This window comes from Thamnophis elegans, chromosome 1, assembly GCF_009769535.1.
Source record: "Thamnophis elegans isolate rThaEle1 chromosome 1, rThaEle1.pri, whole genome shotgun sequence".
Lineage (NCBI taxonomy): Eukaryota > Metazoa > Chordata > Lepidosauria > Squamata > Colubridae > Thamnophis > Thamnophis elegans.
Genome location: NC_045541.1, coordinates 182,395,415 through 182,467,099, shown reverse-complemented (window position 1 = coordinate 182,467,099; position 71,685 = coordinate 182,395,415). Strand labels below are relative to the sequence as shown.

Sequence of the window (71,685 nt, the reverse complement as noted above, 5' to 3'; positions counted from 1 at the left end):
ATAGACAGATGGAGAGAGAGGGGGGTAAGAGGGAGAGGGATACCCTAACTAGATAGACAGATAGGCAGGCAGATAGACAGACAGACCGATGGATGGATAGAGAGAGAGAGGATATATATAATTAGGGTGACCAGACGTCCCTAGCGAGGCCGCGGGCTGGCACTAACCGCCGCGGCCTAGCTCCCCCCCCCCCGGTCAATGGTGTTCCTCTTTACCAATCTGAAAATCTGATCACCTTAGGTTGGTGGGGCAGAAATGAGCAGAAAATGGGCCCATTTTTGCCAAAAAAAAGGCATATATAGCCTTTAGGTGGCTTGTAGAGTGCTCCTGGGGGCTGGGGGGGGGGCAAAAACAAGCAAAAAACCAGCCCATTTCCTTCCAGTTTTTGCCCTCTCAAGCCTCCAGGAACACTTTGCAGACTTCCCGAACCTCTGCGCATCCATTTTTATGAAGGGGGTGGGGTTTCCAGAGGCCAAAAATGCTGTATTCAGTCTATAAGACACACCCAGATTTTCATCCTCTTTCTTGGGGGGGGGAGCTAGCTACTAGCTGACCAGTTATGGCGCAAACCAATCTCCAACATGTTTGCAGGAGGTCAGTTTCATGGAGGTCAAATTAATAACTTCACAATGACTCCATCTTCTCTGTGCATTACAAGAAACACAAACATGTTTTTCCCCATTCAGTTGTATGAGAAACTATTGCTGCAAGGGTAGAACAATTGCTTTTCCTTGCAATTATCAAAAGTAGAGTAATTCTTAGTATATCCCCTGTGGATTTCTAGATACAAAAGCTTCCAAGCTATAAAAAATATCTCTGAGTTCTCCAGGTGGGGGCAGAACATCTCACCTTAGCCTGTCTTGCAAACAACTAATTCCTGGGTATGAAGAGACTCACATGCCTTTGTTTCATCTATGGTCACAGCCCAAACAGAGGTAAGAGGAAGCATGGTTGATATAAATCTGTCCTGGTGCCATCCGGGTGGCACAGATGGTGTCTGCTCTGCTAAAGTTCCAGTGAGATTTCAGAATCAACCTTCAAATCAGTTTCTGCATAAACCTTGATTCCTGTTCTAGGAGGGAAAGTGATAAGAACGACAGGGCAGAAGTCATGCTGCTTCTGATGCTGATGCTCTTCTGGCTCCTGGCTCCAAATACAGCAAAGAGGCTGCAAACCATTTGTGTGCTTAAGAATTATATCTCATTAGAGGAACGCCACTATAGGTCTGGTGATCTCATTATTGGTGGGAATTTTCCCTTTGGAAATATTTTCGATTCTCCTGTCCAAGACTTTAATACATTGAATCATCCTCTACAAGATACGTAAGTTTCAGCTGGAGGGGAAACATGCAGATCATTATTCTCTTTGCTATAAATTCTGGGACCCCTTTCAGAAATCCTTCTTCTAGTGCTTTGAACTGTCCTGGTGTAGTACACATTTTGTGCTTTTTTCAATAAAATAGCAAGCTCTAAAAATAGGCTGGAATCTCTTCATCACGAAGACGATAAAAAACAGAAATGAAGATGGAACCTGTGCTGGCTTAGTGAACAAGTTGAATAGTAATAATAATCTAAATAGTTTACACAATAAATTCTGGTAGAAAATTCAGATAAAAGCTCAACACTCTTCAAGTGTTCAGGAGTTAGCAGAATAACTCTTTAGTTTTGGAGTCAGCATTGCTCATGTACAATGGCCTTCAGTACATCTATGAGGTGACCACCCCCCACTGTGGTCCTATACTCAGCAATGTTTACCCTGCCTGAAGAAGCTGCTCCAAGAAAGACATTAAATAATTATGGTGAAAGGGGGGCAGTTAGAAAGGATTGCAGCCTCTGCAGCAAAGTGAATATGGCAGGGATGATACAGAATATGAAACAGCCCATGATACCTATGGAAAGGCTTCTCTCCTTTCTCACAAAGTCACCCAAGTTTAGTGAAGGGAAATCCTTTGAAAAAAAAACCCAAACCCAAGTTGTGAGTTTCTTCCCCCAAAAGTCCCCCCCCCACAAACAGTAAAGCCAATTCTACAGCCATGCAGAAGCTTTCCTGTAATGTCCTCCAATGGTTTTCTCACTACAGAGTCATCACCAGTTACTACCAGCAGTTCCTTGCCTTGATGTTTGCTGTCTCCGAGGCCAATAAGGATTTTCTTCTGCTCTCCAACATCACCCTGGGCTTCCACATCTACCGCCATTTCCAGAGGGAGATGGATATTTCCTTTAAAAGTCTCTCCATGCTCTCCTCACAAGCCAAAATGGTTCCAGGTTACAAATGTGACCGGCAGGACACTCTGCTGTCCATCATTGGGGGTCTCAATGCCAAATTCTCAAGGCTGATGGCGTCCATCTTCAGCATCTTTATGGTCCCACAGGTAAGAAAGCTCTCTTGGATACAGTATGGAATAGACAAAGATCAGAAGCACACACAGAAGCTAAAGATAAAACTAAAAAATATTTTTGTTGGAGAGGGGGAATGTAATGAGTTTTTGACTCTTAATTTTATTTTTATTAAAGTGTAACCTTCTCTTGTCTTCTGAAATACCACAACCAATAAAATGGCTAAGAAGGGGAAAAGATTAGGTTTGCCAGTCAAAGAGAGTCAGCCCACTGTGAGGGCCATCAAACACACAATGGTCACTACTAAAGTCAGGATAAAACTTTGACTTTGTCTTTGAAAAGAGAATCTCTTTTTCTCCAGCTCGGTGTTGGCTTTGAGTTCTCTGAGGGAGAGAGAAGAGTTTATCCTTCCTTCTTCCGGATGAATCCCAAGGAATCTTCTCAGTATGTGGGTTTAGTCCAGCTGCTCCTGCATTTCCAGTGGAACTGGATTGGGCTTCTGGCCCCTGAGGATGACAATGGAGAACGTTTCATTTCAACTCTGACGCCGATGCTCCAGGAGAAGGAGATCTGCCTGGCCTTCACTCTAATGCAGAAATTGGATAGTTTTGGAAATACTATGAAAAAGTTAATTCTCAATTTCCGTACCTTGTTTAAAAAAGCAGAAGTTTTTATTCTGTTTGCAGTCCCAACTGTAACTGACAGTTTAATAGGGGCAGTCTTTTTTTATGAACAATTCATGAAAGTATCATATAGGAAAGTTTTTATCTTCACTTCTCATTGGAAACTTGGACTGAACGAATATGAACCCACATTGTCATTTATAAAGCTTTTTCATGGGGTCTTACATTTTAGGGACCACTCTGGAGATGTCTCAAAATTCAGCCACTTCCTCCTTTCTTTAGACCCCTTGAAGCCCCAAGGAGATGTCTTTCTCCCTCAATGGTGGGAATTGACCTTTGACTGCAAGATCCATAAATCAGGAAAGATCCCTCCAAAGGGGAAAAAACAATGTACAGGAAAAGAGAATGTGCAGAATCTGCCCAATTACACTATTGAAAAGAGAATGACAGGAGAAAGTTACAATATCTACAATGCTGTTTATGCTCTGGCACACGCTTTACATGCAGTGCATGGATCCAGAGCCCGTCCGACCATGATGAGGCTTGGAAAGAGGACCTCAACTGTCCAGTCATGGCAGGTAATTTCTGTGGCTTTTGACTCAGTCCAGACGCTTAGAAGCTCCCCATATGAATCTCTTCTGTTGCTGATTAAATGTCTGAGTGCTCCCATACCAATTCATCTGAGACCCTGCCCTTTTCTTTAATTTACCATGTGTTGTGATACTCAGCTTGATGTGTGATTAATAATGGATGAAAACTAACCAAGGAGAGAAGCAACCTAGAGCTAAGGAGAAATTTCTTAAGGAACGGCTTACCTTTAGAAGTCGTGGGTGCCTCATTGCTGGGGTCGCTGAAGAAGAGACAGGATTGCCACTTGTCTAAAACTGTAGAGGGTCTGTTGCTTGATCAGGGGGTTGGACTAGAGGACGTCCCAAACTGTGATTCTGTTTCTATGTCAACCACTGCACAGAGCAAGATTCAAAGGGGTCCTAATAGGTTCCCGGTCTGAAATTCATCAGAATTTCCTGCATCAAAGGCTAAAAGTTTGGACCTCTCTGAATAGTGAAGTGATCAAACAGGTCAGGTGCTTCCCTCCACAGGGCCCAGTAGATCAAAGTTGTTTCCTGCATTCTGCTGTCTTTGACAATGAGCTTGATCCAATCAGTTTAATTTTCCATGGGGCTTTTTTTGCACATGCTTTATTTTAGTTTTTCTTTAATAACCAACATTTTTTGTTGACAGTGTAATAATTGGGTTGACATATTTTTCACACAGTGCTCACAGTAATAGTGCAATTGCATAGACATAGACATTTTTCTCTTCCAACTCCTAGCCTTAATGTTCTCATTATATATGTGTGTGTGTGTGTGTGTGTGTGTGTGTATGTGTGTGTGTATGTGTATGTATGTGTGCATATATATATATATATATATATATATATATATATATATATATATATATATATATATATATATATATATATATATATATATATATGTTATATTTATGCTGATAAATAAATAAAGGGAGACTAGTATAGATCTATTTCAAGCTATTTAGCTCTCATCAGCTAGCTATACCCATGCTGGGAATCGAACCTGTGCTCTATTGCCTCTTAGGCAGATGTGTTAACCATTGAGCTACAGAGCTCGACTCCTTATCAGCCAACCAGGGTGAGAGGTATATATTTAAAGTCACAACCCCTGGTATGCCCAAATATGGGAGGAAGGTCACACTTCCACTCTCTGTCTTCGGCTCGTCACAAGAGACCATCCAGACAGAAACCCAATATTTTTTACTGTTGCCTTTTTGTTACATTTGTTATATTTATGCTGATAAATAAATAAAGGGAGACTAGTATAGATCTATTTCAAGCTATTTAGCTCTCATCAGCTAGTCATACCCATGTTGGGAATCGAACCTGTGCTCTATTGCCTCTTAGGCAATAGGGGTTGTGACTTTAAATATATACCTCTCACCCTGGCTGGCTGATAAGGAGTCGAGCTTTGTAGCTCAATGGTTAACACATCAGCATAAATATAACATATATATATATATATATACACACATACATACATATACATATACATACATATATATGACATCACCTTTGAAGAAATAATAAGGTTCCCCCCCCCCCACACCATTCTTTCAAAAAGCATGAAGAGATGGTTTTGGCAACATGCCAGAGACCCCACCCACCAAGTGGTTGGTCCGATTGTTGCCATCAGGGTTAGCATTATGCTTTGTCAACCATGAAAGGCAGGGAAGAGCTTTTGACTATACAGGTAGTCCTCCCTTAGTGACTTCTTGTTCAACAACCATTCGAAGTTACAACGGTGCTCAACAAGAGGACTTATGGCTGGTCCTTGAAGTTGTGGCTGTCGCAGTGTCCCAACAGTCACAGGACCATGACTGGGGCACTTGGCAACCGGCACACAGTGACAGTGGTCACAGCTTCCCACAGTCACACCATCGCCCCTTGTGATCTTCACTGCCAACTTCCAAGAAGTCAAGTCAATGAGGAAACCAGCCACCACTTGATGGTGTGCTTAATGCCTGCACATGATTCCTTAACAACCACAACCTGAACTGTCATTGTACACTAAAGATCACATTTAATTCCATTGTACAAGGTTCAATGACAATAAACCAAACTAAACTAATATATTCTTCTGTGTATCAATCAATATTATACTATTTTCCCAATTGATCACTTGGTGCTCCACCACATTTTCAATATCTCGATTTTCTGTAAATACCAATAAAATCAGTTGTCAATAAGATTTACTCAATCCCAAGAAAACCTGGAAAACTCTATATATTTTTACATCCGGTTGATTGATCATAATAATGCCTTTAAATATACAGTACCTAATTCTAGTATTCCATCTCCTAATCTTAATGTATCTGTATTTAGAATAAATTCCATTATATGTCTATATATAGATCACTATTTTCCCAGTTTAAACTTTCCACTTATTTCTATTGTTACTATATTGCAAAATCTTACATCTCGATCCATCATCTCTTAGTCTTTTTAGGATTTCATCATTTATCAATTTTTAGAGATTCTTTTATGTTTCTCTCTTGGAATCATATATGTCTTTCTAGCATTTTTACACAAACTCATTATTCCTTCTTGGAGGAGGCTTACAGAGTGCTTCTTGGGGCCTGGGGGGAGAGAAAAAACCATTTTAGGCTCATTTCTGCCCTTCCCAGGCCCCAGGAGCTGTCTGAAAGCCTCCATAAGGTTATGCATGGCCATTTTGGTGAAGAGGTGGGGCTTCAGGAGGCAAGAATGCTGTATTCGGTGTATAAGACGCACCCAGAATTTCAGCCTCTGTTTAAAGGAAAAAGCGTGTGTCTTATGCTCCAAAAAATTCAGTAGCTGTTGGAATTTTTTCCCCTCGGTGCTCTGTCCACACATCACTCCAGTGCAAGATCTTAGTGTCTCAGATCTCCCATCTTGTGACTGACGAAAAATGACTGTTTCCCCTGCTAGTGCTAGTGCTTTTTTTCAGATCAGTGAGGAAATTGCAGTGTCCTCGTGATCGATGAAGGACCTTTCCTTTCTTTACCTCCCCTCCAGGGATCATTAACCCCATAGGGTTTCCCAGCAAGCAGTTGCTAGTTGCATTTCATGGAGCTGGTAGAGCTCTGCCATTTTCCAGCTGTTTTCACTGAGACTCCAACTGAAAGTCCCCCCTGAATTTTCCATTTTTCTGATAGAAATCATTTATTCATTTCAAGCATTCATTTATCAGTTAACAAGAACTTGGGTCTGAAATTCATCAGATTACTTGCATCAAAGGCTAAAATGTTGGACCTCTCTGGTGAAGTGACCAACCAGGCCAGATGCTTCCTTCCACATGGCCCAGTGGATCAAACCTGGTTCCTGCATTCTGCTGCCTTAACAATGAACCAGAGAAAAGCAGTTGAATTTGCTATGATTCTGATTGAAATCATTTATTCATTTCAAACATTCATTTATCAGTTAACAAGACCTTGGGCCAAAGTAACTATTGGAAAGTGCATGTAGCCAAGTATCAAAAGAGGAAAATCTAAACTTAAATTTAGATTGTGGAACTAAAATTCTTGAGTTTTGGTGAAATTCGAATTTATTACCATGCCCAGGAATAAAGGGAAAATATTTAGTTTCAGAGTTAAATATTTGGTGCTACAGGTCATTCCTTGGATCTCCACCAAGAAATGGAACTAGCTTCTCAAAATATTAATTCATTTTCTCAAGATGGACATTATGTGATGATAGAAACTATGATGTCTCATTTGTAGCTCTAGCCCAAATACTCCAATTTGTGAAAGTCTCATTTCTTTCAGATTCTTGCCTATTTGAGGACTGTGCAGTTCAACAACAGTGCTGGAGATGAAGTTTCCTTCTCAGAAGATGGACTGGGATCTGCTTGTTATGATCTTCTCAACTGGGTTCTCTTCCCCAATCGATCTTTTGTCCCCATGAAAGTTGGACAAGTAAATCCTGAGGCTCCCCCAGGCCAAGATTTCACCATTAACTCTGATGGAATCACCTGGGCCACAAAGGTGAGCTGCAAGGAAATGTAACCTCAGGGAAAGACTCATTCTCTTCCTGAGATGCAGTGTGAAGGTTCCAAGAGCTGACCTAATTAATTTACGAGCCTCCAGACAAAGTTCAAAGAAAACCCATTCATTTCTTAGGACTAACATCTTGGCACAGACTTCTGTGGAGCCAAAACTAAATCCCACTTAATGGTGTCTGAACTTTAGCCCTGTGTCCCCTCCCCTCTGCCTGAAGTCATCAATCTCATCCTCCAACAGGGAATTAAGGCAGGGTTCTGGACATGAGTATTCACATCCCAGTTACAGAAATATGAGACTTTTTACTCAGGCCAAAAGTATGCATGGCATTTCCCCCCCTTCTCAAGTTGATAGTAGTCATGGAAACACTTTAGACATTGACATGCAGAATATCTTCCTAACCTGAAAAATAATCTATTGAGTCAGAAATAATGACAGTCATTTGGTGAAAAACCTGCTTTGCATGTAACACCTTTGAGAACTGGTTTGTGTCATTCCACAAAGGCTTAGGCTTAGGAACGACTTCTGCTTGAAATGCAGGATGCAAGTACAGCAAGCAACAGTGATTTCCATGCACCATTATCACTCAGTTGTATCTTCATGGTTCTTTCTTTTAGAAATGCTGTGGTTCATTTAGAATCCTTCCTCTGCAGGAGGAAACCCCAGTTTCAATCTCCAGCATCTATTGATGTCTCAGGAATGCAAGTGGCCTGAATCTCTCAGGAAATATAGTTGTTCTATATTTCTGATAGACCATGGCAATGCATCGCTTTAAAAGAGAATCTGAACATAGAAGTAGGACTAGGGAAAATAATGAATAGAGCAGGTTCATTCTTTAAGTAATTTCAAATACTTGTCTTTCAGGCAATCCCCATTGCCAGATGTGGAAGGAAGAGATGCCATGCAGGAGAGAGGAGAAGAGTTCCAGAAGGCAAGCAGGTTTGCTGCTACCACTGTGACCCTTGTCCAGAAGGGACCATTTCTAATGAGACAGGTAGAGCAGAGATGAAATTTAAATCTTCCAGAATCAAGGAAGTCACTCTTTAAATCAGTATATTTTTGTTATTGTGCCAATTTTTAAATTGACATGACTCATACTTTTCAAAGGAACCTTGAGGTTTATAAATCTAAACTGTCCTGGGAAGAGAGGCCACCTTTCCCAATTCTCAACAAGGATAGTTTGAGGGTACAATTTATCAATCCCAACTTCCATTTCTGCTACTATTTTACATCCAATTGGGAAACCAACTTCCAATCTTTTCCTGAGGAAGTGGGGTATGAAATATAAGCTTTTATTCTATAATTTACAATGTGCTTCTTCCGGCAACTCTATCAACCTCTGAGGAAATAGACCTGCCAGGGAAAGAGGTGATGTATGTCTCTTTGATAGAGGAGGAGAGAGCAAAAAAAAGTCTGAATGAACACTTTTGAAGTAGAAAGCAGAGAGATTAAGGCAGGAATAATGTACTCAGGATCAAAACAGCCACATTCAGCATTCAACATCCAGCAACATTCCTGGATAACAGATCTCTTCTGTGGGTACCATTCTAAAATGGTGGAAAAAACAGGCAAGAATCTCAGGCTGAAAGACATATTACTTATTGAAGTGCACAGTAAATGTATAGCACTCAATCATTTTCTCTGGCTAATCTATCCCCAGGATGATCATAAATGAAGGATGATTTGCTCTTTTTTTGCCCCATAAATAGCACATGGGTTCTTTCATCATTCCCTTTGTGAGGAGGCCAACAGCAGAAAGGAAACACCCCTAACACACTTGTGGGAGGGATAATGTGAATGGCAGTTGCTCAAGAATTACTTAGAAAAATAATTTTTATTTCAGATGCAGCTCAATGTGAACCCTGTCCAGAAGACCAATATTCCAACAAGGACAAGGACCAATGCATTGCCAAGAAGATCCACTTCCTTGCCTATCAAGACACCCTGGGATACATTTTAGTTTTTCTCACTCTCTTTTTCTCTGTGATCACTTCGGCAATCCTGGTGATTTTCTATAAACATCATGACACACCCATCGTGAAGGCCAACAACCGAGATCTCACCTACATCCTCCTGGTTTCCCTCCTGCTCTGCTTCCTCTGCTCTTTCCTCTTCATTGGTCAACCAGGGAAGATCACCTGTTTCTTACAACAATCTGCTTTTGCCATTCTCTTTTCCCTTGCAGTTTCCTCTGTGTTGGGGAAAACTGTTATGGTGGTTCTGGCCTTTATGGCCACCAAGCCAGGGAACAAGACAAGGAAACTTTTAGGAAAACCACTGACCAACTCCATTGTCTTAGCTTGTCCCCTGGTCCAAGCCCTTCTTTGTGCCACCTGGCTGGTAACCTCTCCCCCATTTCCTAACTTCGACTTCCACTCCTTGTTTGTAGAGACCATTTTAGAATGTAAGCAAGGCTCAGCTTTAATGTTCTACATTGTCCTTGCCTACCTAGGTCTTTTGGCCCTTGTCAGTTTCACAGTGGCCTTTCTAGCTAGGAAATTGCCCGACAGCTTTAACGAAGCCAAGTTTATTACTTTCAGCATGCTGGTCTTCTGCAGTGTTTGGATCTCATTCCTCCCCACCTACCTGAGCACCAAAGGGAAGTCCATGGTGGCTGTGGAGATCTTCTCTATTTTGGCCTCTGCGGCTGCTCTCTTGGCTTGTATCTTTTTCCCCAAATGCTACATTATTGTATTGAGGCCCGATCTGAATTGTAGAGAAAATATAGTAAGAAACAAGAATTTCTAAGTAATGCAAAGATTGGCTTCATTTATATTGGAATGTGATAAATGTTCTAAGAAATGATAGCATTAAGAGGAAATTTGTCCATAAAAGAATTCCTTATCAAGTGCTGCAACTGGTTACAATATACCTGTTTTTAACAACAAACACCCAGCATTTTGTTTATCAAATTTTATTATTTATTTTGTCGTGTATGTATCTTGGTGAGCTCCAACGCCCTATGTGGATGGAAAGCTAGTTTTTAAAGAAATATTTATTATTTCAAGGAGTTGGGTTTTTTCTTATAAGGTTTTTGAATTCAGTTCAGAAGCTGATAATGCCAATGAAACTCTGAACACGAGGCTACTGATAATCAGATTTTTGTTCTGCAGAAAGCAAAAAGAGTTGATGGCATTTTAGTTTCCCACCTTAACAAAGCAGGCAGAGAAAGAGAAAAAACAGGCTCATGCCTCATTGTGGGAAAAAAAACATTTTGTCAAACTTCTTATAGTCTTATACAGCTTGCATAGATCGTCAAAACATTTTTCATGTTTTGCAAACCTCATGATTTTTCTCTATCAGTATTCAGTTATTTTTTATAACATTTCCCTTTCCATCAAATGGTGTCTCATGTGGGAAGAAGAAACAAAAGGAAATTGTGCTAATTTCCCCATATAATAACAAACTTGAATGCTCTCATGTTGAATCAGTTTTATCAACCTTTCTATGGCAAAACAAGTGATTTGTGTTTTTTTTTTTATTAAAAGAATACTTCTTTGTTGAAAGGAGCGGGAAAATAACAATGGAAGGATGGGAAGATTACTGATATTCAAAATTATGAATATGTATGATTACATCCTCTATTTCTTATGCATAAATCATTTTCTCCTCCTTTCTCAACTGTACAAATATGAGTGCATCCTTTGGTCTTCAAGAGTTCCTCCCACTATTCTCTGGAGAAAATTTGTCCCTGGCATAATCTTAACAAATAATTCTGCTCTGTGATTTGATTATTGGTTTTTGGCCCAGCATTGGAATCCACAGTGGTTTTGGAAGGGAGGGAGCCTGAATGATTAAGCAATTGTAACTGTAAGCAATTGCTCTGGTGTTCAATCAGCTTTATCAACATTTCCATGACAACACAACTGATTTGTGGTTTTTTTTAATTAAAAGTATACTTCTTTGTTAAAAGGAGCAATAGAAGGATGGGAAAATAACTGATATTCAAAATTATGAATAGGTATGCTTACATCATCTATTCCTTATGCATTTATCATTTTCTCCTCCTTTCTCAAATGTATGAATATGACTGCATCCTTTGGTTATCAAGCATCCCTCCCACTATTCTCTAGAGAAAATTTATCCCTGGCATAATCTTAACAAACAATACTGCTGTGAGACGAGATTATTGGTTTTTCATCCTACATTTGAAGCCTGAAGTCTGAAGCAGATGTAATAGCTACATATACATTACAGATAGTCCTTCTTTAGCAACAATGATGAAATAGTAACTTTGCAACCCATCATAATGGCTTCGCCCCGGCCATTTCACCCCAGCCTCCCCATCCCAGTTAACCCACCATGGCCACCCCTCCCCATCAGTCCCTCCTCAATAGCCCCTCCCTATCATTCCCCCTGCTGATTCTCCCCAGCCACGACTCCCCACTTCCTCACCCCAGGAAAATTACATGGTTTATGCGGGAATCTTCAGATCTGGCTTTGCTTATGCTGTAACCACTTGACTTTTAGTAAACGTATTCCCAACTCTACAAATAGAGTCAAGAGTCTTTCTTTCCTAAATGTCTAAGCTGGGACAAGCCTGACATTCTGTCCACCAGCAAGGCCAGCAAAGGTATTGTGCACCCTTTGCTCCCAACTGGAGACCCATAGATGATGCCTCCTAAATGGGAGGCTCTGTCACTCCAGGAGAGATTGAGAATTTTCTCCCCCCCAGAAAGTTATACAGAGAACACAGTCCTGCCCTGCATTGACAAGAGGTTACAGCTTGCAGGCCCCTTTTTGCCATCTGGACACCTCAGGCCACAGAATTGATCACCAAACTGAAGCTCTGGGTTGGTTGCTGCATGGTTGGAACAGAAGCTGTCTGGCCTATATGCTCACCCTAGACACTTCAGTCAAAGTGGGGCAGCTCACAGGGAGTCAAAAGGCAAACATGATCACTCCTGCCACGGCCTGGGTTATCCATTTTGCAAAGAGGAGAGTGTGAACCATGGCAGCTATGGAGGGCTGAATGCAATGGGTCAGCTGGGGTGAGGGGTTGGGATGTAGCCAATTGTCCTAACTACACATTGACAATGTTCACAGGTCTATAAAGCATAAAAACTGATGATGTTTCGTAAGTGTTGGGACAGATTCATTTAGCAAGCACTTCCAGCATGATTTTGGTAGCAGCCACCAATGGTCTCAGGTTTCCAAGTGATGAAATCTATTCAAAGAAGAAATGTGCAAAGTTAATCTTCGAAAATAAATTTATTTTCTTTAGGTAGACATCAAATTGGCAAAATCTGTTGTAATTCCGGATCTGAGACAAACCGGAATGACACCACATAATACTGTAAGTTAGAAACGTCCCTCAAAAGTCACACTCTCCAATAAATAAACAATCCACATTGATGGTGTCTTCAAACTCCACCTTCCATTCTCACCAGGAGCAGCCTCTGTTCCCACAGGAAGGAAGGTCACCTAGCCAGAACAATCCTCACTCTCTATTCACTCCTTCCCCCCACCCAACCTTAATCAAGTGGTGAGCCTGAAAAAAACCCCTTATATAGTAAAGAGAAAGAAAAGGAAATGAGTATAATAGAGTATAAATAAAATGGTCACACATATGTCAACTTTGGGCTCGACAAATGGCCTCATTCAATTGTGGTCACGTGGAATCTGTTTGTCACTTCTGTAATTGCACCATGTGGCCGTGTGACATAATAATTCATTCTGCTTCCCTCTTGCTGTTTGTGAAGCATTGCAGAAAACTCTGGAGCTCCAGAGAAGATGAAGTTTCAGGTGGGGGGTCAACAACAGTGATTTCATTTAACAAAGATTATTAGGAGACTAGAGGCTAAAACATAGGAAGAGTGAAGAATGGTTGCAGGAACTGGGCATGCCTAATTTGATGAAAAGAAGGACTCGGAATGACATAACAGCAGTCTTCCAATATTTGAGGGGCAGCCCCAAAGAAGAGGGATTCTCCAAAGCACCCGAGGGCAGCCAGGTTCAGAAAACTAGCCAAAGGCTAGTATTGCAAGTTCTGAACAACCTTCATTATTGGAGCACAAATTTTTATACATGCAGTGCAACACACTTAACTCATTTCTTATTATGGTCTTACTTGTTGCCTCTGGGTTTGTAGTAGGTGTGAAATTCAACCGGATCAGACCAGATCGGGCAAACGAGTAGAGATGATTTGAATTGGTTCCCTGAATCTGTAGAAATCACCCCTGGTTGTCCTCACCCATGCCCGCCCGGTCACCCGTCCAGTCACCTGCTCAGTCACCCGGTCGCTCTTCACCTCTTCTGGCCACTTGCTTGGCCGTTCCGGCTGTTTGACCCACCCACCCAATCTAAACATTTCTCCCTCCATTCACAGTGGAGCTGCTGCAACCTGTCTCTTTAAGGTAGTCCCCGGCAGGGAGGGGGGCAGGGGGTACCATAAAGATAGCAGCAGCTCTGCTGTGAATGGAGGGAGAAAAGTTGGGATTCTCTCTGCCACAGAATTCAACCTTAAATGCAGCTGAGAAAATCTGAACATTTCTCCCTCCGTTCACAGAGGAGCTGCTGCAGCCTGTCCCTTTAAGGTAGTCCCCAGGAGGTAGGCGGCTGGGGCGGCATAAAGAGAGAAGCAGCTCAGCTATGAATTGGAAACCCTTCTCGTGCTCATACACCATTTTTTTTTACTGGGCTCTGTGGGCGTGGCTTGATGGTGGTGGTGGGGGTCCTGTGACTGAGTGGGAATGGCCATGAGTGACATTGAGTTGACCATGCCCACTCAGACACATGACCCTCCCACTAAGCCACACCCACAGAACCAGCAGGGAAAAATTTGAATGTCACCCCTGGTCTGTAGCCATCTGGTTATTGTACATAAGGGCTAAATGTAAAAATTGAATTAAAAGGAAAGAGAGGAACCTAGACTTGGGGAATGTCCTGTCAGCCCTGGAAGCTTCAATCATCAGGGCTGCCACAGTCAATGTTGTGGGGAAACAGGAGGGAGTTTGCACGGAGTTAGTGGAGATTTATAGCCATAATAACATTCCTTTCCCTGGGAGTCAAGGACATTCGGCCTGCGTCTAGAGAGGCATGACAGGGGATCATCTCCGGGTGGGATGGTTATTGATTGGGCCATGTGATGGACATGGGGGTGCAGGGGATGGAGCTTTGACTTTCCTTTGGGTGGGGAAAACCTGAAGGCTTTCAGATTCGGGTTTTCCCATATGTGCCAAGGTGGCATCTCTAATAAAATGGAATTCTGGGGAATTGTTCAGCATTTCCTTTGGTTGGGGGTGTTAATTGGAACCCTGACATGTCTATGGAGATTCTCAGTCATCCAGGTCAGGGTTGTCACCAAAGTTGCTTTTTTGTTCAAGAGTTAACTGGACTTTCTGGCTTTTCCTTGAAGAAGTTTCGCTTCTCATCCAAGAAGCTTCTTCAAGCTCTGCTGTTGGGAATCCCCCAAATCGTGTTTCAGGTTCCATATTCACTGACTGGAATCAGAGGTAGAGAAAAAGGAGAGCTGTATTGCATCATGTCCTCCATCTCACTCTATGCAACAAGGCTAGAAGAATATTGTCCTTGATGGTGTTCTTCCCCTACCAAGTTATTAGGCAATACTCCCACACAGTTTAAGTTAGCCTTTCCCTCTCTGTTTTTCAGTGGAAATGAGATTCTATATCAACCCTAACCAAACTAATCTGCATTATTGACCACTCTTACAAAACTACAGCTGATCACCATGCTTATCCCCCCCCCCTCTATCTGAACAACCTCTGGCTCAGGCTGAACTCCATCTTGGATGCAGGTGCTCAGTTTCAGGTAGTCCAAATGCCACCTGCACCTTGACCCCCAGGTCCACCTGTTCCTTGGATCAACAAGAAAAGACACAAACAGGTTTTTCCCTTCTGGTGTATGAAGAGAAGCTATTCCTAAATGGGTGGGATGGCAGTCAGCCTTGCAATTATCAGAAGAACAGTAATTCTTCTTGTATCCTCCATAGATTTCTACCCAGAAAAGTCTTTCAAGACAGAACTTGCTCAAGTGATGTAAGGTCTGAGCCCTCCCAAGGGGAGCTGGACATGCCACCTTAGGTTGTTTGGCAAAGAAGTAATTTCTTGCAATCAACAAATCTTAACTGGCCTCAATGTTTTCTCCTGCAACAAGCCAGATAAGAGAAAGCACACTTGATATTAATTTGCCCCCAAGGCCACCCAAGTGCCACCGTCTGCCTCTTCTGTGCTAAAGCCCTGGTGATATTGCATGGGAGGCAGCAGAAGTTTGGCTTCTCAACAAGCATTGATTTTTGGTCAATGGAAGAAGGCGAAAATAATGAAGGGGCTTCCTCTCCTCCTGCTTCTCTTTTGGCTCCTGCCTTCAACAACTCACAATGAAATGCAGACTGTATGTGTACCAAGGAACCCTTTGCGAACTATGGAGGACCACTACAGGCCTGGTGATCTCATTATTGGAGGGAATTTGCTCCTGAAAAAGATGTATGACATTGGAGAGTTGAAATTTGACTGTGAGCCATCAAAGATGCCAGCTACAAGCAGGTACGTTTCACCTGGGAGGGGATGGTGTTAGAGGATTATCTGCTTTTTTTTTGGAATTCAGGGACTCCTTTCAGAGATTCTTCTTCTGATGATGCTTGCAAATTCTGCTGCAGTTCAGCAGCTTTGCAAGATAAAGAACCATTTTAATAAAATAGACTCTTCAGTTTCATCAGGAAGATCATGAGTTTCATCATAAAGTGAGGACGTCTTGTTAGAAACTGTGTTCTACATGTTAGAAACTGTGATGTGAGTGAAGAAATTGACTTATAACATTAATTTGGACAGAAAGTCCTTGTGGAAAACTCAAAAATTCATTTACAGTGTTTGGTGTACAAAAAAGAGCAAACTGTGTTCTGGAATAATTAATGGTCTTTTGTGATCCTCTTTTGCAACTCTATCTTGTAGCCTCCAGTGGAGTCCTGTGAACCGCAGTGGTTCCTAGAACTGAGACAGCTTTTCAAAAGGACAACCAAACTGCTAAAGCTTCCTTAGATATTTCTCCCATGGATGAGCCATGGTTGTTCAGAGCTGCAGATGTGGTACTTTTGAACCCCTCTCCACACTCACCAGAGATTCAAGGCAGTGCCATCCACACAATCTCCTTAATCCCATTTCCTTGTCCAAAGGCTCAAAACAAATGGATTCACCACTTCAAAGTCCAGGAGAACACACACACACAAAGAGACAAACACATACTGAGGAAAAGCAAACTCCACCAGCATACAAAAAGTTCCCTGTAATATTCCCAAATATTTTCTCTTTATAGTGTTACATTCAAGAATTATCAGCTGTTCCGGGCCTTGGGACTTGCAGTAACAAACATCAACCAGGATTTGGTTCTGCTGCCCAACATCACCCTTGGCTTCCATATTTATGACAATATGGAGACTGTTAGGAGGGTTTCCTGGAACAGCCTCTCTCTTCTATCCACACGAGGCCAGATGGTTCCAAATTACAAATGTGACAATCAGGACCTTCTGCTCTCTGTCATCGGAGAACTCAGTTCCCAACCCTCAAGGCAGATGGCCTCCATCTTCAGCACCTTCAAGGTCCCACAAGTAAGGGGGTTCCATAGGGTACCAGTATGGAGCAGACACAGAACAGAAGCCTACAAAGAAGTCAAAGATGAAGCTGAAGTTACTTTGGGGCAATTGGGAGGCCAACATTGTCGGAGCAGTGGATTTGTGATCTTGGTCTGAGGGGTAATGAGATCATACCCCTGTCGTGGTCAGACCACTGCCTACTGAGGCTAGACTTCCGGAGGCCAAACCCCCACCGTAGGAAGGAGGAACCGACCAGGTGGTTCCGCCCCAGGCGACTTATGGACCCCTTAAGGTTCCAGATGGAGCTTGGGGTTATTCCTGATACTCTCGCCCACAGTTCGGCGGAGACTCTTGTTGCTGTCTGGCACTCGGCAGCATCAGAGTCTCTTGACCGGATTGCGCCACTACGGCCCCTCCGGGTCGGCGGATCCCGGAGGCCTCCTTGGTTCACCGAGGAGCTCCGGGAGATGAAGCGCTGGAGGAGACGCCTAGAGCACTTGTGGAGGTCCGATAGGTCCGAATCGAACCGAGCACTTCTGACAGCATGCACCAAGGAATACATCCGGGCACTAAGGACAACTAAAAGAACACACATTGCCACCTTGGTTGCGTCCGCCGAGTCCCGCCCAGCCACCCTGTTTAGGATAACCCGCTCCCTCTAAATAGGAGGGAGGCAGGGGACCCCTTACAGGGTAAGGCTGAGGAGTATGTCCAGTTCTTGGCGGACAAAGTTGCTCGGTTTTGGTCGGACTTGGACTCCACTCCCGCAGATCCAGCCGAGACACAGGGGGATAACTTGGCAGACCATCTCTGGGTTGAGTTTCAGGATGTTGCCTCTGGGGATGTGGACAAGGCTATGCGAGCTGTGAGCGCCTCCACCTGTATACTGGACCCGTGTCCCTCCTGGCTGGTTGCCAACAGCAGTGAGGTGACACGAGGCTGGATCCAGGTGGTCGTTACCGCCTCCCTTCGGGAGGGGCACTTCCCCGCCGCACTTAAAGCGGCGGTGGTGAGACCCCTCCTGAAGAAACCATCCTTGGATCCAGCCGTTCTTAATAACTACCGTCCAGTCTCCAACCTCCCCTTTGTTGGGAAGGTTGTTGAGAAGGTGGTGGCCTTCCAGCTTCAGCGTACCTTGGAGGAAGCTAGTTATCTTGACCCCTTCCAGTCCGGCTTCAGGCCCGGTTACAGCACAGAAACCGCTTTGGTCGCATTGACCGATGATCTCTGGAGAGCCAGAGATGGAGGCCATGCGTCCATCCTAGTTCTTCTTGACCTCTCGGCGGCTTTCAATACCATCGACCATGGTATCCTTCTGCGACGACTGCGGGAGGTGGGAGTGGGAGGCACTGTTTTGCAGTGGTTCTCCTCCTACCTCTCGGACAGGTCGCAGTCGGTGTTGGTGGGGGGGCAGAGATCGTCCCCGAGGCCCCTAACTTATGGGGTGCTTCAGGGCTCGGTCTTATCCCCCCTACTATTTAACATATACATGAAACCGCTGGGTGAGATCATTCGGAGGCACGGGATAAAATACCATCAATACGCGGACGATACGCAGTTGTATCTGTCCGCCCCGTGCCAACTCAATGAAGCGGTGGACGTGATGAACCGGGGTCTTGAGGCCGTTAAGGACTGGATGAGAGCTAACAAACTGGTACTCAACCCAGACAAGACCGAGTGGCTGTTGTGTTTCCCTCCCAACAATTTGGCCAACGTTCCATCACTCAGGCTGGGGGGTCAAAATTTATACCCCTCAGACAGGGTCCACAACTTGGGAGTCCTCCTGGACCCACAGCTGACTTTTGACCATCATTTGTCAGCTGTGACCAGGGGGGCATTTGCCCAGGTTCGCCTGGTACGCCAGTTGCGGCCCTACCTGAATCGGGAGGCCCTCACAACAGTCACTCGAGCCCTTGTGATCTCCAGGCTGGAATACTGCAATGTGCTCTACATGGGGCTGCCCTTGAAGAGCATCCGGCGACTTCAGCTAGTCCAGAATGCGGCCGCGCGAGTGATCGTGGGCGCACCACGGTTCGCCCACATAACACCGATCCTCCGTGAGCTGCGCTGGCTACCTGTTGATCTCCGGGTGCACTTCAAGGTGCTACTCACCATTCATAAAGCCCTCCATGGTAGTGGATCTGACTATTTGAGAGACCGCCTTCTGCCAATTACCTCCCTCCGTCCCATCAGATCGCATAGAGTAGGCCTCCTCCGAATTCCATCCGCCAGTCAGTGCCGACTGGTGACTACACGGAGGAGAGCCTTCTCAGTTGCAGCTCCGATGCTTTGGAACGATCTCCCCGTGGAGATTCGCACCCTCACCACCGTCCAGACCTTCCGCACAGCCCTCAAGATCTGGCTATCCCGTCAGGCCTGGGGATAAGACCCTAACCTCGCCCCACCCGAATGCTGAATGAAAGTTGTGTTTTACTGGTCTATTTTATACTTGTGCATTTGGTTCTTCTTGGCTAAACGTAGAACCTTTATTGTCTCACCATTGAATTTGATTTTGATTGATAGGGTTCAGTATTCAAGTCTATCAAGATCCTTCTGTATCTTAAGCCTCTAAGGGAAGGGAAGCTTATATTTGCCATGTCTGGAAGGAAACACTCAAGGCTGCTGCTGTGAGTTTTCCTTCCTTGTGGATTGAGTTCCTTGGGACTTTAAGAGACCAAAGGAGCACAACTGCACTGCAAGGAGATAGAGAAACATGGAAGGTATAGGGGATGGGTAGAAGAGAGAAGGGACCCTGAAGCAGCAGGAGATGTCTCTAACACAGTTTGGTGGAGACAGCAAGGAGACTCTGAAACTTCAACAGCTGATTAAAGTGATTAAGGAGCCTCACAGCCTCACAAATCTTCCAAATAAGAAGACCAGCTACAGCCATCAGGTCACAATGAATCACAAGGCTGAGTTGAAGTTAAGCAGAACCTACTGAAGCATCCAGACTGAAAGGTAGAGGACAATGTAGGATTAAGTGTAAATTAAAAGGAGATTAAGCCCTAGAAACAGGACTGGATTTCCCAATTCTTGAGAGTGAGGAAGAGGAAGGAATGGTAGTCGTGCAACCTTCATGGTTAGAAAAAGTGGGCAGCTGAAAGAACCCAAAGTGAAAGTGCAACTTGTAACTTGCTTTGATATTGTCACTTATAACATTGTCATTTACAAACACATCACTAGGCACAGATAAATAGAAACATACGTAGTGGCACATTAGAAGAGTGTAGTTTGTAGAGTTAACCCAACTTGTTTCTACTTAGCAAAGGAAAAGCATTTAGCTGCCTGGTCTTCAGTTTGTTTCAAGCCTCTCACTCCACTCAAGGTGATTTTTTAAAAAAAGCCACAGGAGGTTGATCCTTAAATGCATCATAAACTATGATGAACATCATAAACTATAAGAGCTGAGGTGGCACAGTGGTTAGAGTGCAATACTGTAGGCTACTACAGCTTACTGCTGACTGCTAACTGCAGTTCGGCAGTTCAAATCTCACCGGCTCAAGGTTGACTCAGCCTTCCATCATTCCAAGGTGGGTAAAATGAGGACCCAGATTGTTGGGGGCAAGAGACTGACTTTGTAAACTGCTTAGAGAGGGCTGTAAAAGCACTACCACTATGAAGCGGTATATAAGTTTGAGTGCTATTGCTATTGTTATGATCTTTTCATGAACAAATTCATTTATAAAACAAGACTATCTCTTTCTGCAGCTTGGGTTTGACGTCCTCAAGTTCACTCAAGCAGACAGAATTGCTTTTCCTTCCTTTTTCCGGATCAATCCCGATGAATTTCCTCAGTATGAGGGTTTAGTCCAGCTGCTCCTGTATTTCCAGTGGAACTGGGTCGGTCTTATAGCCCCTCAAAGTGACAATGGAGAACGTTTCACCTCAACTCTGATGCTGATGATGAAGGAGAAGGAGATCTGCCTGGCCTTCACCCAGCTGTTCAAATCTGAACATTTTTTAATTGCAGGGATGAAATTGATTCCTTTCATCAAAACTTGGTTGAAAACTGAAGTGATTATTTTGCTTGGAGAACCTAAGTCTATTAAAACTATATATACCTCTCTGCAGTTATTTAAAAATCACATTAGGATTCCATTTAGAACTGTTTGGATCCTGACTTCCCATTGGGAAATCAGTGCATCTCCTAAGGGTTTGTCACTTCTAAAGCCCTTCCATGGAGCTTTGCATTTCAAGGACCACAGCCACGATGTTCCAGAATTCAGGCAATTGCTCCTGTCTTCAGACCCCTCAAACCCCCAAGGAGACGTCTTTCTCCCTATATGGTGGGAAAGGCTCTTTGGCTGCAATTTCCACCAACCAGGAGTGATCCTTGCAAAGAGGGAAAAAGAATGTACTGGAAAGGAGAGTTTGCAGAGTCTTCCTTCTTATATGTTTGAAGCGAGCATAACAGGTGAAAGTCACAATATCTACACTGCCGTTTATGCTGTGGCACATGCCCTGCACGACATGCATGGATCACGAGGGCGACCAGCCATGATGAGGCTTGGAAAGAGGATCTCCCATATACAGTCATGGCAGGTAATGTTTAAATAATTCCATGCCACCATCTCACTATATTTGAACATAAATGAAATCAGCAATTATTAAAGAACAATAAGTATGATGATTTGATTTTTTTTAAAAAGGGAAGAGTAACCATACAATTGTCAGTAAGTTCCAGAAAGGAAAGTTCTTCTTACAAGGTCTTCAGTCGTTGCTTGAGTTTCAGGGGATGAAGCCTCATTCCAGGGAGGAGGAAGATGATGAAATGGGTTCCTTAGTGCTTGGTGTTGTTTCAACAGGTCAGTAAAAAGTCCCCCTGGCCACTTTTGCAGAACCACTAGAGTTTCTTTCGGAATGTAGCCTGAATCCAATCTCTACCAGGACATTTTATTTTCATTTTATTTTTAATAGTTTAGCATCCTGTGTGAGCACAGACCGTCTGTTTAATATAGTATTTGTTGTGCTGCTTTGCTTGCTGGCCGAAAGGAGCCTCTGTGAATCTCAGTTCCCACAGAAGGGCCCTTGTGCAAAATGGTTTCTGACCTTCATCAAGGCTTAACCTGGGTTGCTTCTCTGCCATGGAGGGACAAAGGCCGCCCGGCTATTGCTTTCACCTGATTATTGCTGTTAGTTATAGCTGTTGCTTTGGCCTGACTATGTCATATGTAAGTCAGAGACTCTGCACGGCACATGACCAGACACAGATGCTACATTCAGTACTTTTTGAGTATCAGAATAAAAGAGTTGGAAGAGACCTTGGAGGTCCTCTAGTCCAGCCCACTGCTCAAGTAGAAAAACCTATACCATTTCACACAAGTGGCTGTCCCGTCTCTTCTGAAAACTTTCAGTGATGGAGCATCCACAACTTCTGGATGAAAGTCATTCCATTGATTAATTGTTCTAACTGTCAGGAAATTTCTCCTTAGTTCTAGGTTGGTTCTCCCCTTGATTAGTTTCCATCCATTGCTCCTTGTCCTGCATTTGGGTGCTTTGGAGAATAGATTGACCCGGTCTTCTTTGGGGCAGCCCTGTAAATATTGGAATTCTGCTATCATGTCACTTCTAGTCCTTCTTTTCATTAAATTATATATGTCCATTTCCTGCAACCCTTCCTTATATGTTTTAGCCTCCAGTTGCTTAATCATCTTCATTGCTCTTCTCTGCATTCTTTCTAGAGTCTCAACATCAGTTTATATCATGAAGACCAGAACTGGATGTAATATTCCAAATGTAGTCTTACCAAGACATTATAGAGTACTACTATTATTTCACATGATTCTATCCCTCTATTAATGAAGCCCTAGGACTCTGTTACCTTTCTTCGCTCATATTTAATTAATTGTCCATTGGGACTCTCAGATATCTCTCACAGTTACTTATTTTAAGCAAAGTTTCACTTATTCTATATTTGTGCATATATATTTTTTCTTGACTAAGTGTAGAACCTTACTTGTCCAACCCTTGGATTTGATTTTGTTAAATAGGGCCCAATGGTCAAGTCTCTCAAGATCCCTCTGTATCTTGATTCAATCTTCTGGAGTGTTGGCTATTCCTGCCAGCTTGATACCATCTGCAAATTTGATGAATTCATCTTCTAGCATTAGCACTCAGCTTACATATTGCTCCATAGTTCTTTACAGCATTCTCTGAGTGGTTTACAATGTCATTACATTGTCCCAATCAACTGGGTCCTCATTTTACTGACCTTGGAAGGATGGAAGGATTAGTCAATCTTGCGCTCATCAGAATCAAACTCCATACTATGGGCAGAGAGAGCCTGCCATACTGTGTTCTAACTACCACACCACCATGGCTCCTCAAGTAAATCACTTATTAAGGTATTGAAGAATACTTAAGACAGAGCCTTGAGCCACTGCACTGCCTTCCCTCCATTAAGGAGTACATGTTTAGTGTGGTTGATCAGCCAGTTACTAATACATCTGGTGGTGATGCTATCTAATCCACATGGTTTCTATCTTACCAAATAGTAGGTTATGGTCTACTTTATCAAATGCCTTACTGAATTCCAAGTAAATTATGTCCACAGCTTTTGGCTGATCTACTGATTTAGTCACATTGTCAAAAAATATATATAATAGGATTTGTCTAGCATGATCTCTTTGGGAAGCCAGCAGAGAAGATCAGCAATGGTGATCACATCACTACAGAATGCTACAACCAATCATAAGCATGATCTTGTTGCCAAATTCCAAAATATTTTTGACTTACTGTGGGGCTGATATAAGGGTCAGAACTTTTTGGAATAGTAGGAAGTCATGTTATGCAGTGACTTTGTAACTTGAAAAACTCTTTAAATGAATGGTCATAACTCAAGAACTATCTGTACTCCTACCTTAAATAGCATTTGTCATTTATAAAACCTGGGACCAAGAGAAACATTTAGAAAAGTAGCCAATCAATCAATCAATCAATCAATCAATCAGAATAGTCCCTGGAGGTCTTCTAGTCCAACCCCCTGCTCAAGTTGCAGGCCTTGTACCATTTCATACAAGTAACTGTCCAGGCTCTTCTTAAAAACATTTGGTGATGAAGCCCCTACAACTTCTGAAGACAACCTGTTCCACTGCTTAATTGTTCTCATCCTTAGGAAGTTTCTCCTTAATTCCAGGTTGCTTTTCTCCTTGATTTGTTTCCATCCATTGTTTCTTGCCCCGCCCTCTGGTGCTTTGGAAAATAAATTGATCACCTCCTCTTTGTGGCAGCCCCTCTAATATTGGAATCCTTCTATCATGTCCCCCCTAGTCCTTCTTTTCTCTAGACTGGCCAAATCCAAATCCTTCAACCATTCTTCATAAAGTTTTAGTCTCCAGGCCTTTAATTATCTTAGTTGCTCTTCTTTGCATTTTTTCCAAAGTCTCAACATCTTTTCTGTAACGTGGTGACCAAAACTGGATGCAGTATTCCAAGAATGACAGCAGCCAAGATAAACACTAATATTTGGAATTGTGCATGAAAACCTTTGTAAGAGTTATTCTATGAGCCAAGGTGGCGCAGTGGTTAAATGCAGCACTGCAGGCTACTGCTAGATCAGCAGGTCAGCGGTTCAAATCTCACTGGCTCAGGGTTGACTCAGCCTTCCATCCTTCCGAGGTGGGTAAAATGAGGACCCAGATTGTTGGGGGCAATATGCTGACTCTCTGTAAACCGCTTAGAGAGGCCTGAAAGGCCTATGAAGCGGTATATAAGTCTACTGCTATTGCTATTGCTATTGGAATTGGGTGAAGCAACCATGAAACAAACACCCCATAATAGAATCTTTTTGCAATGAGGATCACTCTCTCATGCCCCATGATACATTTCTGTGATTCGATGCTGCTCCCGATGTCCAGATTCACAGGGTTGCAATTATCTCCTAAAATGATGGTCACCATAAAATGCTAGAAATCATAATTTTTAATTTCCAATCACCCCAGTTGCTAAGGATCTATTTTTTTCTTTCAGCTCCTTGCCTATTTGAAGAATGTCCAATTCAATGACAGCTTTGGAAATGAAGTCACAATCTCAGAAAATGGACTCGGAACAGTTCAGTATGACCTTCTCAACTGGCTTTTCCTCCGCAATCAGTCTTTTGTCCCTGTGAAAGTCGGGGGGGGGGGAATCCCAGGCTTCCCCCAGGCCAGGATTTTTCCATCAGCTCTGGTGCAATCACCTGGGCCAAAAGGGTAGGCTAGAAGGAAATGTTATGAATTCAGGAAATGATTCATTCCCTCCTAGTGATGCAGAATTTCCTTGTCATTGCGGGGGAAATGGATTGAACTAGAAAAATTGACAGCCAAGTGATGAAAGGTCTTTCAATGAAATGGACTCAAGTGTGAGTTCTGCCATGGCCAAGGAGGGTTGAGATTAGGAAAAAAATAGCACTAGCAATAGCACTTATATACCGCTTCACAGTGCTTTCCAGCCCTCTCTAAGTGGTTTACAAAGTGAGCCTATTGCCCCCAACAATCTGGGTCTTCATCTTGCCCACCTCAGAAGGACAGAAGGCTGAGTCAACCTTGAGCCAGTCAGAATTGAACTCATGGCAGTGGGCAGAGTCAGCAGGTGATACTGCATTCCAACCACTATGCCACCACAGTCCCCCTTCCTCCCTAATTCCTTCCTTCTTTCCTTCCTTCCTTCCTTCCTTCCTTCCTTCCTTCCTTCCTTCCTTTCCACTTATATTTATATAGTGCTTCATAGTACTTTACAGTCCTCTCTAAGCAGCCACTTCCAGCTGAACTTCTAAGCAGTTTACAGCCTTTTGCCCCAACAATCTAGGTCCTCCTTTTACCAACCTCAGAAGGATGAAAGACTGAATCAACCTTGAGCCTGTCAGGATCGAACTCCTGGCAGTGTAATGCAGGGTTTCCCTGTAATACTGCATATAACAACCATGGCTCTATCCTAGTTGAAATGTTCTTGAATCCTAATTGGAATCCAGTGTGTAATTCGAGAAGGGAACAGTAAACTCCCTGGATCATTCCTGTTCAGTTGGAACATTATGATTCTTTCTTTTAGAAAAAGCTGCAGCTCAGAGGCAGAGTATGCTCTGCCACTTCCAGCTGACCTTCACCATCTTCTTCTTCCCACTGCTGAGGATACAAACACCTGGTCTGCCCAAGTCGCTCATGGTGGTTCACTCAGGAACCACTCAGGTGGTTCACACCTTGGGAATAAGGACTTGGGTAGCTAGCAGCTGCCTTGTGAAGGGCTAATGCATCATCAACAGCAGGAGGCAAAAGATCATCAGAGGTGATGGAGTACTGGATGGCAGCGGGGGAAGAGCAGGGCTGTGACTGGGTCTATGTTCCATGCTTCTGGGCTGGGATAGCTGAGCCTTCATGTTGTATGTTTGGAGGTTCTGGGTGTATTATGGCTCTGGGTCTGCTTGACATGCTGTGGCTCAGGAGCCTCTTGGCACACTGTGGCAATGATAATACTTTCCCAGATGCATGGCATAAGGCGGCAGTTCTTAATTACATTAGAAAGTCCAGCACATGGGAAGAAGAACATAATACTTTGCACAGAGGAACAGGAAGGAAGGTCCATTGTAGCATTAGAACAATGACTCCATGAAACAGGTTGCAGCCAGAAGTTGTGAATGCTCCAAAACTGGAAGTTTTTAAGAAGAGATTGGAGAACCTGGGTTTCCTACCTGAGCAGGGGGTTGGACTAGAAGATCTCCAAGGTTCCTTCTAATGCTGTTCTTCAGTTAATTTGGAAATTGAATGATGCATGATCATTGAATGGACCATCTCAAGCATTTCTCTTTTCTGTCTTAGAAGGTGCCCTTTGCCAGGTGTGGCAAGAAGAGGTGCCGGGCAGGAGAGAGAAAAAGTGTTCCAGAAGGCAAGGAGGTTTGCTGCTACCAATGTGCCCCCTGTCCAGAAGGGACCATTTCTAATCAGACAGGTAGAGTATACATCAAATGTTGATCTTCCAGGATCAAGGAATGAACCCAAATATGAAGAGGTTCTTGGCCATGTGTGGTAGGTATAACCTGTTTCACAACACGGATGAAAATTATTCTGATCCCCTGTCTAATTGTCCATATCTGAAGAATGGGGATAGGCAGAATTGCTTTCCTGACCCAATTTCACACAGGGTGAACTCAAGGCAGTCATTTTTCAGATTTCTTGCTGTCGTTTCCCATCCTCCTCTCATATACCAGTGGGGAAAACAAACTCCTGATCACTTTTCTGAATGAATGACACAGAGTGGTGATTGAGAATTCAAATGAATCCATTAAGTGGAATCAAAAGAACTTTTACTGAGAGAAAATGATTGCATGAAAGCAAGGCGAGAAAAATCCCACGCAAAGCACATAGCATTCTTTCATTTCCCCAAATCCAGCCCCCCTGACCAGTCCACCGGCAGCCAATATGATATCGCAAGATTGTTATGGAAACTCCAAGGTGCTAGGCAGATAAAGGTTCCGTCTTAGGGCATGATAGCCTTGAAGTCAGGCTGTAACTTGTAATAAGCCACGGTGGTACATTGGTTAGAGTGCAATATTGCAGAATATTTCTGCTGCCTGTCAGCTGCCTGCAATTTGACAGTTTGAATCTCACCGGTCTCCAAGTTAACTCAGCCTTCCATCCTTCCAAGGTGGGTAAAATAAGGACCCAGATGGATGGGGGCAAGAGGCTGACTCTTTAACCCTCTTAGAGATGGCTGTAAAATACTGTAAAATGGTATATAAGTCTAAGTGCTATTGCTAACTGACTGGGAGGGGAGCTGCTCATTCTCCAAAGACAGTCCCTCTCCCTAATTCCAAAGCAGTTACAGTCAAAGCAAAAGCATGTGAGAATGCTAGCAAGCTTCCTCTCCCCCTCTTCCAGTAGAATGGCAGGACACAACAGTGGACCTGACAGTTGTCTTATGTGTCATGTGCTGCTTCTGTCAGGACTATCAGTCTCCCTGGAAACATTCAGGCCTGTCAGAGAGAGATCAATCTGCCTAAGTCTGCTATTTACTTCCTAACAACACAAGTGTCCAGAGATTGGAGTGGGAGGAATGACAATCTCTGACAAATGTTTCCCAGGCTTATTTTGAACCAGGAAGATTTGCACTTTTCAGGGACATAAGTTGGCCAGAAGCCCTTCCACTACTTTCCTTTTGAGTTGGCCCCTATAGATGGGAGTCACAGCTGAGAAACTAAGTGGGAGGGATAATGCTTATTGTGGATTCCCATGAAATACTGAAAGAAAGACTCTTCGTTTCAAATGCAGTTCACTGTGACCCCTGCCCAGAAGACCAATATCCCAACAAGGACAAGGACCACTGCATTTCCAAGAAGATCCACTTCCTTTCCTATCACGAGACCCTGGGATACACTTTAACTTATCTGGCTCTCTTCCTTTCTCTGATCACATTAGCAGTTTTGGCAATTTTCCTTAAGCAACGCGATACACCGATTGTCAAGGCCAACAACCGAGATCTCAGCTACACCCTTCTGGTCTCCCTCCTGCTCTGCTTCCTCTGCTCTTTCCTTTTCATTGGTCAACCTGGGAAGCTCACCTGTCTCTTCCGACAAATCGCCTTTGCCATTCTCTTTTCTCTTGCTGTTTCCTCTGTGTTGGCAAAAACTGTCATGGTGGTTCTGGCCTTCATGGCTACCAAACCAGGGAACAAGGCAAGGAAACTCTTAGGAAAACCTCTGACCAACTCCATTGTCTTGGTCTGCCCTCTGATCCAAGCAATTCTTTGTGTCACATGGCTGGTAACCTCTCCCCCATTTCCCAACTTTGACTTCTACTCCTTGATAGGAGAGGCCATCTTGGAATGTAATGAAGGCACAGCTTCAATGTTTTATGCTGTCCTGGCATACTTGGGTTTCCTGGCTCTTGTCAGTTTCACAGTGGCCTTTCTGGCAAGGAAATTGCCTGATAGCTTTAATGAAGCAAAGTTCATAACTTTCAGCATGCTGGTTTTTTGCAGTGTTTGGATCACCTTCCTCCCCACCTACCTGAGCACGAAAGGGAAGTCCATGGTGGCTGTGGAGATCTTCTCCATCTTGGCCTCTGGGGCTGGTCTTTTGGCTTGCATCTTTCTCCCCAAATGCTACATTATCATACTGAGGCCCCATCTTAACTGTCGGGAAAATATGATAAGGAACAAACATGTCTAACAGATGCACACATGGGAGACATTTAAATTTATCCTTGAGGCACATTTAGTGTCATATGACTTTTCTAAAACATGCTGACTATAAAACAGGAACAGGTCCATTAAATAATGCCTTGTCAACTGCTATAACTGGTTACAAAAGAGTTGCTTGCTTGAGGTGCAAAGATATAGAGGTTCGATGAATAAGTAAATGAATAAACAAATAAACCTGCTATCAACAGCAATAATGTAGACATTTTCATCCCATGCCTTCCAGTTGTCAACATTAAGGCCCAGTTCCCTAGGTAGAAAGAAAGCTTTATGTTAAAGATAAGTTCATTATTTCAAAAAGTATATTTTTCCATTTTATTCCTTTTAATTAGCTATTCCGTTTTTTAAAAAAGTTAGGTGCCATGTCAATGTGTATATATGTATATATTTTTTTCCATAGTCTTCTGACTCTTTTTATAATTTCCTGCTTATATTCCTTTTCTTAAATGGTAGAGATTAAATTTTAACCAAGCCAAGTTCATTACTTTCAGCATGCTGGTCTTCTGCAGTGTTTGGATCACCTTCCTTCCCACCTATCTGAGAACCAAAGGGAAGTCCATGGTGGCCATGGAGATCTTCTCCATCTGGGCTTCTCTGACTGGTTTCTTGGCTTGCATCTTTTTCCCCAAATGCTACATTATCCTTCTGAGGCCCCATCTTCACTCTAGAGACAATATGATAAGGAACAAATATCTTTAATGCAGGAATAGAAAACATTTGTAATTATACTGAGGCATGTTTAATATGTCATGATATTTCTAAAAGATAATGACAGAGAATGAAGAATATGTTGATTAAATAATACCTTAACAAGTGCTATAACTGGTTACAATATATCTGATGTCAGCAACCATCACCTAGCTTCCCCCCCCCATGTCCTCCCATTGTCATCCCATTGCCAGCGCCCTCTGTGGAAATAATGCTTGGTGTTAAACATATGTTTGTTATATTAAAGAGGATATTTTGTTACTTTATTCATTTAATTTGTATTTTTACTACAGTGTTTTAAAAGGTTAGCTTTGGTGTCAGTGGCTTTTAGCATATATATTTGTTTCCATAGTCTCTTGAGGCTTTGAGAATTCTCTGCTAGTGTCTATGGATATTTTCAGTCACCCAGGTCTTGGCTGTCCCAAAAGTGCTTTTTTAAGAAAAAAATGGACTTTCTTGTTTGTCTTTGAAGAGGTTTCGCTTCTCATCAAAGAAGCTTCTTCAGCTCTGACTGGATGGTGGGGATGGAAAGGAAGAAGAAAGACAAAGGGCACTCTTTTGAAAAGAGCAACACCCACATTTTGGACCGTTAGGACTGCTCGTTTCAACATGTCAAAACTGAACAGCCCCCTCTCAACAGAGAGGGAAAGATATGACATCATCTATCTCCTGTCCACAACATAGTCCTTTAAGCAATTCCAAGAAGATTTCACACCCATTTGCACAACTCAGATGACCCTGAGAACACAGATAAACCTCCATGTGGCCTCAATGACTCTCTAAAAAGGATGCAAATGACCAGCTATCTGAAAGGAATATAAATCCTTCCATTCCCCACCATCCAGTCAGAGCTGAAGAAGTTTTGTGGATGAGAAGCAAAAAATCTTCAAAGAGAACCAAGAAAGCCCAGTTGCCTCTTGAAAAAGCAACTTTGGAAAATCTGTTGATCAGCAATAAACACTCCCCATTTTACTTTCCATGGATGTCAGTTGTCCCCAGTGAGCATTTTTGACCCAGGAACTGGTCTTTTGGCTGATATCTGGTCCCCCAAATGTTCGATTTTCTGCTGAGGTCCAAACAGAATCACAGAGAAAACATAACAAAGAACAAATATATCTCTGACTTATGCAGCGATTGAAAACATTCGTTTTGACTTTGGGGCTTGTTTAGAATTTAAAAAACATTTCAGACAAGGGAAGAAGAGAGGGCGAGACGTGTCCATTTCACAACTGACATTCAACCAATATGAGTGATCACAATACATTTGTTAGCTGCCCAGAGTCACCTTGTGTAGGGCAACATAAAAAAATAAATAAATAAAGAGTCTGCAAGAATCGCCCCCCTTTTATTTTTCATGAAAGCCACTTGTTCCCATTGAGGCTGTCTTTCCCAACTTGGTAATACAGGTTGACTTTGAAAAAATGGATGTTGATTTCCAGCAGGAACTTTTGTCGCTTTGTTTTAATGAAGAATCTTTGAAAAGAAGAGTCAACTTGTGCTACCATGGCAAAGAAAATTCATACAGAAATAATAAAACTAATATTGAGAGCATATGTGTACACATGGGCTCTTGGGGCTTTGCAAAATTCTCTCTTCATTTTTCCTTTCAAGTATTTCTCATTGTATCATTTGAATGCAAAATATTAAATTATATTGAGTATTCTTTTCATTATGATTAGATAAATGTGCTTCATAAATAAACAAGGCCATGCAATATGGATATTAAGGGATCTTTTCCTGTCCCTGCTATTTTTCATGCTCTCAGATTATTATGGGGATGGATTGATGGGTGTGAATTAATGGAATAGTACAAAATTGTTCAGTCTGGGGCAGAGAGGAAGGAAGGCAACATTGTGTGACATTCTTAGATGTTTCATGAACTTACAAGAATGCTTAGGGATAGAGAGGGGGAGAGAGGGTCGACCCTGAAGCACTCCACATAGCAGAACCCCCTGGGGTGACTTTTCAGCTTCCATCGCCACAGACTGAAACTGTTCCTGAGTGGAACCAGAGCACTGCCAGGTCTCCAATCTCGAACCTTTCTAGGTGGTCCAGCTGGATACCCTGCTTGATGGCATGAACACAACATGCATGAGGAAAAGGAGGAGGAGGAGGAAGGTGTAGAATGGGGCATCTATCATCTCTCTGGGACACTGCAAATGCAGGAGTTGCCTCATAGGGTGATGATTGGATATTATGCTTGTCATTCAAGGAAAGGCAACCCTTCCTGGTTCAAACCACAAAGGATGAGGACTGAAGAATGGTGTAGAGCAGAATGGTTCACCTGAGAGAAGCTCTTATTCTGTTCTCAGGAAGTCCTCCATCAGGCTGAGTGATCGGTCTTTAAATACTTATTTAAAATATTAATGGCCCACTCAAGTGACAGAGAGATTGGGCGGAGTGCATCTAAGTCATAAAGAAAAGAATAAAGCTTGTGATTATTAAAACCGCTGCGATGGGGCCGGGCATCCACCACAGGCACGCGTGCTGCACATGGAAACACATCCATTGCTGCGACACTCCAGCTGCTTGGTGGAGAGTCACACAGGCATTGTACGCTGTATGTCCGTGCGCAAATGGCCCAGTTGTCCAAAATGCAGGTAAGGAACGAGGGTGGGTGAGCAGGCCTCCAAAGCACCATTCCAGTATGGTGGCTGCTGCTTCTGGCAGGCACCGGTTTGCCCGGAACCCACCACTGCTGCTCTGGGATTTAAATTAGCATAACATCTGTCTATTTCTAAAAAAATATAAGAGCCTTTAGTTTCTTGGTATTATTACTTGCACTTAGTATTGTACAACTGACGGCTATGTGCCATCCTGTCCCATTAGAACTCAACCTATCCAAACAAACTATGGCAAAAGTCAAACTCCGTCTTGTTTACGTGGGCTGCTTCATGTAGGTCAAACACCCAACATTCTCTTGTCTCCCAAGTCCTTCTGCTCTGTGGAACAGCAATAAGAAAGAGACAGAAACATGTTTTTCTCTTTCTGGTGCACAAAAAAAAGTCTAGTGCCACATGGGTAGGACAATTGCGTTTCCTTGCAATTACCAGAAGAACAGTAATTTTTAATGTATCCCCTATGAATTTCCACCTATGAAAACCTTCTGGGTAAAATCTGATTTACAAATATTCTTTGATTTTTCAGAGTTGAGGGGGAGAGAGACATCTTTTTGTATCTTGGAAAGATACAACTTCTAGTTTTGGTGAGACTCAACTGACTCAATGTTCTCTTTAGTCACAGCCCAAACACAGGTAGGAAGAAGCACATTTGATAGAAAGTTGCACTGGGGACATTCAGGTGGCATGAGCAGACAAGGTGCTAACACTGCTGTGATTTCAAGTTCAGCTTCTGCACAAATCTTGATTTTTGCTCTAGCAGGGAAAGTGAGAAGAATGAGTGGGCTGCCTCTCCTCCTCCTCCTGCTCTTTTGGCTTCTGCCTCCAACTTCTCCAACATCTACTGTGAGGATGCAAACCAGATATGTGCTGCCAAAACGTTTAAAGTTTGAAGAATACAGTTACAAGCATGGTGATTTCATTATTGGTGGGAATTTGCCCTTTGGAGCCTATTCTCCTTCTTTTCGACCAGACTTTAAAAAAAATCCATTTCGGTTTGGTATTGAACCTTGGTAAGTTCTGGAGGAAAAAGATTTACACGATTGCTTGCTTTGTTTGCTCAAAAATATTTGTTCTAGTGAAGTTTCAACATCCTAGTGTAGTTCAAAACTTTGTGGTTTTCTCAATTAAAAGCCAAGCTCATAAAGCAGGCTAGATTATCAAACTTTCCAGAACTCTTTGTCAAGAAGACAATAAACCACATACAGAGTGAGAGGGACAATCCATTAAAAACTTTGCTGCCCTAATTAAGAAGATGACTTACTCTTTGAATTTGGATAGGAAGTCATGATGGAAGACACAAGGAAAAACTCAGAGCTTTCCTATGTTGGCTACTATTAAAAACACAAAACTCAATCTTGGAATCTGCAGTGTGCATGAATAATCTTTGCTTTGACAACTAACTGAACTGTTGTTCCCAGCTGCGGTTGTTAGACCTGAAGAAGATGCTCCAACACAGAATTCAATTGATTAGATTGCTAGAGGAGAAATTGGGATGGGCTGCAGCCATCAGAGAAAAGTGAAGAAGGGAGGCAGGATAGAGGGTTATAAAATGGTCCTTGACAGGGAGAGACAAACTTTTCTCCTGTCTCACAAATCCATCCAGGCTGCTAAAATATTTTATTAAAAAGAACCCTATTAATAATTGGGACATCCTGCTCCAAGCAAAACCCTACAAAGATCAAAGACAAGGCAACCTTCCCCAGCACACACAAGCTTTTCTGTTATGGTTCACAATGTCTTTTTCTCATTTTAGCCCCATCCCCAACAACTACCAGCTGTTCCTGGCTTTGGTATTTGCAGTCACAGAAATCAACAAAGATCTGGTTCTCCTCCCCAACATCACCCTGGGCTTCCACATGCATGACAATCTCCAGTGGGAGACGAGGATTTTTTTAATCAGTCTCCTTCTGCTCTCCACACGTGACCGAATGGTTCCAGGTTATAAATGTGACTGGAAGGACCCTCTGCTCTCTGTCATCGGGGGTGACAATGCCAAAGCCTCAAAGGAGATGGCCTCCATTTTCAGCATCTTCAAGGTCCCACAGGTAAGGGGGCTTCTTTAGATACAGTGGTGCAATAGACAAACAACAGATGAACTCACAGAAGCAAACATATCACCAAAGGTGTTTGGGGGTAGGGGGTAGGACAATAATAGTATATGAACTAGAGATTCTATACATGGATTCATTTTAATATCAATGTTGGTTGATGGTTTGTTCCTTTGGATTCTGACATGTCACAATTCTGCAAATATGTTAATTGATGGCTTGTCCTAAGAAGGGAAGAATTGTATCTCCAAAAATGACTCACATTGACTGATGGGGTCACTAAACCACACAATGGGACCCCTAAAGTCACCATCAAAATTTGCTTTGTCTTTTGAAGAAGATTCTCACTTTCTCCAGTTCAGTGATGGCTTTCAATCCACTTGGGAAGACAAAAGAATGTATCCTTCCTTCTTCTGGATTAATCCCAAGGAATTTGCTCAGTGTATGAGTTTACTCCAGCTGCTCCTGTATTTCCAGTGGAACTGGGTTGGGCTGGTGGCCTCTGATGATGACAGCGGAGAACATTTCGTCTCAAATCTGATGCCACTGCTGAAGGAGAAGGAGATCTGCCTGGCCTTCACTCAAAAGGTGAAATATGATTCTGGTGACCCTGTTGTCCAGATCTTTTTTGATTCCAAAATATGGCTAAAAGTTGACATCATTGTTTTCTTTGGAGACACTGGAACTATTCTAACTTTTCAGGGGGTTCTCTATTTTCTAGTAGTTCATGAGAGGAGATCATTTCAGAATGTTTGGATCCTAACTTCATCTTGGAAACATATTATACATGAAGGTTTTGATGTATGGCAATCTCTAAAGCCCTTGCATGGGGCGTTGCATTTTAGGGAACACAGTGGGGATATCTCAGAATTCAGCCATTTCCTCCTGTCTTTAGACCCTTTGAACCCACAAGGGGACATGTTTCTGCCATTCTGGTGGGAAAAAGTCTTTGTCTGCCGGTTCTATGGACCAAATAAATATTATCCAGAGGGGATGAAAAACTGTACAGGGAAGGAGAACTTACAAGATTTACCATCTTCCTTGTTTGAAACAAGCATGATTGGTGGAAGTTACAATATCTACAATGCCGTTTATGTTCTCTCACATGCATTACATGCAATACATGGACCAGGAACCCGACCAGCCATGATGAGGCTTGGAAAGAAGATCTCAAATCTCCAGTCATGGCAGGTAATCTCTGTGACTTTTTATTCCATCCACAGACCTTAAGAGAGGATTTTTCCCATATGTATTTCTTGAATTACTTGTGAAAGTTCTGTATGCCACAAGATCAATGTACAGCACATCATAACTGGTTAGAATGGTAATTAATATAAACAATGATATGAATTATGTAAAATTTGGTTGAAAAGGGAGAGGGGAGAAAACAGAAATAAACCAGTCTTCCATAAGATCCTTAGAGGAAATATCTGCATAGAAGGTACTAAAAAAACCTCAATGGCTGCCTGGAGGTTTCAGGAGGTGACCATTTCATGGAGGAAGTGTCAGCCCAGAGCAGGATGATAATCTGGATGTGTTTGTGGAGGAAGCTTCAATAGGGAACCTTAAGTCGTGTGGGCACATTTCTTGAACCACCTCAGTTTCACTCAGTATGTTTGCTGAATCCAACCTGTTCCAGGTCTAAAATTCATCACACTTTTTTTCAATCAAGGCTAAATTGTGGACCTTCCTGGACATTGAAGAGGCAACCCAGGGTATCTAATTCTTTCCACATGGCCCCACTTAGTTAGATAGGAATAGCACTTAGACTTAATTTCTGCTTCACAGTGCTTCACAGCCCTCTCTAAGTGAATTAGAGAGTCAGCATCTTGCCCCCAACAATCTGGGTCCTCATTTTATCGACCACAGAAGGATGGAAGGCAGAGTCAACCTGGAACCAGTCAGGATCAAACTCATGGCAGTGGGAAGAGTTTGCCTGAAATATTGCATTCCAACAACTGTTCCACTATGGCTCTGGTTCCTGCATTCTTCTTTCTTTGTCTATGATAAAAAGTCAGGAGAATTACAGACCATTTTGAAAGAAATCTTTTTTCCTTCTCTAATCATTTTTACTGGGGGGAGTCAGGACATCTGAATAAAGCAGATAATTTGTTGGCTGGATGCCCTTCCTTATGCCTATGCAGCAGGGGTGGGTTTCTCGCCCCGTTCCAACCGGTTCGGTTGGAACGGGGCTGGCGGCGTTCTCGCACACGCGTGCGGTGCACGAGTGCCTACTAGCATCTGTGCGATGCTCCAGCTGCTCCTGGAGGATTGCGCAGGCGTCCTGCGCATGCGTCCTGTGCATGCATGGAAGCACAAAACTTGTCAAAACCGGGTAAGGAGCGCGGGCGCGCGGGTGGGCCCTTCGCCGTTCCCGGAAGTTACTTACTTCCGGGTTCGCCGACCAACCAGTTCGCAGGGACCGCCGCGAACCGGTTGAAACCCACCCCTGCTATGCAGAGTTCACAGCAGATATTTTCTCTTTGTGCCCTGATAGAGAAACATCTGTTGCTGCCTTGGATTGAACTCTCAACTTTTGAAGTGAGAGGCAAGCATCTTCACCTCTAGGCCACCATGCCACTCTCTTTTTAAAGTAATCATTGAATCATTCCAAAAATGTATTTATCAGTCGCAAGACAAATTTACATGCAAAGACTTTAAAACCTTTAGAGTCAAGTAAAACATGAAGAAAACCAAACAATGAAATTTGGAGTTTGGCATTAAAATCTTTATGCAAAGTGGTTGAAGAAGCCTTGATACAAATTCCCAGTCTCAGAGGCATTTTGTCTTTTATTGAGGAAGTAGCACTTGTTGTTACCCCTGACTGCTCAAATCTCAAAGGTAGAACTTCTCAGACATAAAAACATCTGCTAGAATGAGGGCCCTGATTAAGGTGACCAGATTTTCAGATTGGTAAAGAGGGACACCATTGACCGGGGGGGGGGGGCTTATCCATCTTCTGCTCTTTCCCTCTCTTCCTTCCTTTCTTCTTCCATCCTTTCTTCTTTCCTCACTCACTCCCTTCCTCCTTCCATTCTTTCAGCTTCCTTTCTTTTGCCTATCTACCTTCTCTGACTTTCTGCTCTTTCCATTTCTCTCTTCCTCTTCGCTTCTGTTCCTTCCTCCTTCCATCCTTTCACCTTCCCTCCCTCCCATTTCTTCCTTCTTCCTTCCTTCTGCCTATCTACCTTCACCTTCTCTGTCTTTCTGCTCTTTCCCTGTCTTCCCTATTCCTCCCTCCCTCCCTTTTTTCCTTTCTAGTTCCATCTTTTCTTCTTTCCTCTCTCCCCTTTTTCTTTCTTCCTTCCTTCCTCCTTCCTCTTGCCTATCAACTTCATCCTCTTTGTCTTTCTGCTCTTTCCCTCTCTTTCCCTCTCTTCCCCTTTTCTTCCTACCTCCTTCCCTCTTTTCTCCCTCCCTTCTTCTTTTTCTTCCTTTCTTCTTCCATCTTCCTCCTTCTCCTTCCTCCTTCTATTCTTTCTCCTTCCATCTTTTCTCCTTCCATCTTCTCCCCCCCACTCCCTTCTTCTTTTCCTTCCCCTCTCCCTTCTTCCTTCCTCTCCTTCCCACTCTCTCCTTCGGAGGGGTTGGGGGGGCAGCAGAGACCAAATAAAGTCAGAAAATCTTATTAAAACTTTCCTATTTGTTGGATCGCATTGCTGCGAACTTATAAACAAAATCAGGGGAACATTTTGCAACTGAGGGTGCTGCAAGGAGAGGCAGCCCTGCCCTTTGCAAGGAATGAGAAACGGTGCTTTAATCCGAAGCAACTGCAATTGGAACCTCAGACAAGGAAAGAAACAAAGAAAGATCCTTGTAGCACAAAACCAACCTTTGAATGATTGTGAGAATATAGGTAAAACAAAACAAAAAAAGCACAGCATCCCTCCACCCTCTGAATGGGACTTGGCATGACTCCGATTTGAATACAAGGACAGCTGGGCGGGGAGATAAGCACCTTCATTTGCATTCTCTGCAACCATGATGCTTTGCAAGGAACATTCCCCGGGCTTTTTGCAGATTTTTCCTTTCGTGCTTAAAAAAAAAAGAACAGGACTTCTTTAAAATGAGCAGAATGAGCTTTCTTTCAGCCTGACAAAAATGCAACCCCTTCCTTTGTCCTCCTCCTATGTCACTAACAGCTGGGGGCTCATAAATCGGAGTGAAAAGATGGTCCTCCATCTCTTCCCTCTTCCTGGATTCATTCTGAAGTTTTAAATCCCCCTTCTGTGCATAAACACTCCCTCCCTCTCCCTCTCCCCCCCTCTATATATATCTGTTTGTCTCTCTCTCTGTCTGTGGCTCTTTGCCTCTATCTCCCTCCCTCCCTCTGTCTCTCTCTTTCTCTGTCATTCTCTGTGTGTCTCTGTCTCTCTCTCTGTCTCTCCTCCCTCCCTGTGTGTGTGTGTGTGTGTCGGGGGATCCCTGCCCCCGTGAATGGGCTCTGGACTAGTGGAGCCTCCTCTTCCTCCTTTTTAACCAAGCAATCTTCGGCTGCTGCACAATCCCAAAGGCATGCGCTGCCCAGTTTGCTAAATCCGGCGCGGCTTCAGAGAAAGAAGGCTTGCGAGAAAGCCCCCCCCATCCCCGCTGCCTGAACATTTGAATGAAGGAGGCTGCAGGCTCCTTTGTCCTTGGCTATGCAATTTTCTTTCGTTCTCTGCTGCCTGAACGAGTGAATGAGGCAGAGGGACAATGAAAGGAGATTGCGTCCCTTCTGTCTCCCCGTTGCTCAGAAAAGCAACTCCAGGAAGGTCCTTTGGTGGCGGCAGGTGTTCTAGAACCTGGTTGCTAGCAAAGGACCTTCCCAGAGTTGCTTTTCTGAGCAATGGGGAGACAGAAGGGACAAAATACCGGCCGGCTGGGACAAGTATACAGGGATGGGGGTGGGGCAGGCTTACTTCCAGGTCCAGTCACAAAAATCGGGACTTTTTAAGAACGCTCTGGGACATGGGACAAATTGTGCGAAAGCGTGACCATCCCGCGAAAATTGGGACGTCTGGTCATCTTAGCCATGATAGAATGGTGGGAGCCATGTTGTCTTATGTGTGGCTTTCAGCAAATTGCTCCAATTTCTGAAGGTCTCCTTTGTTTCAGCTTCTTCCCTATTTGAGGAATGTCAGGTTCAACAACAGTGTGGGAGAAGAAGTCTCCTTCTCAGAAAATGGGCTGGGATCTGCTAGTTATGATCTTCTCAACTGGGTTTCCATTCACAATAAATCAATGGCTCTGGTGAAAGTTGGGCAAATCAATCCTAGGGCTCCCCCAGATCAAGTTTTCACTATTAACTCTGATGCAATCGTCTGGCCCACAAAGGTGAGTTGAAAGGCAACGTTATAAAACCAAGGAAAGATTCGTTCTCTCCTCTCCTTGGGATGCAGAATGTCCTTCTAACTGGAAAAATGGCTCTCTTGGATCATAAAATATGGCAGCCATTTGGTGAAAAATCTGATTTGCACATAACGCATTTCATCTCTGATTTGTGTCAGGTTGAGAAAGAGTTGATATTGGGAAGAACTTCTTGAAGGTCAGGATGCCATTATGGTGGGCAAAAATGATTTCAGTGGACTTCTCCCCCTGTGGAATCAAACACAAGACCCCCAAACCAAGAATCAAATCTCACTGCAGGATTTATCAGTATACATCAAAGTAAACAATGGGAGGGACTCCTACTGACAGAAGGAGTCAAGTTACTTCTCTACCTTTTTGCTATTTCTGACCTCAAGAAAGAATTAATCTTAATTAAAAGAAGCATATCAGTTATGTTGCCATAGAAATTTTGATAAAGTTTGCTGAGAATGATGTACTTCAAGGTTCCCTCAATTAACAAACATTCCTCCTGTTTCTCTTTTGATCACACCTCACACTCCTCCACTGACTCCTCACGCTGTCCAGTTGGATCTTCATCATTTACTATTTCACCAAAGACGTAGCTTAATGTCACAAACACTCCTTTGCATGCGGAGGTCCAAGCTCCAATCTCCAGCATCCATTGATGGGTTGGAATGTTGCTGGCCTCAAACAACAAGGAGATGTTTTTTGGTTTGAGGGGAATCATTTCCTTTAAATTCATATTTTTGATTGAAATAAAAATGTGGAATTGGACAAACAAAGCAGGTTCATAGCTTGTGGCAGCTAAACCATTTCCCTATTTCTATTGTAGGAGGTACCCTTTGCCAGGTGTGTCATGAAGAGGTGCCAGGCAGGAGAGAGGAGAAGAGTTCCAGAGGGCGAGCCTGTTTGCTGCTACCAATGTGCTTCTTGTCCAGAAGGGACCGTTTCTAATCAAACAGGTAGCTCACGTATCAAATCAGATCTTCCAGGATGAAGAAAGTCAATCATTAAATCACAATTTTAACTTCATTGCTATTTTTATTAGCAATAGCTACAGCACTTAGACTTATATTCCACTTCATAGCACTTTCAACCCTCTCTAAGCAGTTTACAGAGTCAGCATATTGCCCCCAATAATCTGGGTCCTCATTTTCCCCACCTTGGAAGGATGGACGGCTGAGTCAACCTTGAGCCTGGTGAGATTTGAACTGCCAAATTGCAGTCAGCAGTCAGTCATCAGAAGTAATACTGTACTCTAACCACTATGCCACCGAGGCTCCTATTAGGATCAACATCTGTCAAAGTATTCATATTTTACAACAGAATCTCTCAGTTTATTGATATAATTTGTCCTGACACCACAGGTCAACCAACCTTGTCATTTCACAAGAATTTAATGCAGGGTAGTGACACATACCAATGAGATGCCACTGTTTTCCTAAAAAAGTTGTATTTCAGTTTGTTTTTTAACCTTTAGGGTATGCTTCCTCTATCAACACTGTCAATCACCTCTGAAATTAATAGACCTTTCAGAGGAACAGGAGATACATCTATCCTTGTCTCTTAACCATATGCATGAGCCATGGTGGCACAATGGTTAGAGTGCAGTACTGTGGGCTACTTCTGCTGACTGCTAGCTGCCTATAATTTGGCAGTTCAAATCTCACCAGGCTCAAGATTGACTCAGCCTTCTGTTCTTCCGAGGTGGCTAAAAGGAGGACCCCGATTGTTGGGGGCAAGAGGCTGGCTCTGTAAAAAACTTAGAGAGGGCTGTAAAACACTGTGGAGCAGAATATAAGTCTAAGTGCTATTGCTGTTGCTATTAACTCTCTCCTCAAGAACAACAAAAATCAGAATCAACAGATTTGAACTACAAATCAAAGAACTCGAGTCAATAGTGCTACGGTATTTCTAGATCACTGCTGTCCAAGTATCAGCCCATGGACCAGATGCATCACCTGCTGGCCATGCCCATAACTGGTTTCAGAATGGGGGGAAAGTCCCAAGACATCATGTGATGCCGCTGTGATGATGTGACTTTGACACTCCTGTTTTAGATCATTATTTCCTCCTTCCCCACTGCAATCAAGAAATGGCAATCTCTCTCTCACTGAAAGCCATAATAGTCATGGAAGTGCCCTATATATATGAACACATCCTTGTCTCTGGCTAAACTAGTTGAAGCATCAACAATAACATAAAAATAATTGCCTTGTTTCATCCATCATGAAACGCTGAGTGATTTGTTCCATCTATTCCTTCGTGGATTTGCGATAGCAGAAAGGGGCTAGTCATGCCATAGTAGAATAGAATAGAATAGAATTTTATTATTTGTATGCCACCCTTCTCTGGGAGGACTCAGGGCAGCGAACAATTCAAGGGGAAAAAGGGGAACATAAAAACAGAATACAAATAATAAAAGTAAACAACAGTTGCACAACCATACATGTCGAGAGGGGAGGGGACACCTCACCCCCAGGCCTGCCAGCAAAGCCAGGTTTTGACGGCTTTTCGGAAGGCCTGGATGGAGGTGAGGGTTCAAATCCCTGCGGGGAGTTCATTCCAGAGGACCGGAGCTGCCACAGAGAAGGCCCTGCCCCGGGTAATAGCCAGGTGGCATTGGCTGGTAGATGGCACCCGGAGGAGGCCGACCCTGTGAGATCTAATGGGTCTTTGGGGGGTAATTGGCAGCAGGCAGTCTCTCAAGTACCCAGATCCAATACCATGAAGGGCTTTATAAGTTACGACTAGCACCTTGAAGCGTATCCGGAGACTGATCAATAACCAGTGCAGCTCGCAGAGGATAGGTGTAACGTGGGTGTACCGAGGTGCACCCACAATCGCTTGCGCGGCTGCATTCTGGACGAGTTGAAGTCTCCGAATACTCTTCAAGGGCTGCCCCATGTAAAAGGAGACAGGAATAACGAGGGTGAAATAATGCTCAAAGATTTCATTTCTTGATTTCAGATGCAGCTCGCTGTGACCCCTGCCCAAAAGATCAGTATCCCAACAAGGACAAGGGCCACTGCATTGCTAAGATGCTCCTCTTCCTCTCCTATCAAGAGACCCTGGGATACACTTTAGTGTCTCTCACTCTTTCTCTCTCCATGATCACATTGGCAGTCTTAGCAGTTTTCATTAAGCATCGTGACACACCAATTGTGAAAGCCAATAACAGAGATCTCACCTACATCCTCCTGATCTCCCTTCTGCTCTGCTTCCTCTGCTCCTTCCTCTTCATTGGTCAACCCAGGAAGCTCACCTGTCTCATCCGACAAATTACCTTTGCCATCCTCTTTTCCCTTGCAGTTTCCTCTGTGTTGGCAAAAACTATCATGGTGGTTCTCGCCTTCATGGCCACCAAGCCAGGGAACAAGTCAAGGAAACTCTTAGGAAAACCATTGACTAACTCCATTGTCTTAGTCTGTTCCCTGATCCAAGCAATTTTTTGTGTTACCTGGCTGATAATCTCTCCTCCATTTCCCAACTTGGACTTCCACTCCTTAGTAGGAGAGACCATCTTGGAATGTAATGAAGGCTCAACTTCAATGTTTTATGTTGTCCTTGCTTATCTGGGTTTCCTGGCTCTTGTCAGTTTCACTGTGGCCTTTCTGGCTAGGAAATTGCCTGATAGCTTTAATGAAGCCAAGTTCATTACTTTTAGCATGCTGGTCTTTTGCAGTGTTTGGATCAGCTTCCTCCCCACTTACCTGAGCACCAAAGGGAAGTCCATGGTGGCCGTGGAGATCTTCTCCATCTTGGCTTCTGGGGCTGGTCTCTTGGTTTGTATCTTTTTTCCCAAATGTTATATTATTCTACTAAGACCTGATATGAATCAGAGAGAAAATATAATGAGGCGCAAGAATCTCTGATTTGTGCAGGAATTGGAAACTTTTATTTTGATTTTTTTATCACATTTGTCAAAAATAATGAATATTAAATAATTGGTAATCAAATGATTTTAGTGACCATAAAATATCAGTTAATAATCTTTCATTTTTCATTTCCCCTTGTTGTCTTCAGTGAGGCTCCAGTGATCAACTTGGAAGTATACCTTGATAGAAAAGATGGATTACTTTATAAGTTTTTTAAATTTAAAACTATGGCTTTGAATGGCATGAAGGTTTTGTATTTCTAACATCAGCAGATGGAAGAGGTATATCATTCGTCTCTTCAGAATATCCCATCTAAGGTTTTGAAGGTGACATGACCTCACATCAACAATTATGCAGCCCAGTGACTTTTCTGAAAACTTCTAGGTGGGTCAGATGCAAAGGGAGGTGGGAGTGTTGGGGAGGATTTTTAAAGGGTGCCCCATACAGGTACCAGTCATCTCTTGTTTGAAAAGTCCATCTGAGGCTACCCTTGAAAAGTATATGGAGGCTTCCTCTGGTGCTGAATGCAGCTTTCTGGCAACTTTGGGCACTGGATGAAGGGCACACATGACACCTCTGTGGCACAAGCTTCACTGAGTTCCAATCTCTTTCAGGGTCCAAATCAAGATGTTGGTTATGAGCTTTACAGTCCTACATGGCATTGGTCCAGGTTATCTATGAAACTATCTTCATCCCTTTAGTGTAGCATCTCCCATTCCACATCAGCAGAGAAAGTATGTTTTTAATGTTTGTGTATACCACCCAGAGTCTCTCTGTGAGTCAGATGAGCCATTTAGCATTTAATCAATAAAATAAATGTCCCAAAGGGTGGGTTCCATAGCAGAAGTGTCCTGTCTCCTGGGTCTGTAGAGATAGCAATAGCAATAGCAGTTAGACTTATATACTGCTTCATAGGGCTTTCAGCCCTCTCTAAGCGGTTTACAGAGTTAGCATATCGCCCCCACAGTCTGGGTCCTCATTTTACCCACCTCGGAAGGATGGAAGGCTGAAGTCAACCCTGAGCCGGTGAGATTTGAATAGCCGAACTGCAGATAACAGTCAGCTGAAGTGGCTGCAGTACAGCACTCTAACCACTGCACCACCTCGGAGATAGAAGTCTTTTGCAGATGGGACCTGTCATTTCCCCTCCTGCTGACCGGATGGGTGAAACCAGGGAGTGGGGATTCCTCAAAATAACCTTGTCCCATCCATATACAATATTGAAGGTCAAAACTGTACCTTTAATTCCATCTGGAAACACACTAGCAATCTGTGCACTTCATAAGGCAGAGATGTGATGTGCTGTTCTGGGAGCACACATAACTTCCCACAATGCTGTGTTTTGCACAAAATAAATGCTATTCAAGATCAGCCCCATGGAGAATTCATTACAACCAGGGCAGGAGCAATTGTGAACAGACCCTCATAAACCAGGAATGGATGCAACTGGCACCCAAAGCACACCTCTGCAAAGGATCTCCTAGAAACAACTGCCAACTACACTTTGAGTAGGAGCCAGGAGTTATGAAGGACCTCAGATTATGCACTGGACCTGTCTGGGGCAAAGGTGGTAAAATCTCATATTCAGAAGAGCCTCAAACTCAAATCCACCTATTTTTTTTCAGGATTGACTGGGGTTCTCATACAGAACCCCAAAGCCACCAGGTCCTCAGACAGGATATCAACAATGCTGCTTGAGTCACCATGGCCAGAGATTTAGACAAGAACATCTTTGGCACACTGATAATACCTCACCCCACATAGATGGATATCTTCATGTATACCTTAAAGAGGAGAGGGGAAAGCACCAAACACTATGGCACCCTCAGAGCCAGTTCTGGGACCTGGCACTCCTAATCAACACAGACTGATACCTGTCCTGTAGAAAAGAAGAGAACTTGTAAAATGCAGTCCTGCCCACTCCCTAACAAAGACCTGATATAGAAGCTGAAGTTGAAGACCATCAAGAGGTCAAGAAGAGCAAGGATGGATTGCTACCACCATCCCATGGCTATCAAACCAATGTGTCAACCCTGAAGCTGACCTGACCATGATCATTTTGAGGCTTCAGTGTTGCCACTCTGGAACTGAGCATAGGGTGGGGAGAAAACAGATAGCTCGGGTTTTGTAGCCAAAACAAAATACTTTCCCCTGGGAACCAAGGAACATACCCACAGCTGATAGGGGAGAGGAGGAGTGAAGCTACCAGGCAACCAGATGACACCTTGATTGGACCATGTGACTGATTGTTTGGGAAAGGGAAACACTTTTACTTTTAATTAGACGAAATCAGTGAGAATATTCAGATTTGGTTTTCACCAGCCTGTACCAATATGATATGCCAAATAAACATATTCTTTGAGGAACCTACCTGCCTTGGAATTCTGTTTGCTATGGGTGTATTACTTGGAACCCTGACCCAATGTCTTTTCTGTCCCATATGCCAGTTCTGAATCCTGATTGAAAGGGGCCTAAATAATCCACCAAGAGTCTGGTGAAGGTACTGCATGACCACCTTCTTCACAATCTTTCCTTTTAAAAGGGACATTGGTTGTGGATGAGAATTGGTCGGTATAGTGGGGTCCAGTCATAATTTCTTGAAAAGGGAGCAAACCAAGATCTCTTAAAGAGGTGGAGGTACCACACCATGTCTGAAGGAAGAATCCATGCTGGTCCCATTCCACTGCTGAATCCAAACCCAATAACTAAGGCTTCCTGCCTTCACTCAGGCCACTCCGTCCCTCTCATGGGTGTTCAGATTCACCAAAGTTCAAGATAGTTGTGTTTCACAAACTGAAGCTTTACAAAGAGCTTCCTGGCCATAGCAGTTATCTGTTCTTTGAGCAGGAGATGAGTGTCACGGAAGACCCTCAGATTGCACTACAGTCCCAAACATGGAAGAGCAATGTCATCCATGACCCAATACTGGGGGGACAAATTACCCACGGTTACTTGATTTTGGAGCTGTTAAACCTCCCCATCCAACAGCTGTCAGCAACCAGGGCAAAACCTTGATTACATTGTTTGGTCCTTCACTGCTTGTGGAATTGAATATCTCCATCATATGGATGATACCTGACCTAGAACTGAGAAGACCTCACTGAGACAACTTGAAGATAAAGTGTTGAGATCAATCTCCCTCTCTCCAACCAACACTGGTTGGAACCAGCTTCAGAGAAAGAGGAGAGGCATGTAACATCATGAACCCATTATTATAGTCCCACTTTGTCAAGACATTGACTATGAATGGGGGTATCCTTTCCTCCCCAGCTGAGGATTCGGATGACCTACATCATAAGACAAATACAGCAGACAAACATTTATGGCTCCAACAAGTTCTTAGAGAACCTTCTGTAGAGTTTCAATTAGCCTGACAACTTGTCTATTTGGGAGAAGAAAGTTTTTACTTTTGCCCCATTCTATTTGAGTATCAATAAATCAATTATTTCAATCTGCATTGGTATCATTGCTCACACTTATTAGTGTACAACTGACTGCCATGTGCCACCCTGTCCCATTAGCACTCATCCTATCTGGAAAAGCGATGGCAAAAGTCAAACTCCATCTTGTTTATATGGGCTGCTTCATGTAGTCAAACACCCAACTTTCTCTTGTCTCTCAAGTCTATTTGCTTTGGGGAATAGCAATAAGAGACACCGACATGTTTTCTTTTTCTGCTGCACAAACAACATCTAGTGCCACATGGGTAAGACAATTGCCTTTCCTTGCAATTACCAGAACAGTAATTTTTAAGATATCCCCTATGAATTTCCTCCTATGAAAATCTTCCAAGGTAAAACCTGATTTATAAATATTCTTTGACTTTTCCTAGTTGAAAGGGAGAGAGAGAGGGGGGGGGGTCTGTTCCCATGTTGGAAAGAGCCAACATCTAGCTTTGGTGAGACTCAGCTGAATTGGTTTCCTCTTTGGTTGCAGCCCAAACACAGGTAAGAGGAAACATATTTCATATCAATTTGTATTGGGGCCATCCAGGTGGAATGAGCAGACTCTGGTGAGATTTCAAGTGATACCTGTAAATCAGCTTCTGCACAAACCTTGATTTGTTTGTGCCCCCCAGGAGGGAAGGTGAGAAGAATGACTGGGCTGCCTCTCCTCCTGCTGCTGCTGCTCTTCTGGCTCCTGCCTCCAACTTCTCGAACATCTGCTGTGAGAAAACAAACCATTTGTGTCTTACCAAAACGTTTAAAGATTCAGGAATATTACTACAGGTCTGGTGCTCTCATTATTGGTGGGAATTTTCCCCTCGGTGCCTATCATAAGCCTATGGATCTAGACTTTACAATGGACCCATTATGGTATTCTACCCCATTTATGTAAGTTTCACATGGAGGAGAAAAAATGTTGATGATCGTTTTCTCAAAAATATTTGTTCTAGTGATGTTTCAACCTCCCAGTGTAGTTCAAATCTTTGTCCTTTTCTCAATAAGGAGCCAAACTAAAAAAAAAAAAAAAAAAAACAGGCTAGATTTTCAAACTTTTCAGAATTCTTCAACAGGAAGACAAGAAACCACAAACAGAGTAATGAGGGACAACACGTTAGGAACTTTACTGCACTAGTTAAGAAGCTGGCTTACACTGTTCATTTGGATAGAAAGTCATGCTGGAACACTCAAGAAAAAGCTCAAACCTTTTCCTGTATGGAATACTACACACATAAAAAACCATCCTCAGTTTTGGAATCAGTAGTGATTATGAATAATGGCCCTCAGTAAATCATTGCTCTGGCCCTCACTGGAGTCTTCTATTCAACAATGATGCCAGACCTGAAGAAGCTGCTCTAAGAGACAAAAAACTGATTAGGCTGTTAAAGAAGAAATTGGGTAGGATTACAGACTCCAAACCAAAGTGAAGATGGGAGGGATGGTAAAGGGATATAAAATGGTCTACAACAGCCTTTTCTCCTTTCTCACAAATCCAACCAGTTGAATAAAAAAACATTTTTTAAAAAATACTATTCATACTTGGGACGTCTTACTCCAAAGAAAACCCCACAAAGATCAAATTCAGGACAAACTCCATCAGCACATACAAGCTTTTCTGTAATGCTTCTGAATATTTTTCCCTCTCTATAGCCCCATGCCTAACAACTACCATCAGTTCCAGGCCTTGGTGTTTGCTGTCACGGAGATCAACAAGGATCTGGTTCTCCTCCCCAACATCTCCCTTGGCTTCCACATGTATGACAATGTCCAGTGGGATAGGAGGATTTCTTTAACCAGCCTCCTTTTGCTCTCCACACATGGCCAAATGGTTCCAGGTTACAAATGTAACCAGAAGGAGACCCTTTTCTCTGTCATCGGGGGTGACAACCCAAAATCATCAATGGTGATGGCTTCCATCTTAAGCATCTTCAAGGTCCCACAGGTAAGGAGATTCTGTAAGATGCAGTTACAGAGTAGGTAGAGAACAGAAGCACTCCGGAGAAGCCCAAGATGACACATCAATACTATGTGAATTAGAGAATCAATGCTGTACTTGGGTTCATTTTAATATTTTATGCAGCCAGATATGTTTTAGATAACATAAAATATTGGTTGATGGATAGTTCTCTTGGATTCTGACATATCACAACTCTGCAAATATGTTAATGGCTTGTCCTAAGAAGTGAAGAAACTTCTCTCTCAAAATGACAGAGTTTGACTGATGGGCTCAATAAACCTTCACATGGGAACCCCTAATGGCACCATCAAACTTTGCTTTGCTTTTTAAAGAAGATTCTCGTTTTCTCCAGCTCAGTGTTGGCTTTGAGTTCACCCAGGGAGACAGAAGAGTTTTTCCTTCTTTCTTCCGAACTGACTCCAAGGAATCTGCTCAATATGTGGCTTTGATCCAGCTGCTTCTGTATTTCCAGTGGAACTGGGTTGGACTTCTGGCCTCTGAAAGTGAGAGTGGAGAACATTTCATTTCAACTCTGATGCCGATGCTCAAGGAGAAGGAGATCTGCCTGGCCTTCACTGAAATGATGAGACATAATAATGATAATGTGCTCGAGTTCCTTTCATATTCCAAAACATGGCTTAAAGCTGACATCACTGTTTTCTTTGGAGACTCTGCAACTATTACACATTTTCAGTGGCTTCTGGACCATTATGTATATCACGAAACGGAACCACTTCAGAACGTTTGGATCCTAACTTCCACTTGGAAACTTATTGCAATGGAAAATATAGATATATGGCATTCTCTAAAGCCCTTGCATGGGGCTTTGCATTTTAGGGACCACACTGGTGACATCGCAGAATTCAGCGATTTCATCCTGTCTTTAGATCCCTTGAACCCACAAGGGGATATGTTTCTCCCGTTATGGTGGGAAACGGTCTTCGCATGTGAATTTCACAAACCAGGTAAATTTTATCCAGGGGGGATGAAATACTGTACAGGGAAGGAGAACTTACAAAATGTACCATCTTCCTTGTTTGAAACAAGCATGACTGGTGAAAGTTACAACATCTACAATGCTGTTTATGCTCTGGCACATGCATTACATGCAATATATGGATCTGAAGGACGACCAGCCATGATGAGGCTTGGAAAGAGGAACTCAAATGTCCTGTCATGGCAGGTAATTTCTGTGACTTTTAACCCACATCTACAGATCCTTAGAGAGGAAATTTCCCATAATTATTTCTGGAATTACTCCTTAAATATCTAATGTCAGCATATCAGAACAGGTTAAAATGGTAATTATTTTTTTTAAAAAAATGATATGAATTAAGTGTAGTTTTGGTTGAAAGGGGGCAGAGGTGGAAAATAAAAATAAATCAAACCAATCATCCATAAGATCCATGCAAGAAATATAATAATAAAAAGTTCTGAAAGATCTCCAATGGATCTCTGAATTTCAGGAGGTGATCATTTCATGGAGGAGGTGTCAGCCCAGAGCAAGATGACAATCTGGGTGTGTTTGTGCAAGATGGTTCAATAGGGCAGTGGAAGTCCATGTGGGCATCTATGCAGAACCACCTCAGTTTCTCTTTGTATGTCACCTGAATCCAACCTGTTCCTGGTCTGAAATTAATCAGGTTTTTCTAGATCAAAGGCTAAATGATGGACCTCTCTGGACAGTGAATGGACAAGCCAGGGCAGATGTTTCCTTCTGTGTGGCCCCACTTGGTCACTCTTGGTTCCTGCCTTCTTCTCTCTTTTTGTCTATCAGGTAGAGAAAGTTGGTAAAATTTTACACCATTTTGAAAGAAATTATTTACTCATTCCTAAAATACATTTCTCATTGACAAGATATTGAGCTAAAGTAAAGATTTTAAAATGTATATAGCCAAGTAAAGCACGAGGAAAGCTGAACAATGAAATTTGGAATATAGCATTATAATCTTTGTAGGTAAGCATCATTTGTTTAAAATGGAGAGGAAAAAGCCATGATGCAAATGCCCAGTCACAAAGGCAAACTTTTGTTGTGTTGGGGAAGTAGCTAAGCATTTGATGTTACTCCTGATTGCTGAAATCTCCACAAACATAATTCCACAAACTTCTCAGACACAAACCAGTCTGCTAAAATGAGGACCATGATAGAATAGGAGCCATGATGTCTCATTTGTGACTTTCAGCCAATTACTCCAAATATCAAAGATCTGTTTTGTTTCAGATTCTTCCCTACTTGAGGAAGGTCCAGTTCAACAACAGTGCTGGAGAAAAAGTCTCCTTCTCAGAAGATGGACTGGGATCTGCTTGTTATGATCTTCTCAACTGGGTTTTCTTCCCCAATAAATCAATTGTCCTTGTGAAAGTTGGGCAAATTGATCCTGGGGCTCCCCCAGGTCTGGATTTTACCCTTAACTCTGACACAATCATGTGGTCCACAAAGGTGAGTTGAAGGGCAATGATGTAAATTCAGGGAAAGATTCATTCTCTTCTGGAGATGAAGAACATCCTTCTTGCTGGAAAAAAGGTCCATTGAATCATAAAACATGGCAGCTTTGTGCTGAAAATTATGATGTAACACACTTCAGATCTCATTTGTGGCAGGTGCAGAAAGATCAGGATTGGGAAAAACGCCTTGAAAGCTAGGATGCCATTAAGGTGGGCAACAGTGATTTCTATGGATTATTCCCACTGTGGAATCAAATTCAGGACCCCCAAACCAAGAATCAAATCTTACTCCAGGATATAGCTGTACACACTGGAGTAAATAATGGGAGGGACTCCAACAGATAAAAAGGATTCAGCACTACATTTCAGGAAAGGCAAAAGGAAGTGATACAGTCAAACAGACCCAGATTGTCATCTTGACAGATTCCTTCTCCATGAAACAGTCACCCATTGAAGATCTTTAGGGACCGCAAGAAAGAATAATTGCCTTAATAAAAAGAAACATGTCCATTATTTTGCCATAGAAATTTTAATAAAAGTGCACTGAGAACAAAATAGTTCAATGTTGCCTCAATTAGAACCCAATTTTAATGGGAGGGTGGGGCTGATGTTGCTACGATACAACATGCAATCTTGGAGCTCCAGGATTGCTGTCAATATCTCTATTGCTGGACGATCCTTTATGGACTTAAACCATCCTGTAGAGACGTAAAGCCCCTGATCGGGACAGACCCCTGATATGAAAGCAGAACAAGAGAGAGAGTGTGTCAGAAATGGTGAGAAAAATTTTACCATTAGAGAAGAGAACACCCAAAAAGACAGAGTTAAATTAAAATTGAAGACAGAAGAAAGTAAGCGGTGAATTAAGCCTGGATTAAAACTATTGTGTTATCTCTTTCACTTTAATTTTGTTTCTTTCTATAGATGGAATTGTTACAAATGTCTCTTAATTTTAAATTGGACTGGTCTTTTTTCCCCTTCTTCTTCTATTTTTCTCCTTTTTTGTATCTGTGGATTAAAATTCTCTTTCTTCTCAAGGCTCGGTTGGATTGTAACTTTTAAGCTTTTTTTCTCTCTCTCCTTGAGTTTGGAGATTAAAGAGAGAGGTAAAACAGAGAAAAAAGAAGTAACACTGCCACCTAGAGACTTGAGGCTTGGTAACACCAGATATTACAAGACTATTAAGCACGTTTTGTTTATACAGGTGAAAGCCCTATGAAGCGGTATATAAGTCTAACTGCTATTGCTATTGCTATTGCTATACTCAATGAATGTTTAACAATACAAATGTATACGTATATGTATACATATATATTAGATTGATGATACTAATAATGGAAAAAACATGGAATTGGAAATTATTAGAGAATGTTACCAATACTAAAATAATAGAATGATTTAGAATAGGATATAAAAAATATTATTGGATATAGTGAAGATGATATAATGAATTATTATAATATAAATGAATTCATGTTTAGAATACCTTATTTAAAATGAAGAAACAATAGTAGTAATCAAACAAATGAAGGATTATAACAATAATGTAAACAAATATATTTGATTGACAATATGTGACTTTAAATAAGGTTTAAGTGATGACTATGGAAAGGATGTACAAAAACCTTGTAACCAATCGACACACTGTACGTAATTGAAGATGTTTTTGTGTTACATGTCTTGTTTGTTTATATTTGTTTAAAAATAAAAAATTTTTTAATAAATAAATAAATAAAGAAGAACCCATTTCTCATGTTTCTATTTTGCTCACCTCCTCTCACTCCTCCAAAAACTCATTTCCCTCACACTCTTCAGTTGGTCCTCATCATTTACTATTTTAGCAAAGCTGTAGTTTAATGTCACCAACCCTCCTTTACATGCGGAAGTCCCAGCTTCTATTTCCAGAATTCATGGAAGAGACAGCAATGCTGCTTGCCAATTTTACCTAGGAAATGTTTTTGGTTTCTGGAAAGCACATGTGAACTATTTCTTTTGAAGTCTTTCTTTCAATTGAAATAGGAATGTGGAGAAGAATGAATGAAGCATGTTCCTTGCTTATGCTATCTCAAGCATTTCCCTTTTCTCTTTCAGAAAATGCCTTTTGCCAGGTGTGGCATGAAGAGGTGCCAGGCAGGAGAAAGGAGAAGAGTTCCAGAGGGCCAGCAGGTCTGCTGCTATCAATGTGCCCCTTGTCCAGAAGGGACCATTTCTAATCAGACAGGTAAAGCAAATGTCAAAAGCAGATCTTCTAGGATCAGTTGATAGACATGTCAGAGAAGAGGAGATCCAGCTATCCATGTCTGCTAACAATCAACTGCATACCATAATTTTTGGACTATAAGACACACCCTTTCCCACCCTAAAAGAGCGTGGAAATGGTGGTGCATCTTAGCCAAAGCATCATCAATAATATACAAAGAATGAACTTGTTTTATCCAGCATGAAATGCACAAAGCACATTCCCTTATTTCCTTGGTGGACTGGCCATAGCAGAAAGGGGAAATCGTGCCACAGCAGAGGGAGGGAGGAATAATGAAGAGGAAATAAGGCTTATGGCAGAGGTCCCTGGGACCCTCAGGCAAAGTTTTGATTTTTTGATTTCAGATGCAGCTCGCTGTGACCCCTGTCCAGAAGACCAATATCCCAACAAGGACAAAGATCACTGCATTGCCAAGAAGATTCACTTCCTTGCCTACCAAGACACCCTTGGATACACTTTAGTTTCTCTCACTCTTTCTCTCTCTTTGATCACATTGGCAGTTCTGGCAATTTTCCTTAAACATCGTGACACCCCAATTGTCAAGGCCAACAACCGAGATCTCACCTACATCCTCCTGGTCTCCCTTCTGCTCTGCTTCCTCTGCTCCTTCCTCTTCATTGGTCAACCCAGGAAGTTCACTTGTCTCTTCCAACAAACTACCTTTGCCATTCTCTTCTCCCTAGCAGTATCTTCTGTGTTGGCAAAAACTGTCATGGTGGTGCTGGCCTTCATGGCCACAAAACCAGGGAACAGTACAAGTAAACTCTTAGGAAAACAATTGACCTACTCCATTATCTTAGCCTGTCCCCTAGTCCAAGCAATTCTTTGTACCACCTGGCTGGTAACCTCTCCCCCATTTCTCAATTTGGACTTCCACTCCTTGGTAGGAGAGTCAATCCTGGAATGTAATGAAAGCTCAGCTTCAATGTTTTACGCTGTCCTTGCCTACCTGGGTTTCCTGGCCCTCATCAGTTTCACTGTGGCCTTTGTGGCTAGGAAATTGCCTGACAGCTTTAATGAGGCCAAGTTCATTACTTTCAGCATGCTGGTCTTTTGTAGTGTTTGGATCACCTTCCTGCCCACCTACCTGAGCACCAAAGGGAAGTCCATTGTGGCCGTGGAGATCTTCTCCATCTTGGCCTCTGGGGCTGGTCTCTTAGCTTGCATCTTTTTCCCCAAATGCTATATTATCCTATTTAGGCCAGATCTGAATCAGAGAAAAAATATAATGGGGCACAAGAATCTCTGATTTATATTAAAGTAGTGTCTTTTATTTTGCCTTTGGTTCCTTTTTCAATTTGATGTGGGTTCTTAACAATGATGAAATAAGAGAGTGGCTTATCCTTCAAATAATTGGAAATCATGGAAATATCTGGTGGTTCAGTGGTTAGAATGCAACATTGCAGGCTAATTCTGCTGACTGCCAAGTATTCAATCCTCAGTGGCTAAAGGTTGACTTAGCCTTCCATCCTTTCGAGGTCAATAAAATGACGACCTAGATTGTTTGGGGGGAAAAGGCTCTGTAAGCTGCTTAGAGAGGGCTGCAGAGCGCTGTGAAGTGATATATAAATCTAAGTTCTATTGGTATTTTATAATCATTTCTGTCCAAATACAAATCATTTTTTGTTCCTGTTTGAAATTCCTTCTATCTGCATTTCAGATTTGGTACTTTAGAATTTAAAGTATTAAAACATTTTTCTTTAGCTCTCAGTATTGTGATGTGATATAGTTAATTTATTAGAATAATATATAAAACAATTTCTTGGACAGTAAAAGTAAATAACAAGCAAGTACAGGAGCACATATCACCAGGCATGCTGCTGGAAGGAAATTATGGAACTGAGTCTCATTTACTTTGGCCCAGAGTTGGTATTCAGCAGGTTCTGACCACTTCTGGAGAACCAGTAGCAGGAATTTTGAGCAGTTGAGTTCCACCTCTGACTGGCCCCATCCCCATTTATTCTCTGCCTCCTGAGTCCCAGCTGATTGGGAGGGAATAGGGATTTTTGCAGTAACCTTCCCCTGGAGTGTGGAGGGAATGGAAATTTTAAAGTATCTTTCTCCTGCAACATCCACCAAGCCACGCCCACCAAGCGACACCATGCCCACCAAGCCATGCCCACAGAACCAGTAGTAAAAAATTCTGAATCCCACCAATGCTTTGGCCATGTCATGCATGGAAATTCACTGGAGAAAGTAATTATGTTTGGAAGAGTTAGTGGTAAATGGAAACCAGTCCACCAAAGAAAGACATGGCTGGACACTATGAAAGCTGATACCAGCTGGAGCATAGAAGAGCTCAAAAAAGTAGTGCAGGATCAGCAGATGTGCAGAGACCTGGGCCATAGAATTGCCAAGACTCATATCTGACTCAATGGATATGGATCCATATTATATATTAGTTAGATCACACCTCAACATTGCAGAGAGAATCCAATACAACATGACAGGGTGTAAGATACACTGAATGACATCACCAAGTAGTTGGAACAGCAACATATGCACAGTATATGGGCTAAATCTTGTAAAGCCCAGATGTGCTTCTGCGCATGCGTGAGAACGGGAATGGCTGCCGAGCCTCATTGCTCCGACTACTTGTAGATAACAAGAGACCAGCCTTGGCGACCAGGACCCCTGACATGGTAACTGAGGGGTTCCTGTGGGACGCCAGCGTTCGAGCTCTCCAGGGAGGCGGCTGTCTGTGGAGGGGGCTGCCCTTGAGCGGCTCCGGGACGTTGCCTTCCCTGGCATGGTTTTCTCTCGTCGGCCTTTGGAATCAGCTGAGAAGCGGCGGTGGCAGCTCTGTACAAGGGGCGGCGGCTTCGGCCCCACTGCTTGAGAGGTGCCGAATTTCTTCTCTGGCCGGGCAGCTCCAAGGGGTCGACCTGTGCCCCGAAGAGGGGGTGGGGAGCCCAGGAGAGATGCCTGGTCCGGACTGGGAGACAGAGGAGCTGGTTTCCTGTCCCCACTGCAACTCTGCTGACTCCCCCCCCTGTATCCTGGCGCGGTGTTTCTTTTCCATCTCGCCGCTGTTCCTGCGGGGCTTTGTATTGTCTGACTGTTTGCCTATTTGGACTGGGACTGCTTGGATTGGGACTGGAGCTTTGGAAATCCAACGACGGGCCCTCTGTGGCGGCCAGTACTACCAGATGTTGCCACTACCTCAGGAGTGCTGTGCTGACCAGCATTATTCTTATTTACTGAGTCACCTTACATCAGGCACTATTACTCCGGAGAGGCAGCGTGTTGGGAGCTTGGACTCCCCCCAGTGGCCACTATTGGTGCCTTCTACATCTCTACATCATCTGTCGGCTGTGACCAGGGGGGGCATTTGCCCAGGTTCACCTGGTCCGCCAGTTACGACCCTACCTGAATCGGGAGGCTCTCACAACAGTCACTCGAGCCCTTGTGATCTCTAGGCTGGAATACTGCAATGTGCTCTACATGGGGCTGCCCTTGAAGTGCATCCGGCGACTGCAGTTTGTTCAGAATGCGGCCGCGCGAGTGATAGTGGGCGCACCGCGGTTCGCCCACATAACACCCATCCTCCGCGAGCTGCACTGGCTACCTGTTGATCTCCGGGTGCGCTTCAGGGTGCTGATGACCATCTTTAAAGCCCTTCATGGTAGTGGATCTGAGTACTTGAGAGACCGCCTTCTGCCGATTACCTCCCTCCGACCGATAAGATCGCACAGACTGGGCCTCCTCCGAATCCCATCCACCAGTCAATGTCAATGGCGACTACACGGAGGAGAGCCTTTTCTGTTGCAGCTCCGACCCTGTGGAACAATCTCCCCGTTGAGATACGCACCCTCACCACCGTCCAGACCTTCCGCGCAGCCCTCAAGACCTGGCTCTCCCAACAGGCCTGGGGATAAGTCTTTAATTTGCCCCACCCGAGTGTTGAATGTTGAATGCAAGTTGTGTTTTTATTACTTTATTTTGTTTACATATTGTTTATTTTGTATTGCACCCCCTCCCTAATGATTGTAAGCCGCCCTGAGTCCCCTCAGGGAAAAGGGAGGCCTATAAATCTTAATAAAATACTAAAAAAAAATACTAAAAAATACTCTGCCGTTGTTCTGTCATCTTTACCATCTTCTCAATTGGCACATACCCATCCTGCCTACAATCGCAGTCCTCAGAGTTTTACACCTACGAACAAACTATACCGGCTCAATCAGCATCACCCCTTGCTGCCCCAGTGACATCACTCCAGCCACCCAGACCCTACGCTTTGCTATACTTCTGGCAACCCGGATTCAACACCCTTGGCAGCCCTTTTAACCATCTAGACTTTTTGACCTTATTAGAGGGGGAAACGCCACCCCCCCCCTCTGTATACCCTCAGTGGATTGGAGCTGGGCTCGTAACTATCTTATCAACTAATTGCTATAGGAAGGGAGAGGAGTGGAATACCTCTCCCCTCCTCCTTCTCATACTGCTATACATTACAACTGCGCAATTTTTAACTGGTATGGTGAGTGTATGAGATTTGCTTGTGATTGAATGAATGGCCCACTTTTATTATTTCATTACCGTTGTATTTTATGTGTTTTAACTACTACGTGGGGACTGTATGAGTGTACAAATGAGTATGTTTGATTCGGAGGGCCTGCCGGGGAACGCGGGAGCCATAGGGGTGGTTGAGGGAACCACGGACACGGGAGTAGGCCGGGGCATTACGGTTGTAACAGGGAGGGGCAGATATGGCGGGGACTTTAGGGCTGGCCATTACCGGGGAAGGAGGGCTCGCTACGTCATAGAGATCCCTCCTTCCGGCCCTATGAGTCCCACTCCAAGGCCAGATGGCGCGAGTAATCAGGACCCTGGTCTCAGGCTGTTGTCGCTAAATGCCAGGTCTGTAGTTCATAAGGCTCCCCTCGTCCAGGACTTAATTTTAGACGAGAGGGCAGACCTGGCATGTATTACTGAAACCTGGCTGGGCCCGGAGGGAGGAGTCCCCCTCGTAGAGATGTGCCCAGAAGGTTTTCAGGTGCTTCATCAGCCGAGAGCCCAGGGAATGGGTGGAGGTGTGGCTATTGTCATCCGAGAGTCTCTAGCGCCTCGTAGGATCTCTGCTCCGGAGCTTGTTGGGTGTGAGTCCCTGCTGGTGAAGTTGGACCTCAAGGGTCAAGTGGGTTTGCTGTTAACGTACCTGCCTCCCAACAGCGTTGCAGCAGCCCTCCCCTCGCTCCTCAAGTCGGTAGCCGAGCTGGCAATTGAGTTCCCCAGGCTTATGGTTCTGGGGGATTTCAATTTGCCTTCGCTCGGTGAACACTCTGATGGAGCGCAGGAGTTCATGGCTTCCATGACAGCCATGGGCTTGACCCAGGTAATTCGGGGCCCAACCCATTCAGCGGGTCACACGCTCGACCTCGTATTCCTCTCGGAGCAGTGGACTTGTGATCTTGGTCTGAGGGGTAATGAGATCATACCCCTGTCATGGTCAGACCATTGCCTACTGAGGCTTGACTTTTGGAGGACAAACCTCCACTGTAGGGAGGAGGAACCGACCAGATGGTTCCGCCCCAGGCGACTTATGGATCCCTTGAGGTTCCAGACGGAGCTTGGGGCTATTCCTGATACTCTCGCCCACAGTCCGGTAGAGACCCTGGTCGCTGCCTGGAACTCGGCGGCGATGGGGTCCCTTGACCGGATTGCGCCACTACGGCCGCTCCGAGGCTGTGGATCCAGGAGACCCCCTTGGTTCACCGAGGATCTCCGGGAGAGGAAGCGCCGGAAGAGACGCCTAGAGCACTTGTGGAGATCCAACAAATCCGAATCGAGCCGAGCACTCTTAACATCGTGCATCAAGGATTACATCAGGGCAATTAGGGTGGCAAAAAGATCTTATATTGCCACCTTGATTGCCTCCGCCGAGTCGCGCCCAGCCACCCTGTTTAGGATAACCCGTTCCCTCCTAAATAGGAGGGATACGGGGGACCCCTTGCAGGGTAGGGCTGAAGAGTACATCCAGTTCTTGGCGAACAAAGTTGCTCGGTTTCGGTCGGAGTTGGACTCCGATTCTGCAGATCCAGCCGAGGCACAAGGGGATAATCTGGTAGACCATCGCTGGGTTGAGTTTCAGGATGTTGCCCCTGGGGACGTGGACAAGGCCATGAGAGCTGTGAGTGCCTCCACATGTGTACTGGACCCGTGCCCCTCCTGGCTGGTTGTCAACAGCAGGGAGGTGACACGGGGCTGGATCCAGGCGGTTGTTGCCACCTCCCTTCAGGAGGGGGTCTTTCCCCCCGCACTCAAAGCGGCAGTGGTAAGAACCCTCCTGAAGAAACCATCTTTGGATCCAGCCGTTCTTAATAATTACCGTCCAGTCTCCAACCTCCCCTTTGTGGGGAAGGTTGTTGAGAAGGTGGTGGCCTTTCAGCTCCAGCGGGCCTTGGAGGAAGCCAGCTATCTTGACCCATTCCAGTCCGGCTTCAGACCTGGCTACAGCACAGAAACCGCTTTGGTCGCATTGACCGATGACCTCTGGAGAGCCAGGGATCGAGGCCACGCCTCCATCCTGGTTCTCCTTGACCTCTCAGCGGCTTTCGATACCATCGACTATGGTATCCTTCTGCGACGACTGCAAGAGGTGGGGGTGGGAGGCACTGTTTTGCAGTGGTTCTCCTCTAACCTCTCGGACAGGTCGCAGTCGGTGTTAGTTGGAGGGCAGAGATCGAACCCTAGGCCCCTAACATATGGGGTGCCGCAGGGTTCGGTCCTGTCTCCCCTACTTTTCAACATCTACATGAAACCACTGGGCGAGATCATTCGGCGGCACGGGATAAAATACCACCAGTATGCGGACAATACCCAGCTGTATCTGTCCGCCCCGTGCCAACTCAATGAAGTGGTGGACGTGATGAACCAGGGACTTGAAGCCGTTAGGGACTGGATGAGGGCTAACAAACTTGTGCTCAACCCGGATAAGACCGAGTGGCTGTTGTGTTTCCCTCCCGCCAATTTGGCAAATATTCCATCTCTCAGGCAGGGGGGTTAAACATTATACCCCTCAGACAGGGTCCGCAACTTGGGAGTCCTCCTGGACCCACAGCTGACTTTCGAACACCATTTGTCAGCTGTGATCAGGGGGGCATTTGCCCAGGTTCGCCTGGTGCACCAGTTGCGCCCCTACCTGAACCGGGAGGCTCTCACAACAGTCACTCGGGCCCTTGTGACCTCTAGGCTGGAGTACTGCAATGTGCTCTACATGGGGCTGCCCTTGAGGAGTATTCGGCGACTTCAGCTAGTCCAGAATGCGGCCGCGCGAGCGATTGTGGGTGCACCTCGTTTCACCCACGTAACACCTATCCTCCGCGAGCTGCGCTGGCTACCTGTCGATCTCCGGATACGCTTCAAGATGCTACTTGCCACCCATAAAGCCCTTCATGGTAGTGGATCTGGGTACTTGAGAGACTGCCTACTGCCAATCACCTCCACACGACCCATTAGATCTCATCATTTAGGCCTCCTCCGAATTCCATCCACTGGCCAATGCCAACTGGCCACCACGCGGAGGAGAGCCTTCTCGGTGGTTGCCCCAACCCAATGGAACTATCTCCCCATGGAGCTTCGTACCCTCACCACCCTCCAGACCTTCCGCACAGCCCTTAGAACCTGGCTATCCCGTCAGGCCTGGGGCTAAAGACTGTAACCCGCCCGAATGGTATGAATGTTGCGTTTTAATCATTTACTGTCCTATATGTAAAAGTCTGTGTCCCCCCTCCCTTTTGATTGTGAGCCACCCTGAGTCCCCCCAGGGAAAAGGGCGGCATACAAATAAACAATTCAATTCAATGAGTGATATTCCACACAAAGGTGTGGAGAATAACAGGGCTAAGATCCTCTGGGACTTCCAGATCAAAGCAAACAGGCAGATACTGGTCAACAAACCAGACAAAGAGGTCAGAAAGAAGAAAACAAGGGTGGTGAGAGATGCAGCAGTGTCAAATGATAGCAAGATCTGAAAGAAGGAGAATGGGATGCTGGAGAAGTTCCAGGGTCTAAAGGAGGAATTGGAGATGATGTGGAAAGTCAAGGCCAAAGTGGTCCTAGCGATATAGGTATTTTGGGTTGTGACACTGAAACTGGTAGAGGGGCTTCAGCAGATCCCAAGAACAACAGCAAAGTTCTAGGCCCAGAAGAGTGAAGTATTAGGAACTGCTAAGATACTGTGTCCATCCTTGTCTTAACTGACTCAGTGGTGACTTGGGAGGAGAGACCCCACCCTGGACCTTCTTTATGTGAGGTGCCACAGAGGTCACTGCTGTCCCCCCTCCTATTCAACATCTGCATGATACCTCAAGGTAAGCTCATCCATCTCCATATCCTTGATTTGCTGATGACACCCAATTGAACATTGGGGCTTCTGATAATTTAAGCAGAGCTGTGCATGTCCTGTCCTTCTGTCTGGAGGCTATGAGTGTCTGCATGAGGAAAAACAGGCTTTGAAGGAGCAGCAGGACTGCATGGGTTTGGGTTTGGGGGTGTCTTTAGTTCAGACCCTGCAAGAAATTTGGGGACCTTCTGGACTCACAACTCCTGCTTGAGCATCAAGTGGCAATGATTGCTAGAAGGGCCTTTTCACAACTTTGATTATGTACTTGTACCCAGCCTAGGGGAAAAGATGTCCTGGGCATCTCTTGGTTGGACTATTGCAATGTGTTCCATATGGGCCTTCCCTTGAAGTGTATCCAGAAAGTTCAGCTGGGGCAAAATGCTTTAAGAAGTACAATTATATGTCTGGTAGATCTGATTATACCTTTGGTTGCTGAGCTGCTTTGGGTGGCCTCATCACTACTCAAGGTTTCTGAAGTCCACTCAAATCTGGTCATGGCCAAGTAATTCTAATTCTTTTTAATAAATGTTGTATAAAGGTTTTAAGCAATAATTGTCATCTTTATTTACAGTTTTTACTGCATGCTGCTCAGAATCACATTGCATGAGATGGGTGGCCATATAAATTTCCTTAGTCAATCAATCCATTTCATCTCCTGTCTTGTGGGTATCACTAAATCAGTTATTCCATTTAAACATTGGTGTGATTGCTCACACTTCCTAGGGTACAGCTGACTGCCACCATGCCCCATTAGAACCCATTCTGTCTGAACATACTATGACACAGGCCAAACTCCATCTTGTGTGCAGGTGCTCACTTTCATGTCAATCAAAACCTCAACTTCGCCTTGACTCTCAAGTCCATCTGCTCTGTGGATTAGCAACAAGAGACACAAACATGTTTTTCCTATCTCAGGTGGAACCAACACCTGTTGCTGAGTAAGTAGGACAATTTGTTTTCCTTATAATTATCAGAAGAACAATAATTCTTCATGTATTCCCTCTGGATTTCAACCCACAAGAATCTTATAAGATAAAACTTGCTTTAAAAACCATGCTCTGGGTTTTTCAGCAGGGAGGGACCTTAGCTTGTCTTCCAAAAAGCCAGCTTTGGGGTTTGTTGAGATGATTGATATAATAGTAGTTTATTGATGGATTATTTTTGTGACCTTATAATTACAATAGACTACAGAACATAGTCTAATTTCAGAATAAGATAGATAGAAGCAAATAAAGCAATATAATACAAATGCTTTAATGCAAAGAGACATCAGTTAAATTTGCCCTGGGGCCATCCAGCTGACAAGGAAGGCTCAACTATGCAAATCTGGTGAGATTTCTGATGCTCCCTGCACTAACCTTGATTTCTGATCTAGCAGGGATTGTGAGAAGAATGGCTGGGCTGCCTCTCCTGCCGCTGCTTCTGCTCTTCTGGCTCCTTCCTTCAGTTACTGCTAAGAGGATACAAACCATATGTGCATTGCCCAAACATGTAAAGGTCCGAGATCAATGGGAATTTTACAGACCTGGAGATCTGATTATTGGAGGGAATTTGCCCCTGGTAACTTTTGTGAAGTCCAAAATACCAGATTTTCATGGGTACCCATTGAGGCTTAATATTGGCATTGTGTAAGTTTTACCTGGAGGGGAAAGATGTCGGTGATTGTTTTCTTCCCTCTGGATGTAAGGCCTCCTTTCAGAAATATTTATTTATTTATTTATTTATTTATTTATTTATTTATTTATTTATTTATTTATTTATTTATTCATTCATTCATTCATTCATTCATTCATTCATTCATTCATTCTTTCATTCATTCATTCATTCATTCATTTCATCAAGCATGTATTAGATAACAAATACACTGTAAGTATAAACCTGACTATGAATACATGAAATGAGTACAAATACAAATACAATGGAATATTAGGACAGGGACGGTAGACACACTGGTGCGCTTATGCACACCCCTTACAGACCTCTTAGGAATGGGGTGAGGTTGACAGTAGACAGTCTAAGGTTAAAGTTTTGGGGCTTTAGGGAAGAAACCACAGGGTCAGGTAGGGCATTCCAGGCATTGACCACTCTGTTGCTGAAGTTGTATTTTCTGCAATCAAGTTTGGAGTGCTTTTCCTTGAGTTTTTATCTATTGTGTGCTTGTGTATTGTTGTGGTTGAAGCTGAAGCAGTCATTGACGGTAGGACATTGTAGCGGATAATTTTGTGTACTACGCTTAGGTCAGACTGAATTTCAAGCCTAGTGGCCTAAGGTATTCTGTTGTGAGCAGAAGAGTGGAGGATTTTTCTCGTGAAATATCTCCAGACTCACTCAATTGTATTAATATCTGATATGCAGTGCGCATTTCAGACAGATGAGCTGTATTCGAGAATTGGTCTAGCAAATGTTTTGTATGCTCTGGTTAGCAGTATAATATTACCAGAGAAGAAGCTATGCAAGATTAGGTTAACCACTCTTTATGCCTTTTTTGGCAATGTTGTTACAGTGGCTCTGGCACTTAGATAATTAGGTATGACTACTCCAAGGTCATTGACAGAGTGAGGATCATCTACAAGTTCGTGTCCACCCAGCTTGTATTTGGTGTTCTGATTCTTTTTGCCAATGTGTAAGACAGAACATTTGTTGGTTGAGATTTGTAATTGCCAATTGTTTGACCATTCTGACACATAGTCAAGGTCTTTGTGAAGGGTGAAGGGTGGCATTGCCGGTGGTGTTAAATAGTTTTACATCAAAAGCAAAGAGAATGCAGTTGCTTATAATGTGATCACAAAGGTCATTTATGTAAAGTATAAAGAGTGTTGGTCCTGCCTTGGGGGATACCGTTGTTAACAGGTGCAGGATTTGATAGGGAACTCCCTATTTTGACCACTTGTTGCCGGTTTGACAGGAATGTAGCTATGCAATTATGTAGGGGTTCCGAGACACCATACTATTTCAGTTTTAGTAGTAGTTTGTAGTGTACCACTGAATCAAAGGCTTTACAGAAGTCTATGTAGTTGAGTTGTGTAGTTCATATTTTTTTGCAGTGTAGGAGTTGCAGATTACAGGACAACTTTTTTCTGAAACCAAATTGTTTGTTAGAGAGTAGTTTGTTTGTTTCTAAGTAGAGGGTAATGGATTGGTTTATGACTGACTCCATGACTTTGCAGGTGATGCAACATAAAGAGATTGAGCTGTAATTTTCAACTAGGCTGGGGTCACCTTTTTGAAGATAGGGATGGCTGTGGCTAATGACCATAGGTTGGGCATGGAGCTGATCCTGAAATATTTTTCAAAGATTATGATTAGAGGTTCAGCAATGGCAGTGGAAGCTTTTTTAAGAAATATGCACATCCTCTACCAGGTCCAATAGATAGAGATAATTTTAGGCTGCATAGTGCCTTTTCAACATTATCTTCTGTGAAATTGATTTGTGTTAGTTCATTGTAATTATTTGTGATACAACTAGGAAATATTGGGCATGAGCCATTCTTGTTTACAAAGACTGAGCTGAGGAATATGTTGAAGAGGTTCTCTTTAACAGCTTCATCATTACCGTCTTTGCCGTTAGGTCCTTTTGAGGATGGGATGGATCTCAAGTCTTTAAGTTGGTTGTTTACAAAATTATAGAAGGTGTGGGTGGATTCATGTGCAGAAGATTTTCTTTTTGATTGATATGATAATTGGTGCATTCAGTCTCTATTTGATGGCATAAGTTTTTGTAACGGCTTTTAAAGTTAACTAAGTAGCCAGTCTTGTTTTTTTGCCAAAGAGATTTTTTGGGGGGATTGGAACTTCCTTATTGTTTTGGGTAATTTGTTTTTCCTGGTTTTGGGGGTTATTAGTGGTACGTATAGTTTAATGACTTTTTTGACTTCGAGCAAAAAAATGTTATAATGGTCTTTGGCAGTATTACAGTCAGTGAATACAACTTGCCGATCAGGAGAGGAGAGATCAGTGTCTATGAGATCATAGTTGCCTTTTTAAAAAGTTATAATTGGATAGAGAGCCGAGGTGGCGCAGTGGTTAAATGCAGCTATTGCTATATCCCATCTTTATGGTGATTTTTGTAAAGGCGTTTATTGAGACAAAAGTCAATCATGCTGTGGTCACTGTTGGAAAAGGGTTCTTTTATTTGTAGTCCATAAATTGAGTTTAAACTGCTGCAGAAGATGAGATCAAGGCAGTTGTTGAGTCTAGTGTTGTGAATTACTAGTTGATCCAGTCCCAGATTAGTAACAGCATTGTATAGGGTTGCATGTATGGGTTCAGTTGTACTTCATTTAGGGTCCAGTTAATAAGAGATAGATTGAGGTCAGCCAGAAAGATAAAAGGGTGTGGGCAGGAGGCTGCCCATTTTAGTAGTGAAGTTAACTTGCTAGCATGTACGATGTTCTAATTAAGGGCTCTGTAACATAGTAGGAAGCAAAGTATGGTATTTAAGGACAACTCGCATATGATGGTCTTAGGAAGAGCATGTTCATGTTTAACTTGAATATTATTTTAGATTTTGTGACTTTTTATAGAAGATAGCAACTCCAACTCCTCTACGGTTTCACGATCAGATCGGTAAACATGGGAGTCTCTTACTTTGATAATGGAGTCAGGAAGGGATGGTTTCAACCATGTTTTGCAGACAAATATAATGTTGAACGTAGCCATATGTAGTAAGAGGAGGAATTCAGGCATTTTGTTTATGATGCTTCTTGTGTAAATTAGCTTGCATTTAAGGTCAGTAGTGGTTGGTAATGAGGAAGTTAGGGGCATTTGTACCTAGTTTTGGATGATGGGAGTTGGATGCTGGTTGATAGGCTATGGGACTTACTTTTGATGCAATCAGTGTGGTAGCCAATGTATAAGTCAGTATCTCCTTGGTGTTGAGTTCTGCACAGAGTGCGTGGGAGTGGGCTCATTGCAGTATGGATAGGTCAGGCCATGAGCAAAGTTTGTTATGACCCAGTTGGTACTTGCAATTGAGTTTATTGTATACATGAATTTGCATTTGCTGGACTCATTCTTGCAAATGACTCTACAAAATTGTGGGGCCAACAAGCCATCATTGTTCTTGAACTCTGGAAATTTCAATGATTTCATCAGGGGAGATGGTTGGTGTGGAATGGCTACTGATAATGTTGCAAACCTTTGTGATACCAGGTTCGTTGGTGTCATCTAGTCCAAATAAAATAGTGTTAGGACAAGAAATGCTTGTTCTAGGGATCTTCAGATCTTTGTCCTTGTCTCAATAAAGAGGAACATTTGAGAAATAGGCTAGAATTTCCTAACTTGCCAGAATTCTTCATGAGAAAAATGAGATACAACTTAAAGGTTAGGAGGGACAGCACCTATCATACTCACTGCCCTGGTGAAGAAGTTGACTTGTAATATTACTTTGAACATAAAGTCACAGGAAAAAACCCTCAAAGAAAAGTTCAATATTTGCCAATGTGGGGTACTACAAAAAACCCACTCAGTTTAAAGGTCAGCAAAGCTTATGAATAATGGCTCTTAGTAAATCTTAGTAAATCTGTGCCTCTCCCCCACATTGTGAAGAAGGGTGGGAGAACAGAGGGGGATAAAATGATATGAGATATGGACAGACAGGCTTTTCTCATTCCCCAGAAATCCATCCAAGCTGAATGAAAGAGATTACAAATGAACAGACTTGGAAGGAACCTTATAGGTCATCTTGACCAAACCCCCATCCAAGAAGGAGACCTTACACCATTTCTGACAAATGGAAATCCAATGTCTTCTTGAAAGCCTCCAGTGATGAAACTCTGGTTCCAAAGACACACAAAAATGGCAAGGCCAACTTCACCAGCACACAAAATCACACAAAATTTAATGTTCCCCAATATTTCTCTCTCAATAGACTCACACCCCAATACTACCAGCACATCCTGGCCTTGATGTTTGCTGTCATGGAGGTGAACAAGGATCTGGATCTCCTTCCCAACATCACACTTGGCTTCCAGGTCTATGAGAATGGCCAGATTCCGAGGGAGATTTCCTCACACGGCCTCTCTCTTCTGTCTACACGAGGCCGAATGGTTCCAGATTACAAATGTGACAGGCAAGACACCCTGCTCTCTGTCATTGGAGGTGACAATGCCAAATCCTCAAGGCAGATGGCCTCCATCTTCAGCCTCTTCAAGGTCCCACAGGTAAGGGGAATATAATATGTAATAGAAAAACAACAGAAGCCAAGGAGTTGTTGGGGGGACACATTTTATATTGCAAGATACATTTTTATATAACCACTAAATAATATTGATATAATTCTGAAAGAAGAAGCACTTCCTGACTTTCATAGTTTATCATGTTTCTGTACCTTTCTGTTCAGTTTATTCTCTGCATCAGGTGGATGGTTTGTTCCTTTGACTTCTCATCAATCACAACCAGGCAAAATAGGTAATTGGTGGGTCTTCCTAAGAAGGGAGGAAGATGAAGCCTGCCATTGAAAGTGGATAAACCTGAGTATTGGGACAATAAAACATACAATGGGGACCCTTAAAGTCAGCATTAAAATGTATTTTGTCTTTTAAAGAGGTTTCTCACTTTCTCCAGCTTGGTGTTGGCTTTGAGTTCACTCAGGGAGACAGAAGAGTTTATCCTTCTTTCTTCCAAATTAATCCCAGTGAATTTCCTCAGTATACGGGATTAGTCCAGCTGCTCCTGTATTTCCAGTGGAACTGGGTTGGGTTGGTGGCCCCTGATGATGACAGTGGAGAACATTTCATCTCAACTGTGATGCCAATGCTCAAGGAGAAGGAGATCTGCCTGGCCTTCACTCAAATGATGAATTCTGATTTTGCTAATAGTCCAAGTTCGAAAGGAATCCATATTTTAAACACTTGGTCTAAAGCCAAAGTGATTATTCTATTTGGAGACTCTAGTACCATCAGAAATGTACAACTGTTTGTGTTAGTTTATGAAACATTGACAGAAAAATCATTTCTGAATGTCTGGATCCTTACATCCAATTGGAAATTTAATGTGATGAAATCTGAATATCTATTGAAAGCTATAAAGCCCTTCCATGGGGCTTTGCATTTTAGAGACCACATCAGGGATATCTCCGAATTCAGCTGTGTTCTCATGTCTTTAGACCCTTTGAACCCACAAAGGAATGTCTTTCTCCCACAATGGTGGGAGTGGGTCTTTGATTGCCAGATCCACAAACCAGACAAGGTCCCTCCGAAAGAGAAAAAACCCTGTACAGGAAAGGAGAATTTGCAGAATCTGCCAGCTTATGTGTTTGAACCAAGCATGTCAGGTGAAAGTTACAATATCTACAATGCCATTTATGCTCTGGCACATTCATTACATGCAATGTATGAGTCCAGAGGGCGACCAGCCATGCTAAGACTTGGAAAGAGGATCTCAAATATCCAGTCATGGAAGGTAATTTCTGTGACTTTTTTTTTAATCTAGTCCATAGATCTTTCAAGAAGAAGTTTCCAATGTGCATTTCTGGAAATAAAATGCACATGGCATCATATCACTGCATATAATTGGCATCAAACCAAATGGAAACTAATTAAAAAACAATTGTCAAGTGAATTTCATATAGTTTTTGTTGAAAAAAGGTAGAAGGGGAAAAAAATCATTGGCCATAGGTTCCATTTAGGGAAGCCCTTTGAAAAAGGTCCTCAAAGATTGAGTTTCATAAAGTGGTCATTCCAGGGAGGTATCATCATCCCAGAATAACATAGAACAAGATTCTGCCAGATGTTTCAACTATCCTAGTGGGTATATTTTCAGAACCATCTCAGTTTCCTTCTGGATGTAGCCTGGGTGGTGATTATGATGATGGTGATGTTCTTATCCATTCAGTCCTGTCCGACTCTTTGCAATCCTATACACCTGATCCCTCCACATTTTCTGATCTTGCCCTCCTTTCCAAAAAGACACTCAACTCAGTTCATTTTAATTGTGGCTTAGTTTCTATGGCTTCAGTGGTGGGTTGCTCCCAGTTCAGCCCAATTTGGCAGAACCAGTACTACAGTAGTGGCAGTGGGAGGCTTTGCCCACCCACCCATACATTTCTGTGTGTGCACAGAATCATTGTTCATACACATGAGCGCTTATGGGAGCGCGCCAAAACACATAGTGGAAAAATTGTCAACCCAACACTGTATGGCTTGACTTGTGTGAGTCGACCAGTGTATTGAGTTTGCCATTTCTTGCGCTGCAGAGCTGGTTGTATGAACACAATCTCTGTTAACTTTAGCACACTCAATAGGACTTAACGTAGTGTAAAATTCATTTCTGAAATGCATACATATGAGTTTGTCCTGTTCTCTGCGGGAGTTCCTCCCATTATTTCTGGAGAGAATGCCTCCAATGCTCATGTTAATAATAAACACAGCCCTAAGCCTTGACCATTTGCTTCAAAACTGCATTTGGATTCCATAACAATAGCTAAACCGGTGTGATGTAGTGGTTAGAATGCAGGACTGCAGGCTACATCTGCTGACTGCCAGTTGCCTGCAATTTGGGAGATCAAATTTCACCAGGCTCAAGATTGACTCAGCCTTCCATCCTTCTGAGGTGGGTTACATGAGGACCCAGATTGTTCAGGGCAAGAGGCTGGCTCTGTAAACCACTTAGAGAGGGCTGTATAGCACTGTGAAGTGGTAGATAAGTCTAAGTGCTATTATTAGTGCTAAATGTTAAAAGTTGCCTTTTCACTCTATATTCTTTTAACTACCCACCATTTTAGCTATGAAGGCAGCATAACCACCATTCCTTGGTAGCCTTCACTTTTAAGGATTGGGTGATTTGGTTCATTTTCCAGGGCTTAATCCCCCTTTATTCAACATCTTCCAGCCTTGATACTTCTGAAGCCTTGTAAACTTCAATTTGAGTGAGTTGCTCCTTCATCACACAGTTCTTGGGAGGAAAGAGTTTCTTGTGACCTGATGGCTGTAGCTGGTCTGTATCTCAGGAAGGCTTGTAAGGCTAGAAATGATCAACTACATCTTACTCTACCATTGTAGCTTCAGAGTCATCTTGCTTGTTCCACCAAATGCCTCATCCTTCTTTTAGTTCTCTACTTCAATGCCCTTTCTCTCATGCCCCATTCCCTGTGTCCATCAGTGTTTCATTCACATGGGTTTTTGGCTTTTGTAGTTTTGGAGGTTGTGGGAACTGGAACTCTAGTCCAACAAAGAGAAAGATTAGGGGTGAACTGAATGCAGCTTTCCAAATATTGAGGGGCTGTCACAGAGAAGAGGGGCTCAATTTATCTCCAGAGCATCTGAAGGCAGGACAAGAAATAATAGATGGAAGATTATCAAAGAGAGATCCAGCCTAGAATTAAGGAAAAAATTCATTATAGTGAGAATAAATAGAAGTAAAGAAACATGGAAACCGACAGGAGAAAAATACATAGCGGTCCATTG

The 71,685-nt window shown here is 43.3% G+C and overlaps 3 protein-coding genes across 3 annotated transcripts in view; all 3 read left to right on the top strand.

The window, feature by feature from the left end:
• LOC116506727 (vomeronasal type-2 receptor 26-like) overlaps positions 1 to 10,282 on the top strand; it is a 13,362-nt gene extending 3,080 nt beyond the window's left edge. The window contains exons 2-7 of the mRNA XM_032214616.1: positions 1,077 to 1,322; positions 2,080 to 2,371; positions 2,818 to 2,980; positions 3,242 to 3,537; positions 8,399 to 8,528; positions 9,378 to 10,282. Of these exons, the coding sequence (XP_032070507.1) occupies positions 1,077 to 1,322; positions 2,080 to 2,371; positions 2,818 to 2,980; positions 3,242 to 3,537; positions 8,399 to 8,528; positions 9,378 to 10,282 (2,032 nt within the window). The remainder of the gene's footprint in view (positions 1 to 1,076; positions 1,323 to 2,079; positions 2,372 to 2,817; positions 2,981 to 3,241; positions 3,538 to 8,398; positions 8,529 to 9,377) is intronic.
• Positions 10,283 to 15,916: 5,634 nt separating this feature from the next.
• LOC116506720 (vomeronasal type-2 receptor 26-like) lies at positions 15,917 to 43,829 on the top strand. The gene is made up of 8 exons (XM_032214603.1): positions 15,917 to 16,038; positions 16,805 to 17,096; positions 20,790 to 21,082; positions 34,329 to 34,620; positions 35,101 to 35,211; positions 39,721 to 39,939; positions 40,787 to 40,916; positions 42,925 to 43,829. Exons 1-8 carry the CDS (start codon positions 15,917 to 15,919, stop codon positions 43,827 to 43,829), a joined length of 2,364 nt encoding a protein of 787 aa, XP_032070494.1.
• Positions 43,830 to 47,493: 3,664 nt separating this feature from the next.
• LOC116506714 (vomeronasal type-2 receptor 26-like) lies at positions 47,494 to 55,186 on the top strand. Its single transcript, XM_032214589.1, has 6 exons — positions 47,494 to 47,538; positions 47,769 to 47,779; positions 48,926 to 49,217; positions 49,705 to 50,415; positions 53,835 to 53,898; positions 54,282 to 55,186. The coding sequence occupies exons 1-6, from the start codon at positions 47,494 to 47,496 to the stop codon at positions 55,184 to 55,186; spliced, it is 2,028 nt and encodes a 675-aa protein (XP_032070480.1).
• The last annotated feature ends 16,499 nt before the right edge of the window (positions 55,187 to 71,685 follow it).

Bases quoted from the DNA above. Each gene is read 5' to 3' on its own strand.
- LOC116506714 (XM_032214589.1), top strand. From the start codon at position 47,494: ATGTTTTCTTTTTCTGCTGCACAAACAACATCTAGTGCCACATGG. The intron at 49,218-49,704 runs GTAAGGAGATTC...CTGTATTTCCAG, and splicing joins GCATCTTCAAGGTCCCACAG to TGGAACTGGGTTGGACTTCT. The intron at 50,416-53,834 runs GTAATTTCTGTG...AGAGTTCCAGAG, and splicing joins CAAATGTCCTGTCATGGCAG to GGCCAGCAGGTCTGCTGCTA.
- LOC116506720 (XM_032214603.1), top strand. From the start codon at position 15,917: ATGGAGGACCACTACAGGCCTGGTGATCTCATTATTGGAGGGAATTTG. The intron at 21,083-34,328 runs GTTGAAAACTGA...TTCTCATTTTAG, and splicing joins ATTCCTTTCATCAAAACTTG to CCCCATCCCCAACAACTACC. The intron at 40,917-42,924 runs GTAGCTCACGTA...TCTTGATTTCAG, and splicing joins GACCGTTTCTAATCAAACAG to ATGCAGCTCGCTGTGACCCC.